The sequence below is a fragment of the Cupressus sempervirens genome, chromosome 11, assembly GCF_028749045.1.
Source record: "Cupressus sempervirens isolate cs-2001-9-10 chromosome 11, ASM2874904v1, whole genome shotgun sequence".
Taxonomy (NCBI): domain Eukaryota; kingdom Viridiplantae; phylum Streptophyta; class Pinopsida; order Cupressales; family Cupressaceae; genus Cupressus; species Cupressus sempervirens.
This window is the reverse complement of record NC_143128.1, coordinates 248,760,239-248,832,327: the sequence shown is the minus strand read 5'-3', so window position 1 is coordinate 248,832,327 and position 72,089 is coordinate 248,760,239. Positions and strand designations below refer to the sequence as shown.

At 34.9% G+C, this 72,089-nt stretch overlaps 1 protein-coding gene across 3 annotated transcripts; it reads right to left on the bottom strand.

Annotated features, from left to right (window-relative positions):
• Nucleotides 1-54,545: 54,545 nt before the first annotated feature.
• LOC149529085 (bark storage protein A-like) lies at nt 54,546-58,994 on the bottom strand. 3 transcript variants are annotated; one of them, XM_089810104.1, is made up of 7 exons: nt 58,895-58,994; nt 58,502-58,654; nt 58,349-58,416; nt 56,303-56,458; nt 55,609-55,848; nt 55,319-55,498; nt 54,546-55,217 (listed from the first exon to the last, which is right to left on the bottom strand). In XM_089810104.1, exons 1-7 carry the CDS (start codon nt 58,929-58,931, stop codon nt 55,059-55,061), a joined length of 993 nt encoding a protein of 330 aa, XP_089666230.1. In that variant the 5' UTR covers nt 58,932-58,994; the 3' UTR covers nt 54,546-55,058. The 3 variants fall into 3 exon arrangements, with proteins under 3 accessions (XP_089666230.1, XP_089666229.1, XP_089666231.1); XM_089810103.1 differs by lacking the exon at nt 58,895-58,994 and having other exon boundaries at nt 58,502-58,834; XM_089810105.1 differs by lacking the exons at nt 56,303-56,458; nt 58,895-58,994 and having other exon boundaries at nt 58,502-58,835.
• Between the last annotated feature and the right edge of the window lie 13,095 nt (nt 58,995-72,089).

Genomic DNA, 72,089 nt, shown 5'->3' with positions numbered 1-72,089 from the left:
TGTGAAGGAATATCAAAGAGGGGCTAAACCTTACCCTTTGATTTCCTCTTCTGCTGACTGGCACCATTTTCCTTGAGAAGCCACATTATAGGCGTAAATAATGTAATATTTTAAAAGGAAGCCACAAAGATGGAGAATGTGTATTTGAAAATTCTAAACACATAAAAATTAATACATTCAAGTAGTAATTTGAGATGCAGCTCCATGGCAGAAAGCAAAAATGTATTAAACATAACTTCCATAAGTTCTTCTACAATGCTGCTAGTGGTATTAAATGTAAAGGAAGGATTTGGTGTAATGTTTTTGCTTGCATATTTACAAAACTAGTCATCAGCCCATCTAACACCATGTTTGACTCTAAGATAATATGCACCATCTAGACCCCTCCCTCCAAATTTATTCCTACCAATTCTTAGCATAGAAGATCCAATAGATAGGAGTTCAAAGTATAAATAAATTGAACATATTTTGTTTTTAAAAAATAATAATAGTAAATACGTACATTTTAACTAAGCACACTTAATAATATCGACATCACATATCACTTTTCTGAAATATCTATGGATATGTCATAGAAGGGGAGATATTTTCAGGAGCAACGCCACCGTAGAAAATGAGAAAGTTTTAATACAAAAACCAGAACCCATGGTAGCATCTAAGCATACCAATCTGCCCTGATTTCTCCTTATCCAACCAAGCTAACTAGTTTTATATTTGAATAGCCATTCGACATCCCTGTTAGTAGAGAAATAGGTTCCAAACGTGAAAAAAATGTGAACAATGCACTTGACGATGAAAAAGCAATCCAGGCATGCTATGTTGATTCAGATGATAGACATACTTTAGCTAATTCAAGGCATAAGGTTAAAGAGGAGGAAAAAGATGGAGAGGGGTGGTTTGAGGCATAGAATGGGCATTATAGTAGTTGTACTACATGTAAAAAAGCCCTTTCCCCTTTCTATAGTGATGGTGACGGTGATGGCCTAGCAATTATTGAGTGCTACCAACCCATACTATGCACCCAAACATACACGGATCACTTTCTTGAAATAAAGAGAGGTCTCCAGATTTTCCACTATCCATGCTTAGATTCAATGTTCTAAAGATCACAACAACAGTAAATAGCTAAATAGCTCAGTGGCTCATGCCTATGCGATTGTCCAAAACACTGGCCAGAAGACAATCCAAGCAGCTCCATCTCAAGCAGCTTCATCTCAAGTAGCTCTATGTTGAGCCTCTACTAATCTAACTCTTGGATTGAACCATTTGTCGAGCTGAATAGGACATTTCCTAGCAAGGGAACCCCAGATAAGTAGCCTCAGCTAAAAATAATGGCTTGTTTATCCATCATCTCTAATCTTACATTCTGGGATGGCCAAGGGTAGTCCAGGGCAGCTAAGTGATAATGGATGAGAATGACAAGTTTGTTAATTTTGACATTGATACCCTCCTTGGATAGTTAGACTAGCCATCTTTCTCAATTATAAAAAATTGGGTGGAAGATGATTTGAATCATAGAATTCATTGTTTTAAAGTGATATACTATTATTAGTTGTAATAATGTATCAACATTATTGTCACTTTTGAAAAATGTTCTATATCATGTGCCTATACAAAAGTTAATTTGGTGGACGATTATTTTTCTAATCAATGTGTTAGGGAAAAGGATGAGGTAATCAATGTGTTATGGAAAAAGATAAGGTCACATTGTAGGAGGATTCCAAGTTGGTAGCTTATGTCATAGTCTTTCTTAGGTTTGATACAACTCACGAAAATGGAATAAATATTCATATTAACTGTTTATTAAAATGAATATTTTCATGACTACCTTCATGTTGAAATGATTATTGGGAGTCTCAATCATAGGTGCTTGCACACTTTTTAGGTATCCTTTCACTAAATTTTATTTTATCTCCTATGTTTTTGTTGTATGCCCTATTGCTATGAAAATTTGGAAATAAGAGTTAATAACCAATGTGTAGAGGTAATTAACTATGACCATTTGAAGGTAAAAGCCACTATTTGGAGGCTTCTAGTCAAAAGGTATTCCCAAACTTTATATTGAGAAATTGCATGGATGGATCCCAAAAATTACTAAAAATTTTTCCAAAAAAGAAAGATGGCAATGTAGTGGTGTTTGGTAGGAAGGTGGCAATTAATGAGAACCTCATTGCAAATATCACTACTTTATTGCTTGAGGGTATCAAGTTCTATAAGGATAGGAAGTATTCTTATATGGTAGAAATCTTTGAAGATATATGTGGAAAGTGGTGATTTAGTGAATGTCTCAAAGAGAAGCTATGTTACCTCAAAGATAAAATTGGTTTGCAAGGAGCTATTGAAAGTTGTTATGGAGTATATTACTTCAGATGGAAGATTTGCCAAAGTCTTTGACCATCATTTTGTTCTCCAAAATTATTTTAGGTGCCAAGTAAGGGTTTCAATCCAATTATACTTCCTCTTCCTTATAAGATGGAATTAAAGAAAAGGAAAGAGTCTACAACACAATGGTAAATTGTGAGCCTCTTATGTAGTGCCTCTCATGTTTACAGTATGAACCTTATTATATTTTGATTCGAGAGATACATGATACTCATGTTATGTTACTTTTGAGATGACCTAAGGGTTGGATGTTATACCTTGATTTTAGTATTATAGATGTTTTACTGCTATGGTGTTTAGTTTATCATATTTGCATGTCAATGCCATTTTGAGATGACAGTATGTTTTATGATGATATTTGGTTATTTGGTATTTGGAGATATCTTTGATTATGTTATGCAATAGATTTTATGCTATGGACATTTACTTCATTCTTGCTTCATTATGTTTTATGCGAACATGAGTGATGTAAATAGATTATATCAATATAATAGAATAAATGGTTAAATTAGTTATTCAATGCATTTATTTCTTCGACTATGTTATTATATGCAATTGCACTTGATAATTTGTTTTAGTATGCAAGATTTATATACCTAGTAGTGGCACATGAAGTTAGTGATTCAGTCATTCATATTTTACCAATGTCGTCCTTGTATGGTCGACATATTTTTTAAATGCTTAATTGAATTTTTCAATGATTTGTTAAATCTAGACTCATTTGCATTATGTGATAGACCAGTGAGTGTATCTGTGCATTTAGAGTTTCGTATTGTCACAAAGTTGTTAAGATTTTTTGTGATTTTGGTTTTGGGGTTTTTGAGCTTTATTTATTTGATTTTTAATTTCTGACAGCTTTTCCATAGATGAATTCCAATTACTTGGAATAGCTTATTTTCGTTTGGGTCGATTCAAAGTCTAGCTAGTCTAACTGGCTATTTATCCTAACCAATTATTCACTAAAAAAGTGAGTAAGTATTGAAAGAGGAATTTAAATTCTCACTTCTCACTTTTGCAATTTGGAAAATTGATAGCTTTTTCTGAAATCCTTTTTCTAAAGGATTGATTTTATGTTCATTGTGAGAGCTACAGGCATGGGATCTTTGCGAGGATGGACTCGTTGGATCTATCTCCAGGAGACGTTGCTTTTTCATCAATTTTGATCGTATTTGAAGATTATTTATTTTACCTGGTTGTTTTGCATTTTAGCTCTTTTGTTGCCAGGTAGGGCTCTTTCATTTTCATGTTTTAGCTTTATTTCTAGTATTGTTTCTAGTAGCTATTTGTTTGGAGGCTAAGAACTAGTGTTCTGGCTCACTTATGTTTGTTGGTTTTGCTTGGTTGGTCAGGTATGAATATTTTCCCAATTTTTAGAATGAGGGTTTGGGGTTTCACATCGCTATGCTATTCATTTTTGCATACAATGTCCAAATCTAAATTTTATTGAATATTTTGAGGCTTTTGTTCCCTAAGACCAAATGGGTTTTTATTTTGAAGTTTTCCAATTTTGGATTTTTTACCTTATTTTTCTTGTTGTCTTGTTGGTCATGGACCTAGATCATCCATTAGGATACAAGTTAGATCATTGATGCACTTTTATGTTGCATTGGGATGTGTGTCACATCCGTCGTCCTGAGCTTATTTTTGATTGAGTGATCTTTTTCTTGTGTTCTCATCCAGCCCTTCTATAATGATCTTGATGATGGTGGTACACCACACATGAGTACGTATGCATACATTTGTTGGGCAACTTGCAAGTCCCAATCTTTCGTGGTACTTCTAGGAGTTATGATCATTTGGGGTTGGGTTGGGAATGTGCATGCCTATGGGCACTCATCATTGGATGAACATGGGTAGGGGAGGGTAGCATATGGAGGGGGCTTCTATCTCATATCCTAGTGATCATTATGCCCAGAGGGTTAGCAAAGGAAGCTTTAATCAAGTGATAACTAAATAAAACACTGGGTAGTAATAAAACTTAAGATAATAAAAATGTTTTGGGCTAGAGCCTTTCATTGAGGAGTTGAAACTTCACGATATGAGCCTAGGCTTTCCAATGCCAAGCAACTCTCCATGATGTCATCCCTTACATAGTAACCTTTGAATGTTTAATTGGGACATATAGTACTTGCATTATCCCATGTTCTTGGTTTCAGGCATCATTACTGTTTGGCATGAGCGTTAGCCTTGGACATTTGCTTTATGTGTGTTTGTGGTTGGTTCATTATCTCCATCAACATGGTAGGAGTGGACCTACAAGTTTCACGTGGTTGGCAGGTGTAGCTACCTATACCACTATGGGGGACTAGTGTATAGAGACAGTCCATTGTCCTAGTGCGACTGTTGTTGGATGTTTTCACTTGGTACTTCAAGTTCTGGAGTATGCTTTCTTATGAATTACACTTTCATTGGAATGTGTGTATATCATGTTTAGATGATGTTAGTTTATTGACGCATTCCCTTATTATGATGTTTATCAAATGAATAGATGATGTTATCTTCTTAGTTGGAGTATCTATTGCTTTTGGTTTAGCATGTTAGATTTTTTGTTCTTATGATGTTAGTTTATTGATGCATTCCCTTATTATGATGTTTAGAAAATGATTAGATGATGTTATCTTCTTAGTTGGAGTATCTATTGCTTTTGGTTTAGCATGTTAGATTTCTCATTCTAACTTTAGCTTAGCCTTATACACCCAGTTATAGTTGGCCACATTAATACCCTTGGGTAATTCCACTGATTCCCAAGTTTTATCATTTCTCAACAAATCATACTCACTTTGGATAGCTTTTTCTCATTCACATTTTCTTGTATCCTCATCATATTTTTTAGGATCATTGGTCTTAATTATGATCTACATTATAGTGATCATATATTGATTAGATGGGTTATAATGTACAACATCTCTTCTTATATACAAAATAGAGAGAGAGGGAGCATTAATGAGGTGTATTGGTATGCATAATTACCTTCCCTAAAATTTAAATTTATAGGCAATAAAATGATAATAAAAATCTACATGCTCATTGAGAAATGCATAATATTAGAATAAATAATTAATTTAATTACGGTGATTAAATTAACTTTACTCTCTTCTTAAGATTTCCCTTTATGCACTTTCATTGTCATTTAATAATCAAATATTAATTACTAAATATCTTTTACCTCTTAGGGTTTCCCCTTTAGGTTTTATGATCTCCTTCTATTAGGATTGATCCATTGTATTTTTTTCTCATTCTTTTAGTCTGATAATACAATCTTGCATATTGATAGAGTCAACCCCTTGCCTTCTCTTGTGTTTTGCTTCTCTGTGATAGGTTTTTGCATGTAGGTGTTCTATGATATCTATGGATTTGTATTTTCTCAAATCCTTCACATAATAATATGTTGTGCCTAAGTTGAACTTGAGCATCACAAAGATGTGAAAACCTATTTAATCTAACAACAAGATGTTTAAATTAATTTCTATTTTCTACGACTTTATTTGATATAGAACAAAGATAAGCTATGGAAAATGTCAACTTCCTTATCTATTTTTTTGGACCACATGACATAAAACATTAATCAAATAATTTTTAAATTTACCAACCACCTCATGACCCCAATGACCTTCTTCTCTACAATAAATGCTACATGGAATATCCATCATATATAACATGGTGTAAATGAATAATTACATTGAATACAATGTTAAAAATACTTGTAGATAAAAAAGAAGTCCAAATTTTACCAAAAGGATCTACATGGTAAATGTTTTAGTGGGGAAGACTATTTCGTAGGATTTATGATTAAAAAAGAATTTGGAGAAACCAATGCTAAATAAAGTTAAAAATTAATGACAATGATAGGTTGAAAACCTTTGTAGAATGTTCAACATTATACAAAACCACCATTAAAATGAGCATGAGTACATAAATATACATAAACAACTTAAGAGCCATATTGAAATCACAAAGAAAACTATCGATTCAATTAGTGATTTAGGGCATAAGTTATAGATGGAATCAAAAGTTTTTTGTATTAATCATCTGACATTAGTTATTATTTGGGATGGGTGAGCTCTCTACACTTGAAATGTATCATATCAATTTTGTATAGCCATTTTTTCCACATAGTTAATGATAAATTGGCTCTTAATTTGAACTATTATTTTTTATAGTAAGTGGAATGTGTGTGTGTGTGTGTGTGTTAGAAATATTAATCTTTCCTTGGATGTATTTAATTTTGGATATTCCAAGGATCCCTAAATGTAGTTTGTCTCATTTTACACATGTGGAGCACATGTCATTTACTTGTCCTCTAGTCCACATGTGAGGACAACTCACTAAGGAATTTAGTTTATCCTCCTTAAGAGGATCTTTACACTTTGCACACACTTATTATGAATGTGGCATTCATAGAAATGAGAGTTACACATGCAAACACATGCAACTCCTTTATCATCTCTTTAAAAGAGATGCTTCTTTCTCTTTCTTCTACACGCATCACCTTGATGTTATTGTATTGAGATATTTTGCTCCACCACTTTCTCTATCTCTTCTCTCTAGGCATTTGCCTTCATTCATAATACTCACAAGGGGTTTTCTTTGCTTTCCCCTTTCAAATCATTGTCTCCATTGTTGATCTACTTTGGTGTATTCTCTTGGATCATGTTTATCTCATGGTAATATTATTTCTGGCTTAACTCACTTGGATTGTTTTCTTTTCCTAGCTCAAGTTTATCATTTCTTATATGGTATTAGAACTTGGTTACTAATCCTTGTTTTGATTTTTATTGTTGAAGGTTGCCATTCATTGGAGCACACCTTATTTGGAGACATTATTGAAAGAAGAAATTTTGGTTGTGATTTTTAGCTCATTCTAGCATCTTGTGTGTGTGGGTTTTTATTATTTTTTATCATTTTTTCTAACCCTCTTTGGAAGGCTTGCTACCAAAGGGTATTTCTATTTTTTTTCTTGTCTTAACAAGTAGCATTTCAAAATTAATTTTTAATAGTTTTTTTTTATCATTTAGTGTGCAAATTGTGTTCACTACTTAAAATTGTTAAATTTAAAAAAAAAATTACAATATTTAAAATTATTAAATAAAAAAATTATTACTTCCCTAATATTTTCATTGCAAGGAACACTTCATAATCCTAAGTGTGATTATATTTTTTATTCGAGTTACACTTGTTGGTTAAATCTATTTCATATATCTTTTTAAAATAATTAATTAATTTAATATCTTCTCTTATCTAACTTTTTTTAAATCTTTAATTAAAAAAAAATAGCATTTATGTGCCTTTCTATTATATTCAAATCTGATCTCCTATCTTTTTAGAACATTTTCTTTCTTTTCCCTATTTTTTTCTCTGCTCACCTCATGTATTTAAGATTGGTCTGTGTTCTTGCTCTAGTTTTCAATTTTTTTTAGAGCTTAGTGTTCTTACTTGGTGTCATTCTTGCACCTTCTTTCTCCAAGCTTCCCTGGGGCTTTCTCACCCTTTGTTGCTACCCTTTATTCTTTATTTTATTATTGTTGCTAGAGCCTCATGTGGATGTATCCTCACCTGTGGCTTCTCTCTTCTCATGTGTCATGCTCTGCATGTTACTTTGTACACCTACCAATACTATTGAGTGTCAAGCCTCCTTGCTCCTCACATGCTAAGTCGACATCTTCAATTCCTCTGCATGTCATGCCTCTTCCTCTTGCATGAAGCTATGCTCTCGCCCTTATTGTTTACCATCCCTGCTACCTACGTGAATGATCTCTAGCCTTGTTGTTTGACATTGTTGTCTGGTCTCCTTCCCTGTAGCTCTCCTTCTCCTTGTTGGTCTCCTATTCTCACAATTGCTCTTGTTGGTTTCACTCTCTCTTTCACGGGTTATTTGTACATTGTGTCCCCTCCCCATTGCTCTCCTCCTTCACTCCCATGAACCTATCAATCAGAACTGCCTTCTCCCCTTGTAGCTTGCTCCTTCTCCTCTTGGGTGAGTCGACCAACTTGCAACTGTTGTCACTTCTCTTGCCTAAGTTGCCACTAAAGTAACTCCTCCCTCTTTTCCTCCCACACAAACCCTATTTTCTACCACTATTATAATGTATTTGCATCATTTTTTACAAGTTTTTTTGAAAAAGAAAACTTATCTCAAGTGTTTCTTTTGGCTAACTATGATTTCATTCAGATAAGTCAGTCTGTTATAATGTATTCACATCATTAGTATTCCTTAGTTTGCAGGATAACTATTATTTTAGTAACTTTTTTTTTTCCAAATAGATTGGGAGCATTAATTTGTTAGGAGGTAATATCTCTCATTTTAGTAATTTTATTTATCATTGTCTCTTTTTTTATTCAGAAAGTAAAGATTAACCCCTTTTCATTCACTTTTTATTTTAAGCCTTTAATACGTGATTTTTTTTTTACAACTAAATCAAACCCACATATAAAAGTAACTTTTGGTATTTTTTTTTCTTTCCATTCTTTATTTATAATGAGGTTTGTAAGATATTAATCTTTCATTTCCTCTATACGTTTTTATTAAAGTTTTAAAATTTAAAAAAAATAAAAATAAAAATAAAAAATAAAAAACTTGTAAGTAGCAATATAGTTTTTTTTAAAGCTTTATCCATATAACAAAAGGGAAGTTCATTTTTCCATTCCAAAGTTTTTTTTTAATTTGTAATCATGTCAACTCTCATTTTGGAAATTAAGCTTAATAGTTCAAACTATCATTCATGGAAGACTCATATTTCTTTCATTTTTTGTTTTAAGCACATGTTAGACATAGCCACTAATCCTTCTATTGAACCTGGTTCAACAACCACCCAAGATGAAAAAGATGCTTGAAAAATTAAAAAAGAAGAAGCTTTAGGTTTAATTGGTATTTTGATCATTCCTTATTTATATGTATTAATTGCAAATTGTCCCAAAGCTCATGAAGCCTGGATAATTCTGCAAACCACTTATGACAATGTAGATGAATCCTACAAAATATAGTTGTGGGATCAACTTGAAGACCACAGGTGTACAAATTTCAAAACCATGGATGAATTTCTATTTAAATTTGATGCTATTAAAAGTCATTTAGTTACTTTAGGTGTTTAGCTAGTTGACATTTGATTAACTCATATTATTCTTAAAAAGTGTCTTCCTAGACAATTTTAGCATTTTATAACTAATATACATGCTCAACTTGCAATTCTTACTTTAACTACTCAATTGACTTATGTTATTTTTCAAAATTTATTGCGATAGGAAGAAGTTAAGCTAATTCAATTTGGTACTCTTACATCAAGTGAACATGCATTTATGTCTAGGAATTCAAATAATAATAACTTTCATGCAAATAATAATAAGCATAATCATAATCATAACAACTCTAATTATTCAAATAGCAAATCTAATGTTGAACATAACAATAATAATGATAACCATATTAACAATCATAATACTTCCAACTATAATAATAATAATCAAAGGAATCATTCAAACTCCAAACCTCATTGTACTTATTGTGGCAAAGATGGTCATGTTGTTAGTAATTATTTTTAAAATAAAAAAGATAAGCAACCTGTCAATAACAATAATAAAAAATCTCATCCATCTCGTCAAGCTTTTACTATTAGTTACAATAATTCTAAACACTTAGAATGGATTATTGATATCGGTGCTTTTCAACATGTTACATCTCATAAAGAAGCATTTGATTCTTTGCAACCCAATCCTTCTAATATTCCAATTCAATTAGCTAATCATCATAGTTGTCAAGTTGAAGGATTTGGTCATGTTAGTGTTCCAAATAGAAAATTACACGATGTTCTTTATGTTCCTGATTTAAAATGCAATCTTCTTTCTGTTGTTAAATTATGTCAAGAATATAAATTTGAAATTTATAGGGGCGTTCTCTAATATTGATCCTAACATTAATGAATTTTTTGCTAATGCTAGGTTAGGCCATGATATCTTATTTAAATTTTTTGGGTTCACCTCTTCAAGACACTCTTTGCACAAAGATATTGCTTTTAATATCAAGCATGAAAAGCTTGCTCATTTGAATATTGATTGTATCTCATCTAATATGGTTGAAAATTCGCCTCCTATTGCTCCATCTAAGATTGCATGTACTAGGTACATGAGTGGAAAAATGCAAAATATAAAAGGTTATCAAGCTTATAATCCTATTATTAACAAAGTGCAAATAGCAAGAAATTCTTGTATTGCAGAAAATGATGTGCATGATTCTTCTAATGCTCAAAATGAACAATTTACTAGAAGCATAATTGTGTTAGTGGAGGACCAACCTCCTTCTCTAAACCCTATGCCTCATATATCTACCTTTATTCCACCTATTATTTGTTACAGTGGTAATGGCACTGATGCATTTATAGATAATGGTAATAATGCTAATGTTGATACAAATGATATATTCATAAATCATGACTCTAATTCTAGTAATAAATGTATTAAGAAAAAAACTAAATGGTTTCAAAAATTACTTAGTAAAAGAGATTAATTTCTAGAATAGGTGGGCTTCAACCTAGGAGGATTACTTAATGAAAATATGTTTTGATGTTTTATCTTACAAATTCTAATGATTCTCATTCATCATCTTTCACATTTCTCTTTAGTATGTTGTCAATCCTAGAAATTATGTTGATTTTGTCATTGGATGGTACTTTTCTTCAAATAATTATGTTCTATTAACTATTGACTTTCTATGACTTTTATATGATCTTAATTATATTTGCATGATTTCATACCATGATATTTTAGGTATATATTTTGTGTATATAAATGGGGGACCACATATATATCCTAATAAATATACAAATTATTGTCTCTTTTGTGACTTGTCAATTATGAGTGCTTTCTTATATATTTCACATATCTAAGGGCCCGTTTGGCTCCGGGAATAAGAATAGCTATTCTAGAATTAAAAATGGGGCTATGTATTCCTCTTCTCTATTTGGTTCAGCCAATATTTGATGGGGAATTTGTGGACCTCAAAATTTATGTTTTGTAAAATAAATAAAACTGGAATAGGAATATGTATTCCAATAACACCTATTTGGGTGGAATTGCAAAACCTCATTTTTGGGCCAAAATTGGAATATGTATTCTTATTTTTCTTCATATTTCAATTCTGATTTGGTGCATCCAAACGAAGAATTCAAAATTTTAAGAATTTACATATGTCTATTCTACTTGTATTCTCGTTGCCAAACGGGCCCTAAATATTTTTTTTCACTCTTTCTTATTCCTTGGGATTGTGAGTTACTATACACTATTTCCTTCAACATTTCTTTTGTTCTACTGATTGGCACATAGGTACAGTTTATGCTCTTCTAGCATCATTTTTATTCCCATGTTGGTACTTTATGGTTTATACCATTTATTCTTGGAGTTTCCCTCCAATTTCAATTAATCTGACCCATCTTGAAGGCATTTTACTCTTCTTTGAAGGAAATCTATTGTTAATACTCATACTCCATCCCTTTGGTATCTTTCAAATCATGTCATTTAATGTTTTGCATACTTCATTGCTTAAATCATGAGTCATGTAGGTTATGGATTGATCACCCATTAAATTGCAGTGACATGACTTATTAGTGGACTATCTATATCCACGTGATTGGTACATTGTTGGTGTTGGTTTTATTAATTGGCCTTGTCTATGCTCATCTGTGTCTTGCATATTTATTTCTTGAGAACTTTGATAACATATTTTTTCTTTAAAGAATATGATTTATCTTGATTATTTTACATTTATATTTATCACTCTATTCCAATTTGCTCTATGTGAGTGTACTTATACTTACAAATTTTCTAACTTCAATATAAGATAAAATTCTCCTTCTGGATTGTTTCCTTGTCTCTTTTTTCAAGTAACACACCATGGCACATATAAGACATCATTATTTTTTGTACATATCCTATGCCACATGAATCCACTTGAAGATGTATCACGCTTGAAGGAATGTCCACTTCTCTTGGCTCTTCAATAATGTAGTTGTGCTAATATGAGACCTCTTGTATGATTGAAGATATTCAAAAAAAAATCAAGTTGTACTATTGTAAATTAGGTTTAACTCCCTTTGATGTAATCTTCGCAAGTAAAGATTAAAGGGGGTGTTAGAAATACTAATCTTTCCTTGGATGTATTTCATTTGGGATATTCCAAGGATCCCTAAATGTAGTTTATCCCACTGTACACATGTGGAGTACATCTCATTTACTTGTCCTCTAGTCCACATGTGAGGAAAACTCATTTTATAATTCCTTTTATTAAAGAATTTAGTTTATCCTCCGTAAGAGGGTCTTGATACTTTGCACACACTTATTATGAATGTGGCATTCATAGAAATGGGAGTTACACATGCAAACACATGCAACTCCTTTCTCATCTCTTTAAAAGAGATGCTTCTTTCTTTTTCTTCTACACACATCACCTTCATGTTATTGTATTGAGCTATTTTGCTCCACCACTTTCACTCTCTCTTCACTCTAGGTATTTTCCTTCATTCATAATAATCAAAAGGTATTTTCTTTGATTTCCCCTTTCAAATCCTTGTCTCCATTGTTGATTCACTTTGGTGTATGCTCTTGGATCTTGTTTATCTCATGGTAACATTTTTTCTCGCTTAACTCACTTGAATTTTTTTTTGTTCTAGGTTGCTCTATTTGTGTGTGTGTGTGTGTGTGTGTGTGCGCGCGTGCATGCGTGCGTGCGTGCGTGCGTGTCTGTGTCTGTGTGTCTTAATTGTGTTTATTTATAAAAATTGAGCACTATTTTATTTTAGGTTATTTTACTTATCTAAGAATATATTTTATTACACAAAATAGTTTTATTAGTAATAGATACAAGCATATGTAAATTTTAATATTTCATTAAGAAATATTTTAGTGATATTTCTAAAAATAACATAACTTCAAACTAGTAATACATATATTTTCAATAGTACATTCTCTAGTTGAATAAAAATCTTATCTAATAGAAATATCTAGTTGCCTCTTTTCCATTCAATTAAAAAGTCTTACCAATAGTAACATATTATATAAAAGGCTGAAATAATATTTTTTAGTAAGCATCTCTAAAACATTAGAGAATATTTTTAGGGACAACAACAATCTTATTCTTCATTATTTAGAAGAAAACTATAATGCATAGAACATGAAATATATTAAAGACAAAGTTATAGTTCAATTGATTGAGCGGAATCAATAAAAGATATGGTTTATATTTTCATCACATCACCTTTCTAAACTTTGATCGTTAAAAGTTACAATAAAAAAATGATAAATCCAAAATAATACCTCAAGCAACATGAAAATAATAGAGGATGAGGATACGACCAATGAAAACAAGGTTCAGGATATCTTTATTAGTGGTTAGGTAATGCCTTGCTAGGGAACCCAAAAGAAATTAACCTAAAGTTTCACTAAGTTTGTCAAACTTTTTTTTTGAAAGATAATAAACAACAAGAGATAATATATAGTAAAAGCAATAACACACATACATACAACCATCATAAACAAATTACATCTCTTAAGGGTCCCATGACATGGAATCACATTTAAATTTTATTAATACTAAATCTAAGATATAACCAAAATCCACATCATGGAATAATCACAAGTACGAATCCAATAAATAATATACAATTATAAAGGATGTCATTTGGCATAACTATAATGCATAATCATCCACTATACAAATCATATGGTATGAAAAGCTCAAAGAATATACGTCATCAATAATAAACAACATCTCACAAGATATCTAGTAATCAAGTACAGTATTTTAGAGTATAACCATCCAATAGAAAGCACAAGGTCAGAAAGAAAGGATCAACTGCACAAGGACATCCAGCATTGGCATCTAGCTATCGAATCTCAATGGTATAAGAAAAATGCACTACCACTCGACCTCATGGTGACCTAAATGGCCCACTCCCACCATTTTGAGGAGATAAAATCAAGTCCCAAATAGATAATAGACCTCAAGTCATAACCAACATCTAGGTCAAAGAACCACCTAAAAGCAAACTATCTCAAAGGGTACCAAGACACAAGTATCATCTAAACCCAAAGGCAAAAAAGACATGTAGGAAATCTACCATGTAAGTAGGTAACTATCATTGCATGAGCCAACTCTAAGGTTACCCTGATAGCCTCTCTGGACTCTGTCCCCCTAGAGTCTCTATGTGGCAGTAGTATCCTTCTGTACAGACAAGGCATACTAACGAAGTGAGGTTGCAACCAAGCATCCTCTCTACTCCCATCCTATCCTATACTAGCACTCAAGGAATGGAGAAGGAAAACCAATTAATCTTATTAATTTAGTTTTAGACCCATTTAATAAAATGTTATCACTTATTAAAACAACTTACAATGGGTTAGCCAGGCGGCCACTCTAGGTTCTAGCCTCCATTGCAAGCCACTTTCCAACATATACATAGATTACCTACCCTAGGTTCATTAAAGTAAAAATCATAGAATCGTAGTTTTCACCTCAGTCCTTTACAAGCAATTAGAAAGCACATATAGATAAAACACAACACTCACCTCAATCATTTACAAGCAATTGGAAAGCACCTAAAGATAAAACATAGTATTCACCTCAATCCTTTACAAGAAACTAGAAAGTAGCTAAAGATAAATCACAATAATCACCTCAATCCTATACAAGGAACTGGAAAGCATCCAAAAGACAAGTGATCAAAAATAAAAAGATTGCATTGGGAAAAATCACCATAATCACCTTAGTTCTATACAAGCAACTGGAAAGCATTAACAATCAACATATCAACCTCATCATAGAAACATGTTACACATCACCATGGTCAGGTATAAAAGATCGTATACATAACATTATCACAGAAAAAACACCCCCAAGCCACTGGTATACATCCTGATTGGTTAGAGAACTAAGTCAAACCTTAAACCCACACAATACAACATACATCTCATCAAGTATTTAAACAAGTGTTTTCATAGTTCATTTTGTTTTCAAAACACAAAGGTTCGATATAAAATTAGGGTTTCAATTTTCATTACCAAAGTATCAAAATTACTAAGGTTTTTGAATTAGCAAATGATATAATAAAATTCCCCTAATAATAGCAATCATTTTCATATAAAATTGAATTGTCAATTAAAAATCCAAGTTTACTAAAACAATCATTTTCTGAATTGTAATTCTCAAATTTACCTTCCAAATATATTTTAACAATTAAAAATTTAATTTAAAACAATTAAAAAATAATAATCATGAAATTACTAATGATAATAATCATTTATTAAATTATTAATAAAATAATTATTATTAATAATCTAAAAGTATTAATAACATTTTATATTTAATAATTTATTAAGATTGAATGTATTTAATTAACATATATTAAAATTGAAATAAATTAAAACAATTAATAAAATCTTACCTCTAAATGTTTTAAAGCCCATCAGCTCACATTGCTACCAGCAATGCTAGCTACCTAAGCAGCCTTGGCTATTGTAGCAGCTATGCTGCTATCAACACCCCTAGTTGCCTTCGCAGCTAGCAACCACAACCTCAAAGGAAGGGACAAGATGGGAAGGTGATTGTCTTGATGTCCTCTTTCAAAAAAAATTAATATATTTTTTAAAAGTGAAAATAAAAAAACATCGCTTTCTTTCCCCACCTCACATAAAAATAAAAACCACAATTTTTTCCAAAAACAAAATAATATGTGATAAAAATTATCATAGTAAATTCTTTTATTGTGGTAATTTTTATTATTATTTTTTTTATAAAATTTCCTTAATAGCTCTGTTAGGGAAAACACAAACAATGAGTTGAATTTTGCATATCAAATTTTGATCCCTTTTTGAAACCCTACCTGTATTCAAATTTATCAAATTACGAATCTCTAAAATTACAAAATGATGATTTCAAAATCATTAACTTGTTTACAAAGGTTTCTGAATGAAGAACAATCAAATTCTCAAACAAGGTTTTTAGATTTAAATCACATGTAATTCAATAATGGAAATCAATTTCCTTAAACAAAATTTTTAATCCAAAAGAATTTTGGAATAGATTCATCAATCATGAAGAAGATAGATATTTCAAAGAATGAATCTACTATGTAAAGACCCACAAGATCCTACCTACATCTGATGCTAAGCAATCAGATGCAGAGAGCTCACAAGCAATTCCCTTTTTCCTTTTGAACCCTCTTCCCAAAAAAATGGCTCTTCCAAACTTGTATATGGAGAAATGAGCTATGATTTCCTAATAAAGAGCTTTCCCCAGATTAGGGCTTCAATTTCACAATCATGCAAAACCATTTTGCTTTATTATTTTTATTATTTTTATTTCATGCACAAACTTTTTGCAATTAATTAAAATAATCTTTATTAAATTAATTCCTTTCTCCCTTATTAAATTGCAAGATGTCTTTAATAATATATTTATTAATTTAACTAATAACATTATTTAGAGTTTATTATTAAAATAAAATTTCTTAATAATTATTATTAAATTAAATAAATATAATTATTCTAAAATTAGAACTTTAACAAAATCTTTTAAATTTAATTTTTTATTTAATCAATTTCTCAATTAATTAAATATAATTAAATATTAAATTTTCTTTATTAATTTTTTATTGAATTAAATTATTAAATTATCTTTTAAATTGATTTAATTATAACTAAAAATTACAACAAACCCACAAGACTAAATACAACAAGTCAACTGAAGACAAAAGAACATAATCAAACTCCAGGGTCAAAATCATGAATTCATGTCCCTTGATGAATTTAGACCGGTAAAAAATTCAGATACTTGTCCTACTTTCTAGAATAATTGGCTTAGGTTAGGATTTGGACTGAAGAATTATATCCCAACTTTTACCATTGAGATACTACAATAGGGCATGCTCATCCTAGCAATTCAGGGAAGTCGATGCCTAATACCTATAATTTGCATAAAATCCAAACATGTACATACACATATAATCTAAACTAAATAGGCAATGGTGGGGAGTGGAGCATCATGTAAATCACGACTAGTAGGTGACTACAACTCCCTCCCTCAACCATATTAGAAATGTCAAATATAAAGTAAAACATACACATACACCATACCCACACAAGTATGGGGCAAGTAACCATAAAATTGCATATAAATCACAAATCTAACTATCATCATGAGCTAAATGAAATCACTATATGAACATACATGTATCATCATAGAAATAATCCTAAACACATGAATCAACTAAGTAGCTCATTAGATAAATCAACTAAGTATGAAATACATCTAATCAAATTCGGTAACCAAGTACCGCTAATCATAAAACATAATCATAAATCTGGCCTAGAAGAATCCAACAAAACAACAAAAAAATTCAACTAGGAGTAGGCATTACGTCCACCCTCTAGACTTAGGCTTACTCCTAGAAGCCTACAAGAAAGATAAAACTAAAGCACTCATTGTGTGGGTTCCATTGGACCGTTTCCCTCTATAGGAGGATAAGACTCCATAGAAAACACCCAAGCAGAACAACATAATACTCACAAAGTCAGCAAAGGCATATCACCTTAAAGCACAATCACAATAAAATATGTTTGAAATCCAACTCAAGAGTTATTTTTCTTTTTTCTATGTTTCAAGAAATCAAGTATAAAATTTGCAAGTGTTCAAGTTGTAAAAGATACATAACACTGTTTAAGTTTTGTGTCAGTTTAACTAATTGATAACTAGAGGCATTTCAATATACTTAGAGCTCTCAGTGTAGAAACTCAGGCTTTGAAACTAGATGTAATGCCCTACCTGGGAACCCAAAATAAATTAACCTAAAGTTTCACCAAGTTTGTCAAACATTTTTTTTTGAAAGATAAAAAGCAACAAGAGAAATATATAGTGAAAGCAATAACTCACATACGTAAACAGATTACATCTCTTAAGGGTCCCACAACATGGAATCACATTTAAGTTTTATTAATACTAAATCTAACACATAACCAAAATCCACATCATGGAATAATCACAAGTACAAATCCAATAAATAATATACAATTACAAAGGATGCAACTTGGCATAACTAAAATGCATAATCATCAACTATACAAATCATGGGGTATGAAAAGCTCAAATAATATGCATCATCAATAATATACAACATCTCACAAGATCTCTGATAATCAAGTACAATGCAATAGATTATAACCATCCAACAGAAAGCACAACATCAGAAAGAAAGGATCAACTACACAAGGACATCTAGCATCAACATCCAACTATTGGATCTCAATGGCATAAGAAAAATGCACAACCACCCAACTTCATGGTGACCTAAATGGTCCACTCCCACAATGCTGAGAAGATAAACTTAGGTCCCAAATAGATAACATACCCCAAGTCATAACCGACATCTAGGTCAAGGAAACACCTGAAAAAAAACTATCCCAAAGGGTACTAAGACACAAGTATCATCTAAACCCAGAGGCAACATAGACACGTAGGAAATCTACTTTGTAAGTGGGCAATTGTCATTGCATGAGCCAACTCTAAGGTGATTGTTACATATTGTGCCCCTCCCCCCCGCCAAATATTTGAATTTTAAATACTGCCCGCCCAATGGTCACTTCCCTGTTTAATGTTATTTTAAACATCCCTAGGAATATCAAAAAATTAAATGATCGAACCTTATTATTTTTCTTTCCCTGCGCATTTTAATGTTTCTGCGGACCCACAAGTCCCCATCGTTCGATCAAGATCAATCAAACATTGGTGCTATGTCACTATGGGAAGTTGCACATTGTTTTTCCATAGCGACATAGCGCCTTTTGGCCGTGTGGCCAGTGGGTCCTTCTTTCCTTGTTGTTTCTTCGGTGCCGAGTTTTGCTAGATCTATGGTGGGTGCCATGGTGATATCGAGAAATTTGTGTTCCTCAACATTAGAGACATAGCGCCCAGAAAAAAATAGTACTGGGGCGACATCAGAAAGAAGGTGGGTCCCAAGTATGCCCCATCGGATATCAGTGATGAAATTTGTCAGACACGTTGGCAGTTGATCAATCTTTTCATTGGCCAAGGTATGACTGTGTAGAATGTGGGTCCTACTTTATTTGGTGGACCACAAGTGAAGACTTGTTAGATAGGTTGGATTGTGGCCAGTTCTTATTGATTGGTACACTGATAGATTGGATCCATCTTGCTCACCATCAAATCTAAGGAAATCAAGGGTGGGCGCTATCTTGCTATGAAAAGCTACGAGAATATTACCCATAGCGACGTAGTTCCTCAGCGACATGCAGCAAGGTGGGGTCAAGTGTTATGAAACTACAGGGATGGTACCAATTCGTGCTAAGTCAGATGCCAGGTGTGCTGAGTTATTTTGTGGGCCCAAAGGTTTTAAGGAGATAGTGCAGTATTACGGTGAGTCTTCACAATCATCAGATCAGTTCAAATCTATGGTGGGCACTATCTCGCTATGGGAAAGTGCTCAGAGGATACGCATAGTGACATAGCGCCATTGTGACACGTATCCTAGTGGGTACAATTGGAGGCAATAATGGTTAGCAATTGGCAGTTAATGTGACTATCGTGGTCAGGGTTTAAGGAATTGGCGCAGTTAGCAAAGAAAGATTGGTCAACTTCGGGGAGACTCGCAAGGTGGCATAAAGAAATGAACAGATTGGTCCATGTGGCTTGTTTCGCTTGCAAAGTTTAGTTGACTCACTGACTCTGCTGATTCATGCACCAAAAATGATAAGAGAGTCAAGAATTTTAATGCGAATTTGATCTTCATGATCAATTCCAACCACCAGAAGTAAATGTGAAGCATGCAGAGACACTCTACCACCTAGATCCAACCTATATACCTAGTCAGAGCATAGTTATGGCACATTTCTATCTTCTCAAGGCATTATTTAAGACAGAATATCAGATATCATTGCATCTGGATCAGATTTTCTCCATGATTGTTCTCTGCAGGACTTAATGTAGTAGTAATGGAGTAATTGTAGGGAGAGGACATCTTAGTTATGCCTGAGCTATAAAGGCAATTTTGGTGAATTTTGTAAGGGGGACCTTTCTCTATTTTCTCTATTACTGCTCTGTAGATTCTCAGTGTAAATTCCCCTGTGCCTCTGAACTACATGATTTTCTATCTTATCTCTTTCATCCATTGGTATGAAAGTGCAAAAACTCTTTGTCTCTTACTAGGGTTTTGTAGAGATCTATGATCTGCATGACTGTATCTCTTTGGCCTATGAATGATAATATCAGTGAATCTCTCTTTCCTTGTGTCATTCCTCTTGGTCTTCTGATCTGCATGTGATTATTAGATTAAAGCAAGTTTGAATGTGTATATCCTTAGTTTCATTTTGGTTCAATAGTGCATATATGGGCAGAGTTTGGTCCGAACACTCTATTTTGGTGCATCACCTCTTTAGATTTGATTAGGTAGATTTCCTTTCATGCTCTCCTTCTCCCTTTTCCTCTCCAAAGAATAGTTAGGTGCACCTTGATAGTAAGAAAAATTTGGCCTTCTTTGGAGACTCAACCTCACAGTTCAAGTCCCACAACTTAGAGGTTGTTTCCATGTTTCACTAGGTTGTCCTCATGCATAGGCTTTGGACAAGGGTGCAAACCTAATTGACAATAGTTTTTGGCATGCCCGGTGGGACAACTTTTTCAAAAAATTTCAAACCTACTGGTGTCAAAAGGGAAGATTTCAAGATTAGTATCGAGGAGATAGTACTGGCTTCAGTGTTTAAGCCTTCAAGAGGCTCATTCTTCAAAGTACTTGGTGACTCTAAGCTTCAAATACATATCTAGTTCCAGACCAAAGTTGCAGTGATTCATGCGGTTCCAAATGTCTGCAATATCCATGGTATTACAAAGGATGATGTTGCAGTTAGGCTCCTAGCCTCATAGTTGAAAGGAAAAGCACTACAATGGTATAGAGGTTTAGCTCATGGTTCTATAATAGATTGTGATGGATTAGGAGCAGGATTGTGCAAACATTTTGAGGATAAAAGTGACTCTTTGTCACTTTTAGAGAAATTGACTACTATAAAAAGAGCCCCTCATGAATGTATGGCTGATTTTAATTATAGATTTCAAAAGACATGGGATAGAATACGTACTTCAGTGAAGCCTACCCCTGGCAATGCCTTCTTACATTACCTTAGAGCTTTTAACAGTGATATTGCCACTACAATCCAAACTATGGGAGGAGATACCTTGCCTAATGCTTATGACATAGCAATAAAATCAGAAAACATCCTAATACAAGGAGGTAAGCTAGCTCCAAGGTCTCCTATGCCTTTCTTCCCTGATGTTCCAAATCATCAACCAATAATGGCTCCTCTTGCCACAACTTCTACATCACAATCCCCTGTCCTAGTCCCTCAAGCTTCAACATCTTCAAATGGGATAGATGAAATCAAAGAGATGATGCAATCTCTAATGTAGAACATGGATAAAAGAGAAAAGAACCTAGAGAAAAGATTACAAGATCAAGGAAAGAGGCTAGAGATTAATTTCTCTATGATGCAGAAAGTAAGCAACAAGGTGGTGACTTTACAAAGATAGCAAGCTCAAGGTAGTAAGCATCATCAATTGCAATATCAAACTCCAAGTAGTGGTAGGCCTCCAAATCCTAATCATTGGAACAATTCTTTTTATTAGAGTAGGTAGGGTGGCCATGCTTCAACCTCAAATGTAAACCAAAGTAGGGCCATAGTCCCTCAAAATAATATGGCTCAAGATCAAGATTTTTGTCCCTCTTGTAACTACTCCTATGCCTATTGTATGTGTCAGAAGGTTGAATCTTATTTGGCCTTGACAGTCCAAGAACCAGTAGCAAAACAATCATACAAGGAGGACCAATTTAAAGATGCCTCAGCTATGCAAAGACAGGGTGATTGCTCTTTTATGAATCATCAGATGGAGGAACATTGTAATGTAAACCAGGATTCCATTGCTCATAACACTAGAAGCAAAAGAAGAGCTATGGAAGATGTTGTCCCTCCTCCTCCCAATTAGGCCTCAACTTCAAATGCAATATCTCATGAATAAGAAGCAAATAATCAATCAAGTGTCTTTCAGTAGCAAAGGCAAAATCATGGCAAAAAGGATGTAAGTGATCCTCAGGTTATTCCATCTCAACCTCATACGATTGTAGCTTCTAAAGCTTTTGCCAAAACACCTACTATGCCATTCAGTGTGGTAGAGAAAATGAAGAAAAAAATGTGAATATCTCCATCTGGGATGTTGTTGCTACTATACCCATGCAAAAGAGGTTGTTGCAGCAAGAATTGAACCAAAGGATCAGACACTCAGAATGGAAAGTGCCACAACCCTAGTACAACCATCAAGGGAGATAGAAATAAGTAAAAAGGTTAGACCTCCCCCATTCTATGTTTCTCTAATTATAGGGGGAAAACTAGTCCATAATTGCATGATTGATTTAGGGGCTAGCAGTTCAGTGATGCCTAGGTGTGTTGTTGATGCTTTGGGAATGAAATATGAGCCCATTGTTGGGGATGTATTACAGTTGGATGGTAGTACTGTCAAGACTGTAGGGATCCTTAGGAATGTGGAGATGGCCTTACATGCATGCCCTAGTTGTACTGTAACCCAAGATATCTCTGTTGCTGAGGTCAAGCCATATTTTGCCATCTGTCTGTCAAGAGACTTTACTGGCAAAATAGGTGGTTTCATATCTTTTGATTGGTCATATATGTCTTTTAAAATGAGATATGGAGCCAATGCTTCAATTAGAGAAAAGCCTCAAGCCCTCCATCATTCTGAATCTTACACCCCTAATTCCATCAACATGAATTGTCTTATCCTAGAGATGGATGAGAATGATATAGTGAATGAGCCTGCCACAACCCTAGCACAAGTACCTGGCTTCCTCTTAGATGAATGGGCTTATGCATATCAATTTGATTCTATGTCAAAAATTCTTGAGATAGGCCTTAGTACATATTGTATATTAGAGAAGAATGCTCTAGTTCCCAATCTTGTGGAGACTAAAGAAGATGTAAGTGGGATATGGAGTATGCACTTTGATGGATCAAGGAATAAGAATGGATTAGGGGCTGGTGTGATGTTAGTTTCTCCTGCACAAGTAAGGTACTACTTCTCCTTTAGGCTCCAATTCAGTTGCACTAATAATGTAGTCGAGTATGAATCCTTGATTCAAGGTCTCCTACTTGCTCAAAAAAGAGGAATCCAAGACTTAAGGGTGTATGGAGACAGTGAGTTGGTGGTTAATCAAATGAGAAATTAGAACACCACCAAAAATGGTTTTCTCAAGTCTTATAAAAATAGGGTATGGGATTTGCTTGAAGGTTTTAATGCATTTAATATTCAAAGCATCCCTAGAAAGGAAAACAAACATGTTGATAGACTTGTAGCAATAGGTGCATCTTATGATGTACCAAGGAATATTGAGGAGGAGAAGAAGCAACAAATCATAGTAGTAGTAAGGCCTGCCATCCCGAATAACAACATCCATTGGCAAGTGTTTGAATCTGATGAGAAAATTGTGAGCTTCTTGCAGAATGAGGTAGAATTTTTAGAGAGAAATCAGTCAAGACTACAAGATCAGTATGGTGACCAAATTATTAACCTCAGCTCCAACAAGCTTCCTAAAGGTCTCATTACTCTAGAGAGTGTTTTTAATCCTGATGATCAAGCAAGAGGCAGAGACATGAACCTAGCTACTGATGAAGGTGACTACACTCCAGTCATAATTATTGATGGAAAGTCCTTAAACATGGGTATGGTATGTTCTGAAATTGAACAAGAAAACTTTATTCATCTATGTCAAGAATTTAATGATGTATTTTCTTGGACATATGATGATTTAAAGGGCTTCGACCCAAGGTTTTTTTAGCATACCATAGATTTAATTAATGATGTAAAGCCAGTAAGACAAAAATAGAGACCAGTGAATCCCAATATTAAACCCTTAATGAGAAAAGAGCTATCCAAGTTGATTGAGGCCAATATAATTTTTCCCATGAAACACTCATCATGGGTAGCAAACCTTGTCCCTGTTAGGAAGAAGAACAAAGAAATTAGATTGTGTGTGGACTTTAGGAACCTTAACCAAGCTTCCCTTAAAGATCACCATCCTCTCCCTTCTATGGAGCATATTTTGTCCAAGGTCAGTGGTTCAAAGAGATTTTCATTTCTTGATGGATTTTCTGGCTACAATCAAGTGTTGTTTAAAGAGTCTGATAGATACAAGACTGCATTTACCACTAAATGGGGTACCTATGCTTATTGTAAGATGCCATTTGGGCTAACCAATGTAGGTGCTACATTTCAAAAGGCAATGGAGATGGCTTTCAAAAGATTGATTGACAAGTTTGTTTTAGTTTACCTTGATGATATCACTGTGTATTCAAAGGATGTAGAAGATCATTTTGATCATCTAAGATAGGTATTCTTAAGATGTAGAGAGTTTGGGGTTTCCCTTAACCCAAGCAAGTGTGTCTTTGCTACTAACCAAGGAAAATTATTAGGACATATTGTATCTGAGGATGGCTTAACCATTGATCCAGAGAGAACAAAAGAAATACTTGCCATTCCTCTTCCTAAACACAAGAAAGGGCTGCAAAGTTTCTTAGGTAGGATAAATTTTGTGAGAAGATTTATCCCTAACCTTGTTACCATGGTGAAACCTCTTACAACTATTCTCAAGAAAGGTATGGTCTTTGCATGGACCAAGGAAGGGAAGGAAAGTTTTGAATAGATCAAGGCAGCCATAGCCTCAGCCCCTACTCTCATGAATCCAAATTTTGAGAAAGATTTAATCCTTTATACCCTAGGTGGTGAGTCAAGCATTTCTGTTGTCCTGACTCAAAGAAATGATAAAGTTGACAAGTAGCCCATAGCTTTCTTTAGTGAAGGGCTTAAAGAATATGAAGATAAATACAACTATGTAGAGAAGCAAGCCCTTGCAGTCATCAGAGCTTTAAATAAATTTAGACACCTCCTATCTCATAATAAAATTCATTTGTTAGTACCCCATGCCAGTGTGAAGGATTTCCTTTTGAGCAAAGATATTAGTGAGAAAAGAGTTGGCTAGATTACTAAAGTGATGGAATATAATATTAACATTCAGATTATCAAGTTGGTAAGAGGGAGGGGGTTGTGTAAGTAGATGTTATCATCTCAAGAACCTGATGAGGAAGCTGCTATGATACTGACAGAGCAACAAGAGGTAAGAAATAGTGACCCAAGAAGTTGGATGAATGAAATGAAGAGTTTCTTATTAGGCAATGGATACCCTCAAGGATTAGATAGAACTAAAAGGAGATAATATAGATTACAGTCAATTCCTTATGTCATAGTTGACAATGTCCTCTTTACAAAATATTTTAATGAAGTCTTATTAAGATGCCTTGATACAGAACAGGCTGAAAGAATGATCAAAGAACTTCATGATGGTCCTAATGGTGGCCACTTCTCAGCAAGGACAACTACAATAAAGATCATGAGGGCTAGTTATTATTGGTCGTCCCTATTTCATGACTATCATAAGTATGTAAGGAAGTGTGAAAAATGTGCCTTTTTCTCTGTCAAACAAAGACTTGCAGCCCTTCCCCTTCATCCCATTTAGGTGGACCAGCCTTTTGCTCAATGGGGATTGGATTTCATAGGCCCTATCAATCCTTCCTCTAGTTCTGGTCACAAGTGGATTCTAGCTACTACAAATTACTTCACCAGATGGACAGAGGCAGTTGCATTGAAGGATGTCACTAAATCTTCAGTTGTGGAATTCCTTGATGGAATTGTGACTAGGTTTGGTGCCCCTTCAACCATTATTTCAGATAATGCAAAGTCTTTTGTTGGAGCTCAGATTTGTGCATGGGCAGTGGATCATAATATCTATTTGAACACATCCTCAAATTACTATCCTTAGGGTAATGGTTTAGCTAAGTCCTCCAACAAGAACCTGATAAGGATCATGAAAAGGAAAATAGAAGATAACCAGAGGTGTTGGCATAAAAAAATGAAGACTGCACTGTGGGCTAATAGAATAATGCCTAAAAGGTCAATAGAAAATTCACCATTTGTGTTAGTTTATGGTAGAGAAGCAAGGCTCCCAATTTCATTAAAGTTCTCATCCCTAAAGCTAGCTCATCAGCTGGAGTTGACTAAAGATGATGCCATGACAATAAGAATGGTAGAGCTGATGGAGCTGGAAGAGAAGAGAAGTAAAGCTATGTAAACCCTAGACACACACCAGTAGTAGGTAAAAAAGAGTTTTGAGAGGAAGGATAAGGTTAGAATCTTCAGCGATAGAGATTTGATCCTAAAATGGGATGCGGATAGGGAAAAACTAGGAAGACACTCAAAGTTTGATGCATTGTAGAGTGGTCCCTATCTGATTGTCAGTTGCAAGTAGGCCAATCCTTTTCAGTTAAGTAGGCCTAGTGGTGAAATTTTTCTAATCCCAGTCAATGGGATTTATCTCAAACCATGCTTCTGATGAAAGTTGAAGATTTCATGTATATAAGTAGAGTAGTTCCTTTTTTTCAGCTCTTCTATTTTCCAAGAAGTGCACGAGCATAGGATTGTCTCTGTAAGATAGCAAGTTTTGAAATTTTGAAGGTTGTAGGAGGTTTTGGTCTCTAGTTCCAGTTGCAGAGAATGGGGTTTTAGGGTTTCCCTCTTAGAGATAGGGTTAGGGTTTCACTGTATACACAGGATCTACATCTTTTGACTCTATAGCCCAATGGATGCTTCAGGCCACTGGTCTTATGCATAGTAGGCTAGCATCCCCTATGAGTTGCTAGAAATGTTACATATTGTGCCCCCCCCCACCAAATATTTGAATTTTAAATACTGCCCACCCAACGGTCACTTCCCTATTTAATTTTATTTTAAACATCCCTAAGAATATCAAAAAAGTAAATGATCAAACCTTATTATTTTTCTTTCCCTGTGCATTTTAATGTTTCTGCAAGCCCGCAAGTCCCCATCGTTGGATCAGGATCGATCAACGATAGATGCTATGTCGCTATGGGAAGTTGTACATTATTTTGCCATAGCGACATAGTGCCTTTTAGCCACATGGCTGGTGGGTCCTCCTTTCCTTGTTGTTTCTCTGGCACTGAGTTTTACCAGATCTACGGTGGGCACTATGGTGCTATCAAAAAATCTGTGTTCCTCGTCGTTAGCTATATAGTGCCCAGATGGAAAATAGTACTATGGTGACATCAGAAAGAAGGTGGGTCCCAAGTATGCCCTGTCAGATATCAATGATGAAATTTGTCAAACACATTGGCAATTGATCAATCTTTTCATTGGCCAAGGTATGACTATGTAGAATGTGAGTCCTGCTTGATTTGGAAAACCACAAACGAAGACTTGTCAGACAAGTTAGCACGTGGTCAATTCTTATTGATTGGTACATTGATAGATCAGATCCATCTTGCTCATCGTCAGATCTAAGAAAATCAAGAGTGGGCACTATCTCACTATGGAAAGCTATGAGAATATTACCCATAGCGACATAGCACCTCAGCAACACGCAGCAGGGTGGGGTCGAGTGTTATGAAACTACAGGGATGGTACCAGTTTGAGCTAAGTTGGATGCCAAGTGTGCTAAGTTGTTTCGTGGGCCCAGAGGTTTTAAGGAGATAGCGCAATGTTACGGCAAATCTTCAAAATTGTCAGATTAGTTCAAATCTACGATGGGCACTATCTTACTATGGGAAAGTGCTCAAAGGATACGCACAACAACATAGTGCCATTGTGACATGTGTCCTAGTGGGTACAGTTGGAGGCAGTAACGATTAGCAGTCGACAGTTAATGTGATTGTTGCGGTCAAGGTTTGAGGAATTGGCACAGTTAGCAAAGAAAGATTAGTCAACTTCGAGGAGACCTGCAAGGTGGCATAAAGAAATGAACTGATTGGTCCACGTGGCTTGTTTCGCTTGCAGAGTTTAGTTGACTTACTGACTCTATTGATTCATGCACCAAAAATGATAAGAGAGTCAGGAATTTTTATGCGAATCTGATCCTCATGATCAATTCCAACCACCAGAAGTAAATGTGAAGCAAGCAGAGACACTCTACCACCCAAATCCAACCTATCTACCTAGTCAAAGCATAGTTATGGCATCATTTCTGTCTTCTCAAGGCATTATTTGACACAGATTATCAGATATCATTGCATCTGGATTAGATTTTCTCCATGATTGTTCTCTGCAGGACTTAATGCAGTAGTTGTGGAGTAATTGCAGGGAGAGGACATCTCAATTATGCCTGAGCTATAAAGGCAATTTTGGTGAATTTTGTAAGGGGGACCTTTCTCTATTACTGCTCTGTAGATTCTCAATGTAAATTCCCCTATGCCTCTGAACTATATGATTTTTTGTCTTATCTCTTTTAGCCATTGGTATGAAAGTGCAAGAACTCTTTGCCTCTTACTAGTGTTTTGTAGAGATCTATGATCTACATGACTGTATCTCTTTGGCCTATGAATGATAATATAAGTGAATCTATCTTTCCTTGTGTCATTCCTCTTCGTCTTTTGATCTGCATGTGATTATTAGATTAAAGAAAGTCTAAATGTGTATATCCTTAGTTTCATTCTGGTTCAATAGTGCATATATGGGCAGAGTTTGGTCTGAACACTCTATTTTGGTGCATCACCTCTTTAGATTAGATTAGGTAGATTTTCTTTCATGCTCTCCTTCTCCCTTTTCCTCTCCAAAGAATAGTTAGGTGTGCCCTGATAGTAAGAGGAAGCCAGCCTTCTCTTGAGACTCAACCTCATAGTTCAAGTCCCACAGCTTGGAGGTTGTTTCCATATTTCACTAGGTTGTCCTCATGCATAGGCTTTGGACAAGGGTGCAAACCTAAGTGACAATAGTTATCCCGATAGTCTCTCTAGACTCTGACCCCCTAGTGTCTCTATGTGGCACCAATATCTTTCGTATAGACAAGGCATACTAACGAAGCAAGGTTGCAACCAAGCATCCTCTCTACTCCCATCCTATCATGTACTAGCACTCAAGGCATGGACAAGGAAAACCAATGACTCTTATTAGTTCATTATAAACCCATTTAATGAAATATTATCATTTATTAAAAACAACTTACAATGGGCTAGCCACTCTAGGCTCCGACCTTCATTGCAAGCCACTTCCCAATGTACACATAGGTTACTTACCCTAGGCTCATAAAAGTACAAATCATAGAATCATAGTTTTCACCTCAGTCCTTTACAAGAAACTGAAAAGCACCTATAGATAAAACACAGTATTCACCTCAATCCTATACAAGCAATTGGAAAGAACCTAAAGATAAAACACAATATTCACCTCATTCCTTTACAAGAAACTGGAAAGCATCTAAGGATAAATCACAATAATCACCTCAATCCTATACAAGCAACTGGAAAGCATCCAAAAGACAACTAATTGAAAACTCAAAGGTTACATCAGGAAAAATCACCATAATCACCTCAATTCTATACAAGCATTTGGAAAGCATCAAAAGATAACTGATCGAAGACTCAAATGTTACACCAGAGAAATCATCCTTTCACCTCAGTTATATATGAGCAACTAGAAAGCATTAACAACCAACAAATCAACCTCATCATAGAAAAATGTAACACATCACCATGGTTGGGTATAAAAGATCGTATACATAACATCATCATAGAACAAACACCCCCAAGCCTCTAGTAAACATCCTGATTGGTCAGAGAACTAAGTCAAACCTGAAACTCAAATCATACAATACAATTTACATCCCATCAAGTATTTAAGCAAGTGTTTTCATAGTTCATTTTGTTTTCAAAACAAAAAGGCTTGATATAAAATTAGGGTTTCAGTTTTCATCACCAAAGTATCAGAACTACTAAGGTTTTCAAATTATCAAATGATGTAATAAAATTCCCCTAATAATAGCAATTATTTCCATATAAAATTGAATGATTAATTAAAAACCTAAGTTTACTAAAACTACCATTTTCCAAATTGTAATCCTCAAATTTACTTTCCAAATATATTGTAACAATTAAAGCTTTAATTTCAAAATCATTAAAAAACAACAATAATCATTAAATTTCTAAAGATAATAATTATTTGTTTATTAATAGAATATTATTATTAAATTATTAATAAAACAATTATTAATCTATTAAAAAGTAATTATTATTAATAATATAAAAATATTAATAACATTTAATATGTAATAATTTATCAACTTTAAATATATTTAATTAACATATATTAAAATCAATATAAATTTAAAATATAAATATAAATATAAATATAAAACTACTAAAAAAATCTTACCTCTAAACATTTTAAAGCGCATTTACTCTCACTGCTAGCAACAGCGCTAACTGCTTAGGCAACCTTGGTTGTCGCAAAAGCTATGTTGCTATCGGTAGCCCTAGCTGTCACAGCCTGAAAGGAATGGAGGGGATGGGGAGGTGACTGCCTCGATCTCCTCTTTCAATAAATATTTAATATATTTTTAAAATATAAAAATAAACAAACAACACCTTCTCCCCCCCCTTCCACCCAACATAAAAATGAAGACCATGATTTTTTCCCAAAATAGTATAATATGTGATAAAAATCATCATAGAAAATTCTTTTACTATGGTAATTTTTATTTTATATATATATAATTTCCTTAATAACTTTGATAGGGAATACACGAACAATCAATCAAATTTTGCATTTAAAATACTGATCCCTTTTTCCAAACCCCACTTGTATTCAAATTTATCAAATTACAAATCTCTAAACTTGCAAAATGAAATTACAAATTCTAAAACAAGGTTTCCATATTTAAATCACAAGCAATTCAATAATGGAAATTAATTTCTTCAAATAAGATTTTCAACCCAAAAGAATTCTAGAACAGATCCATCAATCACAAAGAAGACGAATATTTCAAAGAATGAATCTATTGCGTAAAGCCCCACAAGATCCTACCTAGATCTTATGCTAAGTAATCAAATGCACAGAGCTTGTAAGCAATTTCCTTTTTCCTTCAAAACCATCTTCACGAAAAAAATGGCTCCTCCAAAACTGTCTATGGAGAAATGAGCTTTGATTTCCTAATAAAAAGCTTTTTCCAAATTAGTGCCTCAATTTTAAAATCATGTGAAACCCCTTTCCTTTATTATTTTTATTATTTTAATTTCATGCACAAACTTTTTGTAATTAATTAAAATAATCTTTATTAGAACAATTCCTTCATCTCTCTTATTAAATCACAAGACATCTTTAATAATATATTTATTAATTTAACGAATAATATTATTTAGATTTTATTATTAAAATAAAATTGCTAAATAATTATTATTAAATTAAATAAATATAATTATGATAAAATTAGAATTTAACAAAATCTTTTAAATTTAATTCTTTTATTTAATCAATTTCTCAATTAATTAAATATTGAATTTTCTTTATAAAATTTTCATTTAATTTTCTTTTAATTTGATTTAATTATAACTAAAAATCATAACAAACCCACAAGACTAAATACGACAACTCAACTAAAGACAAAGAACATAATCAAACTCCAGGGTCAAAATCATGAATTCATGTCCCTTGATGAATTCAGATGAGTAAACAACTCAAATACATGTCCTACTTTCTAGGACAATTGGCTTAGGTTAGGATTTGGACTCAAGAATTATTTCCTGACTTTTACCATTGAGATAGTGTGATAGGGCATGCTCATCCTGGCAATTCAGGGAAGTCAATGCTTGGTACCAACAATCTGCATAAAATCTGAACATGTACATACACATATAATCTAAACAAAACAGATAATGGCAGAGAGTGGTGCATCGTGTAGATCTCGACTAGTAGGTGACTACGACTCCCTCCCTCAACCACATTAGAAATGTCAAACACAAAGTAAAACATATACCTACACACCATATGCATGCAAGTATGGGGTAAGTAACCATAGAACTGCATACAAATCATGCATCTAACTATCATCATGAGATAAATGAAATCATTGTATGAACATACATGTATCATCATAGAAATAATCCTGAACACATGAAATAGTAACTCATCAAATAAATCAATTAAATATAAATATATCTAATCAAATCTAGTAACCAAGTATCGCTAATCATAAAACATATTCATAAATATGGCCTAAAAGAATGTGGCATCTCAACAAGAAAGGTCAACTAGCGATAGGCATTACATCAGGACAACCCTATGCCTTCCTATGTCTTGGACATTTTTAAAACTAAAGCCAATACCCATGAATATAAGGTGGGGGGTGAAGGTTGTGATTATGGGACTACCACCTTCCCTATTAGAAACCTAAACATTGAGACTCAGAATCTAGAGACTACTAAGAATGGGGGGACTTAGCTCAAGGAACTTGTGGAAGGAGATAATTAAAGGGGTGATAGTTGTCTGCCTCAAGAAACCTTTGATGGTCATCTATTGATGCAAGATGCTTTATGTAGGATGGAGGAAGCCATCACCACCTTAATCAAGAAGAGAAAATATTTCAAGGACAAGTTTGACAGGCTGGTGAATTTATATGTTTGTTTCATGAATTTGGTAATCTCTACCCTTCATCTTCTCCAAGTTAGGAAGGAGGATATCAATTATGCTAAGACAATGAGACTTCTTGTTCTCTTTATGGCTTCCTAGCCAATGACTAGTTGTGGCTCTTAGTGGAGATCTCAGATAAAGTTAAGAAGTAAAGTTATTTGTCAATTCTCTTTTTTTTTTTTTAATGTTTTTATGGTAAGAACTTACTGTATGGCCCATGGGGCTCATTATGTTTATACTTCTTGGACTTGGTTTATGCCCAAGTGGTTTAAATGGGTTAGGTTTATATGTAATTTTGGTATTCTAATAATTATAAACTACAGTATCTTTAGATATAGAAATACTTTAGTTTGGGGGATTTTGATATTAAGGAAGGGGGTAAGTTAATCTGATGCTAATTACTTACAGTTGATGTTTAACTTTTTTTTTGTCTTAGGGTTAGCCCCCATTTTTGTTGTTTCTAATATCAAAAACATGAAATTAATAGATGCCCCAATTCTTATATTTCTAATCTATTACATCCATCTTTACATTTTGAACTAAATTTTAACATTTCTATTATAATCGTTTCACTATTTTTTTTACCAAAAGACAGACGAATTTTATAAAAGTCACACACATACACACTTTAGTACTTAAAATTAAGGTAGAATATTCATTATTTCCTTTTTACATTAAATTAAAGCATCTCCAATTATATCTCTTCAAATATATTTTAATAAAAAAATGCATCTTCTATAAAGAATCATTATTTCTAAAAGTTTTAACCTTTATTTGTTTATTAAATAGTTTGGTTTAGTATGCATGACTGAAAAGTTAGAGGATATTTTTAGGGGCAACAAGATTTAAAGAATCTTTTCCTATTAAATAAAATATTATAATTCGACTGATTGAGTATAATCAAATATTTTTTTATCACATCACCCTTCTACATTTAGATAGATTAAAGGTATATAAAAGAACTCTCTCTCTCTCTCTCTCTCTCTCTCTCTCTCTCTCTCTCTCTCTCTCTCTCTCTACGCGTGCACACGCATGCACACATGTGCATGTCTATCTATATATATATATATATATAATTATATATATATATATTATATATATATATATATAATTATATATATATATATATATATATATATATATATATATATATATATATATATATTATATATATATATATATATATATATATATATATATATATAATTATTTTCATAGTGTTTAGAAGAAAGATTAATATTTTGTAAAGATTTAAAGATTTAAATCCATTCATATTTTCCATATATAATGCATCCATTATATCCATCACTACTTAGATTATATCATTGATGCGGGACCATCTTGCATCATGAAAAAAAGGGTGTGATAAAAAATGGAGAGACAAAGTGATGAAGATTAGAGGAAAAAAATATTAAAATGTGTGTGTATGTGTTTCGGTGTCATGTCCCCTTTTCAAATAATTAAAAAATAATAATTTTTGCTAAGGCAGGCAGGCCCAAGAAAGTGAAGTTTCGGAAAAAGGGGGTTAATCTTTGGAAACCGTTGGACTAATAAATGAAAATTATTATTAAAATATGTTTTATTAACCTCTCTTGGACGTGAGTTACAGTTATGCCCTCTTTTAAGGGGTTTTGGAGGCATCTTGGGCTCATTCCAAAACTTGATTTTTGCTCATTCTTTGTTATTCTTAAGAGGCTGCCAAACTTGTGGAGAAGGAGACCCAAGAACGGGAGTTTGCAGGTTTTTAGGGAGACCCAAGAACGGGAGTTTGTAGGTTTCCAAGAAGGCTAAGGATGGGAGTTTGAAGCCATTCCATGTGCATGCTCATACAGAGTTTGCCTTTGTGCTGAACAGTGCAGATTTGTGAGTTTTCGGGTGTGTTTTTGTATGAGTTTGGTGTTTACAGTTGAGTATTTCATATCAGTTTGGGTGGCTGTTGTATATCAGACTTTTAAATGTTAAAATAGAGCTGAATATATATATTGGGACGTGATTAAACTTCTGAGATAGATTATTAGTGTTTTTGTGGTGTTTTCGGGCATATTTTGTGCTATTTCGGGAGCCCGATGAGCATAGTTTTGGTCTTACATTTTTGAGCTGTTGTGTAAAGGCTATACGGATATAGAAATGTCAATTTGTAGGCTGTTATGCTGCTTAAAGTTCTGTAAAAATTTCCATTTTCAGATTTATTAATAATTTGTGAAGTTGTGAAGCTTTTAGCACTATTTTCAGAATACCCGATTTGGGGTTTCTTGAGGAATTTGGTGGATCTTTGGGATATTAGTTGTTTGATTTTAAAGATCTGATTAGAGGTTGGAAATATCATGTAAAATCAGAAAAGGGACATTTCAGTGGTATCAGAGCCATGATCTTGCCAGCCTGAGGGTTTGTAGAAGTTGCAGGTCAGTTTTGACAACTACCCAGATCTTGCATGTCAGTTTTGACAACTACCCAGATTTTGCATGTCATAATTTATGGTTGCATGTTTCTTCTAATCAGCTACATGTTAAAATTTATGGTTACATTCTACTTCTAATCATTTTCATGTTAGTTCTTGGTGAATTTGGTGGTTGTAGAAGTTGCATTTTAGTTTTGACAATTACCCAGATCTTGCATGTCAGTTTTGTCAACTACCCAGATCTTGCGTGTCATAATTTGGTGGTTGCATGTTGCTTCTAATTAGTTGCATGTCAAAATCTATGGTTGCATGCTACTTCTAATCATTTGTATGTTATTTCTTGGTGTTTGAAAAAGTTATATCCTATTGGGGTTACACTCTACTTTATCCAGAATGGACAGGTATAGTACAGAGTCTCAGAGGACATGATCTTGGACAATTGATAACCAGAGTCAAAATAGTAGAAAGGATGGTTATTTAGACATTCAAGATAAACTTATGAAAATAAGCCATGACATGTCTGAACAGTTGGTTGAGCACCACCGTATAATGAATGACATGTTATCTGACCCAGCTAAGGTGGATAAGTTGACTGGATTTCTATTTGGCATATTTTCTCACAGGACAGATGACACAATTCCCAAGAAGTTGCATGAGGAGTTTGAGAAACTAGCTGATAGCCAGGTAAAGGTCTTAGATTCTACTCTGCCACAGGAGGTGGTGGGAAAGGATATTACACAGATTGATAGTAACGGTCAACTTGATACTTAGATTGAGACAATTGTTTACAGGTCGTCAAAGGGTGATGCCACAAGTAGTTAGGATGGTTTAGTTACAACAGGCAGTGACTACAGTGTAGTGGGTTCAGATGATGATTATGAGGATGTTGTTGTGCAGGATGGTGAGATACCTGGTAGAGATGAGCAGACATTGAGCATTCATGAATTTGTTGAGAAAGAATACCAAGCATAGTTAGATGCTTCATCACATGAGGTTGAGGCTGGTAGTACTTCACATGATTTGTCCAGCCAGCTGAAGGTGAATAAAGATAGTATTGTGACTTCATTATCTCATCATGACAAGTATGTGGAGTTAGTTGGTATTGGTCATATTACTCAAGCGAGGAGTTTTCTTGAGTTACCAGTTGATTCTAGTTTACGGATATGGACTCGAGATTGTTATATTGGTGTTTGGGATTCAGTTGACTAGAGATCTTTAACACTTTTTGGTAGCAGTGTTTGTTTGGGTGCTATCATGGAGTTGATTAGCAAATTACACGGTGTTGTCTTTTCTTGTGCCAATATCTTGTCTGATGTTGGTATTAGTTTTTATACACCGATGTTGGGCTTTGTTCATATATCTAGTCAACCACACTTGCTAGAATGTGTTGATGATATTTCATATTTGGCAGTTTGTATAGATGAGTCCCAGGATCATATTGGCATTGATGACATCCAGGAGGATGCAGTGGGCAGTTTTGAAGACTTAGTTTCCTTGGGTATAGAGGAGTTGGATAGCAATGCTAATGTTTTTGATACTCCGTATGTTGATATGAGCGTTAGATTTGATTCACACGATATGGATGGTAATACTCTAGAGACTAGTAACTTTGAGGATACTATTTTAAACAATGCATCAGAGGAGGTTTGTAGGAGACAGTCAAGCCAGCGCCATCATGTGTCTAATCAGTTGAGAGTTAGTGATCGAGACATTGCTATCACTTGCCAGCATTTCGATGCTATTCGTCAGTTGTTAGCAGTTTATGGATGGGGTTCTCCTACTAGTGATGAGCAGGAAGGTAGCTATCTTTCCTTGACAGAGATCCACTCTTTATGGGAGGCTATTCGGATTTTGAGACAAAATTATATGCAGTTGCTAGCCAATAGAGATTATCTTATGGAGTGGGGTAGTACAGTATATGATGCATTGTTGGCCAAGGAAGATGAGGTGAGTGAGCTTACTGAGTAGCTTGAGGTGACTTCTGAGATTCTTGAGAGTACACAGTTGGCTTTCAAGGAGTCACAGCTTCATTTGGCTAAGGTGACCATGGAGTTAGAGCAACTACAGTCTTTACCTAATTCTATACAGTCACAAGCTATGGTGTTTGGTGATCCGAGGATGTCCATGGTCGAGATTGTCAGAGACAGTGGAGATGGGGATGCATCCATCCTTGATACTAACATTGGCATATCAGGTTCATTCCCACTAGAGTCAGGTTCAGTTGATTTGGGTGTTATAGCAGATTTTTGTATGCCTGACATGGTGGTGGCCTCTGGTACTAAAGGAACAGAGACTAGAGATGCATCAAAGATCGTGTGTGATGTTGGTGAGTCGACAGTTGGCATGGTTCTTGCTAGTAATACTACTCCCTTGGTGATATCTTTGGAGGTAGTAGTCAGTTCCAACATGGTTAATGATCAATTGCAGTTAGTTTCATCTAGATTACAGTCTGAGCCACTGACTGAGATTGGTGCATTCTATCAGCATTACACTATGAGGTACGCTCATCAATTTACCTTTGATGACCATGTTGATGAGATTATGATACAGAGATGTACTTTGGTTCCTAGTGCTTATCATCAGTTATGGAATAGTTTGATGCCTCGGGATGAGAGTTGTGATGGGCACGACATGGTGATAGGTCCTACAGTTGATAGCTTGATAATACATGACTTAGAGAAGGAGTTTTGGAGTGATGCTTCAGCAGGTGTTGTTATTGATTCTACTCCTTTGGCTGTGACATCTCCTGACTTAGCTAGTGATCAGTCACAGTGGGTTATATCACTTGTTCATGGTGAGTTGTTGATTGAGGTTGGGTTTTTTAATCAACATTATATTGCAGGTCATGTACATCAGTTAGCAAATGATCCTTGTGTTGAGGAGTTGATGGCACGAAAATTTGGTTTGGGTTCCATTTCTTGTTGTTTATCTTGTGATGGCTTTTCACCATTAGGGGTGCATGGGAGTTATGGTTATGAGACAGTGGCTGATGATCTACAGAGTTGTGTTGACTACAGGAGTTGTACAGTGTGTGGATTCTCCATACTTGGTATAGTTTCATTTGAGAGCATTCACCATTGTTGCAGAGTTGGATTGTGCATTCCGTATAGGCCAATGGGATGCGTTGATGGTATTTATGGTGTTGGCAGTTTGATTTGTCCACTTTACTTGGGTTCTAATGTTCTAAGAGTTTGTGTCTCATGGGTTTTTGACTGTGGTAGTGGTGATTTTGGAGTTTGGTTGAGCTATAATTGTCAGTTTGATTATGGATTCATCTTGGTCATATTGCAGAGGATATTGCAGGAGCCTGTGTTAATTGGTAGTAGTATAGTTCATGACTACATTTGGGATCTAGGTGGATTGATTGGTTTATTGTTCAGCCATTGCTTGAGGACAAGCAATGTTTGGGAGGGGAGGACTTGTCATGTCCCCTTTTCAAATAATTAAAAAATAATAATTTTTGCTAAGGCAGGCAGGTCCAAGAAAGTGAAGTTTCGAAAAAAGGGGGTTAATCTTTGGAAACCGTTGGACTAATAAATGAAAATTATTATTAAAATATGTTTTATTAACCTCTCTTGGACGTGAGTTACAGTTATGCCCTCTTTTAAGGGGTTTTGGAGGCATTTTGGGCTCATTCCAGAACTTGATTTTTGCTCATTCTTTGTTATTCTTCAGAGGCTGCCAAACCTATGGAGAAGGAGACCCAAGAACGGGAGTTTGCAGGTTTCCAAGGAGACCCAAGAATGGGAGTTTGTAGGTTTCCAGGAAGGCTAAGGATGGGAGTTTGAAGCCATTCCATGTGCATGCTCATACAGAGTTTGCCTTTGTGCTGAACAGTGCAGATTTGTGAGTTTTCGGGTGTGTTTTTGTATGAGTTTGGTGTTTACAGTTGAGTATTTCATATCAGTTTGGGTGGCTGCTGTATATCAGACTTTTAAATGTTAAAATAGAGCTGAATATATATATTTGGACGTGATTAAACTTCTGAGATAGATTATTAGTGTTTTTGTGGTGTTTCCGAGCATATTTTGTGCTATTTCGGGAGCCCGATGAGCATAGTTTTGGTCTTACATTTTTGAGCTGTTGTGTAAAGGCTATACGGATCTGGAAATGTCAATTTGTAGGCTGTTATGCTGCTGAAAGTTCTGTAAAAATTTCCATTTTCAGATTTATTAATAATTTGTGAAGTTGTGAAGCTTTTAGTACTATTTTCAGAATACCCGATTTGGGGTTTCTTGAGGAATTTGGTGGATCTTTGGGATATTAGTTGTTTGATTTTAAAGATCTGATTAGAGGTTGGAAATATCATGTAAAATCAGAAAAGGGACATTTCAGTCGGGAAAATGGAGAGAAAGGGATTTTTCGTCTACCGAGGTGCATATATGGCATAAAGAGAAAATAAATAAAAATAGTTATTATTTCATTTATCAAGGAGTGTAGGTGGCATCTGAGAATTTTGTGGAAAGTTTTTTAAATTATGCATTTAATATTTGTTGTGGTCCACAAAGGCAATGTAATTTTCCAATTAGCCACATGGTGGTGCTTAGTTGAATTTGGGTGGCAATTAAATATTTGTTGTAAGGTAGTTGCATTTACCATTTATCCCACATTGGTTGTGTTTGCAAGATCTTGGGTGGTAAATGCCTATTTAAAAAAGGCATATGGGCATTTGTAATCAAGCTCAAGGTGTGATATCTTCTTGTATAGAAGCTTGGAGAGAAGGATAAAACAAAGGGACGAAGTTTGAGAAGAGCTAGTAGTTTTGGCTTGAGAAACAAGGAGATTACTTGGTGGCTTGCAAGCACAAGTTTAGATCTTATTGGAGGTTTCCATCAGAGTGTGGATCTAGACTAGCTAGAATTTGGATTGGATCTTGAGGGTTCTTGCAAAACTATTACTTACTATGTATTTGGCCATAACTGATAAGGCCTTACAGCCTGACACATTGTGTGTAATAAGTTATTTTATGAATAAAGAGTTGTGTTTCATATCAAATCGTATATCTTGTGTTATGTTTCTGTTGTGTGGTTATTTTTTGGGTGCTAGAACATCTCCTTTGGAGATTCTCCTATCTTGCACTGTGTTAAGTGGTATCAGAGTATAGTTGTTCCTGAGCATGTAGATAGATCACCAAAGTTGAGGTAATTTGCATGAGCACCTTGGTTTGGGAGAAGTTGATCTGAGAAGATCTTAATCTAATGGTGGATTTTTCTTTTGAAAGTCCTAGATATCTTTGTTGTGAGGTGGCGTATCATGGTTTTGACTTACAATTGTAGAGGACTTGCGAATGGATCGATGGTTGTGAAGATGGAAACTTGATCTTGTTGACTGAAAGCTTGATATAGTTGGTGATTGTTAAGAGTGTGGATTTGTTGTAGAGGGTTTGTGAAGATCTTGGAAGATGCCTCCAAGAAGATTAGACCCTAGGATGATCAAAAATTTCTACGATGTGGTGGAGAAGAAGATTTCAGAGATGTCTTCTTAGTTGGAAGCTAGATTGACCGATCGAGTTAAGGAAGGGATAGTTGAGTTCTACAAAGATCTATGGAGCTAGAGTCTACCAATTCTGAAGAGAGTAGGCTGGTTGGTTAAGAAGATTGTGCAAAGAAGAAGACATTTTTTTATTGAGGAAGAGGTAAAGGGTGACTTCATTGAAGCTGAAGAGGTATGTATGGTTGTTTTTGTCAATCAGCTTGTGGAATTTGATATGAAACTTTGTAGAGCAACTTGCATTTGTTGCTGAGATACTTGAGCTTATAGAAGAGGATCCTAACCTTGCTGAATTTAGAAATGATACTTGTTTTCATGATCAATTGGATGGATATGACATGAAAATTGTAGAGCATCCTATTGTGGATGATGAGATTGCTGATTATGGGGATTTACATGTGGATGAGGATTTTCATATGGTTGTTGATATGTTTTTGCATTCATTTTTTTTTTTTAGATGATTGAGGATGTACTAGTTACTGCTGATATGGTTGATATGGATTTCATTAGTGATGTGGATTTGGGTGTTTCTAATGTGGCTGAGGATCTACATGATGTTGTGGATCTGTGTTTTCCTGATTTGCGTAAGTTACATGGATTGCTGGCAAAGCATTATTTTTAATTAGTTCCTGGAAGTGAGCATGTTGATTGGATTCTTGAGATTCATTCGATTTAGATGTTTGTATGGATGAAGTCGAGATGGTTGGTGTATAGATTTGTTCTTTTTTTTTGGGATGGATTGGAAACTTTTGGTGAAGATGAAGTTGGTTGGTGAAATTTATTTTGGCATCAAAGTATGGGACATACTTTTCTATCTACCTAGAGAGTCTGATGCAGGACCATCTTGCATCACAAAATAAAAAAAGGGTGTGACAAAAAAAAAAATTAAAAGGAGAGAGAAAGTGATGAATATTAGAGGAAAAATAATTTAAAAAATATATAAAATGGATAAATGGAGAGAAAAGGCTTTTTCATCTACCAAGGTGCATAGGTGGCATAAAGAGGAAATAAATAAAAATAGTTGCTATTTCATTTATCAAGGAGTGTAGGTGGCATTTTAGAATTTTGTGGAAAGTTCCTTAAATCATGCATTTAATATTTGTTGTGATCCACAAGTCTATGCAATTTCCTAATTGGCCACATGGTGGTGCTTAGTTGTATACAAGTGGGAATTTTAAAAAAATTGTAAGGTAGTTGCATTTACCTTTTATCCTACATTATTTGTGTTTGTAACATATTGGGTGGTAAGTGTCTATTTAAGAAAGGCATATGAGCATTTGTAATCAAGCTCTAAAGGTGTGATCTCTTCTTGTATAGAAGCTTGGAGAGAAGGATGAAGCAAAGGAGCAAAGTTTGAGAAGAGCTAGTAGTTGCAGCTTGGGAAACAAGGAGATTGCTTGGTGGCTTGCGAACACAAGTTTAGATCTTATTAGAGGCTTATACCAGAGTGTGGCTATGGACTAGCTAGGGTTTGGATTGGATCTTGAGGGATCTTGTAGAGCTATTACTTGCTTTGTATTTGGTCATAATCGAGAAGTCCTTATAGCCCAGCACATTGCATGTAATCAGATATTTCATGAATAAAGAGTTGTGTTTCATATTAGATCTTATATCTTGTGTTGTGTTTTTTTTGTGTTGTTATTTATTGGGGGCTAGGACATCTCCTCTGGGGATTCTCCTATCTTGCACTGTGTCAATCATCTCAAGTGATTTTCATTCTAACAGTTTTTAAATTAAAATTGCATCTTATCTAAATAAACACCATAAAGTATTGTATGGTAATATATTATCATATAGAACCCCAATTGTATTGTATGAAACTTTGGTTTCTTGATATGTCATCCCATGTCATATCACAGATAGTGGGCACTTTTGTCCATCTTGCTAAAAATGTAACTAATGATCTAGATACCCTCTTTCAAGTAGATACCATCTCATCCATATAAAAAAATGAATTAGTATTCATTGGTGAAGCCTATTTCCATCTTGTATGTGGATTTAATGGCTTGGAATTGGATAGCATGGTAAGTGAATTTGTATGGTTAACCATAGTAGGAACTTTAATTTGGGGTTAAAAAGAACATCTTTCTTGGGATAAATAGTATAGTATCTCCCTCTTGTGATTCGTGGATGTTACCCATATCTCCTTAGGTTAATCTTGAGAATGTGTGTTCTTCCTTCTGAGTATATAGTTTGTATCTTGGAAATATTTTTAAGTGTTAGAAAGAATTTCACTTTTGTAGGTGAAGTTATGAGTTATACCATGCTCCCTAAGTTTCATATCTTTTTTAAGATGATTAATTAATGCACTTGGTTACTCCATTATGCTGCAAGGCACCTTATTATAAGAAAATAAAAAATCAATACATTTCTTAGCCTTTTCTTCCAAGGATTCCCAAGTGGATCATTATATTAGGGCTCGCAAGTGACTACCATCATCACTTATTGTAAGTAAATTAATAAACTAGCAACATGATACATTAAGTGTGGGGTTCTAAAATGAATTAATAAGATAATGTGTTCCTTACTCATGTATGAGTACTTGATTGGGATCTTAATTAGGATGGAAGTGGGAGGAGATGCTTTATTCAGGTCTTGCATGGTTAGTAGACATTTTCATGGGAGAGGTTTATGTTGCCATAATTGATGTTAATGGCATGAGGAAGTATGTAGTGCCTCTCCCATTTGACTTTTGTAAGTCGTCCTGATGGATGCAACCTTGCTGATCTTTTGTTGTGTTGGATCATGATTGTGACCCTGAGTGGTCTACACCGTCGAGGTATTTGGATTTATGTTTCTAAATTAGTTGCTTTGATTATGCTTTTGTCGGATCTATGAGATTGTGATTGATGGTTCACTGAGGTTTGTGCCAGTGGTTACTAGGATCAATGTGGTATCATGAGGTTGTTCCATGATTATCCTGAGATGTGTGCAGAGATTGCACTATGTACTATTACCATGCTACACTGGACTAGGTTCCTGTAGCAGTGGTTAGTCATGTTTATGAATGTGTTTGCTTATGTGTTTTAAGTGTCTTTTTGTTGATTCTGTAATCAATCATTATTAAATGCTTAAGTAATTAAATGGATTGTTCTTGTTGGATTATTTGGTTATGTGTTGCAGACATTTACCTTGTTTTATTTCTGATTAGAGAGATATTTGTTACTCACGTGATGCTTTACATTTGAGACGACCCAAGGGTCAGATGTTATACCTTGATTTCAGCATCATAGATATTAGACTACTATGTTGTTCAGTTGATCATATTGCATGATGATGCCATTTTGTGATGACAGTGTGTTTTATGATGATATCTGGTTATCTAATTTTTGGACATACCTCTAATTTCGTTATGTGATGGATTTAATGCTATGGTTATTTACTTCATTTTTGTGTTGTTATGCTTTATGTGAACGTGAGTGATGTAAATAGATTATTTTAATATAATTAAACGAATGGTTAAATTAGGTGATTTAATGCATTTATTGCTTCGGCTATGTTATTATATGCAATTGCACTTGATCGTGTTGTTTAGTGTGCAGGATTTATATCCCTAGTAGTGGAACATGGAGTTAGTGATTCAACCATTCACATTTTACCAATGTCGTCCTTATATGGTCGATGTATCCTTAATTAAATGTTTAATTTAAACTTTTTGGTGATTATTAAATTCGAACTCATTTGCATTATGTGATTAGACAAGAGAGATGTCTGTGCATTTAGAGTTTCGCATTGTCGCAAAAGTTGTTAAGAAGTTTTCTATTTTTTTGGGTTTTCGAGCTTTTTAATTGTTTTATTTTAATTTCTGACAGCTTTTCCATAGATGAATTCCTATTTATAGCAATAGCCTATTTTTGTTTGGGTCGATTCGGGGTTTAACTAGGTTGGCTGGTTACTTACCCTAATTGATTATTCACTTGAAAAGTGAATAAGTATCCAAAAAGGAATTTAATTCCTCACTTCTCACTTTTGAATTAGAAAGTTGGAGAGTAAAACCCAAAATCCTCTTCATAATGATTTATTATTTTGTTCATTGTGGGAGTTACGGGCGTGGGATCGTCACGAGGTTGAGCTCGTTGGATCCAGCTCGAGGAAACCTTGGATTGCCGCGATTTTCAGCCACTTCTGTGGGCATTTTATTTTTTGGTTCAAATTTTTGTTTTGCCCTTTTGGCTATTAGGTAGGGCTTTCCCATTTTATTGGTTCTGCTTCGTTTCTACTTTTGTTTTTGGTAGCCATTTGTTTGGAGGCTGAGAACTAGTGTTCCCCTCCATTTATGTATGCTAGTTCTACCCGGTTGGGTGAGTACGAACATTTCCTTGTTTTTCAAAATGAGGGTTTGGGTTTTTGCACCATTATGCTGGCCGTTTTTGCATACAGCATTTGATTCCATTTATTTTTGGATTTTTGAGGCTTTTGTGCCCAAACGTCAAATGGGTTTTAATTTTGAAGTTTTCCAAAATTTGGAGTTTTTACCTCATTTTGCGTGCCACCCTATTTTCTTGGGTTTTCTTGGCACAATGTGGGTTGTGGACCTTGATCATCCATTTGGATATCAGTCAGACCACTTTTGCACTTTTATGTTGCATTGGGATGTGTGTTGCATCTGTACTCCCAACGTTGTGTTCGGTTGAGTGATTTTTTTTACCTATGTTATTGTTTCTTTTACACCTTTTCTGTTGTTTCATGAGCACTAGGATTTGTGTCGAATCCATACTCTCGGATTGAGGCCGGTTGAGTGAGTTCATGATGTTTGGTCTTGTTGCATCATTGGGATTCATGTAAAATCCATACTCTCGGGTTGAGGTCGGTTGAGTAATTTTATGATGTATGATTTTGTTGGCTTTGGGATTTGTGTAGAATCCATCCTTCCCGTGTTGCTTTCGATTGGGTGTTCTCTTTGCATTGTGTTCTCATTCCTATCCTTGTGTTATGATCTTCATGATGGTGGTGCGCCACACATGAGTACGTGCGTGTACATTTTTTGGGTGACTTGCGAGGCTCGATCTTCCGTGGATTTGCCAAAAGTTATGATCATTGGGGTTACAATGGGAGTATTCATGCCCACGGGCACTTATCATAGTATGAGCATGGGTAGGGTAGGGTACCATATGGAGGGGGCTTCTACCTCATAGCTCAGCATTCATGGTGTCGGAGGTTGATGGAAGATAAGAAGTTTTAAGCAAGTGATAACTAAATAAAATGTGTGATTGTTAATAAAACTTAAGATAAGTAAAATGTGCGAGCACCCAATTAAGTTCAAGGACACAATGTGTGAGCACCCATTTAAGTTTGAGGACACACGATTCGAGCTTGGGCTTTTCAATGCTAAGCAACTCTCTAGGATGTCAGCCCCTACTTAGTAGCCTTTTGAGTGTCTGACCAGGACCTGTACTCCTTGCATTGTCTTAGGATCTTGGTTCAGCCATCATACTGTCTAGCATGAGTGTTAGCCATGGATGTTGTGATTTTTGTGTGCTTGTGGTTGGATCATTATCTCCATCAGCACGGTAGGTGTGGACCTACGGGTGCCACATGGTTGAGAGGTGTAGCTACCTTCACCACTACTAGGGACTATGTACAAAGATGATCTTTTTTCCTAGTGTGATCATTGCTGGATGTTTTCACTTGGTACTTCAGGTTTCGGAGTATGCTTTCTTGTGATTTGTGCTTTCATTGGGATGCTCGTATATCATGTTTAGATGATGTTAGTTTATTTGATGCATTCCCTTATCATGATGTTTAGCATATGATTAGATGATGTTACTTGATTTAGTAGTATATATGTTGCTTACTATTGTTTAGCATGTGATAGATGATGTTATCTACTATAGGATTATCTTATGTGTTATCACTAGCATGTTAGATTTCTTTATGTTGATATTGTGCATATTTTTAGTAGTGACGTCCCTATTACGACAGTACCGACAATTTGGTCGGTGGCTTAGGATGTTACGCGCGGGGGATGGCTAGGACCCACGATGGTCTTATGATGCTATTGACAGATGGGAGGATCTGCATACTTAGTTTGGTTGTTTTGTTCCTGAGATGTATTTCTGTACATTGCGATGTTGCTTTTGTTCTCTTCAATGTTTATTTCAGTATGTTCCTTGCTGTTGTTTGTTAGATGGTTAGATTCCCATTTTTTGTATTTCAGTTACTCAGTTTTGGTTCAAGTGTTCTAGCCTCGAAGTGTGGATCCGGTACTCCCTGGTGTGGAGGTTCTTTGGTCTATTTTTTCCCTTTCTGAGTTCTTGAAGTGTCTTTGTTTTCTATGGGCGACATTTGTTCAGCAATGTGTGACATTAAAAATGTATCGCACACCCATACAAAATTGTATCGTACGATACTGTAAAGTATCGCATGTCTTCTTGAGAAATGTCATGCGACACTGGAAGAGTATCGCACACCATTTAGAGAAGTGTCACGTGACACTTTCCAGTATCACACGCCTCTTAGAGAAACATCGTACGACACTGTTAAAGTTTTGCATGCCTTAATGAAAAGTATCACCTTGTCCCTAAAAGTGTCGCACTCCTTCTTGAGAAATGCCGCATAACACTTTTCTATGCTGCATTAAAGTATCACACAGTTTTTATAAAAACCTGCGTGGGTGGATAGCAAGCACTTTTCATCATGATCCGAACTTTTCTAGACTTGATCTGGATACCCTTTTGGATGTTCTTTGACCCTATGCTATTGCATTTTGTAAACTATCGATTTCTTTTGAAATCTAGTTTTCGTGTTTCTGTTTTAGTCTCTTGGGGTTTAAAATAAGTATAAGTTGACGTATATTTAATTTCTTATACTTAAGATATATTTTAATATATGCGACGAATCTTTTGAGATAGGTTTCAGACCTCTCGGAGATAAGTTAAGGATTCTAGGAAATTTCAAGGCTTCAAAAATCCAGACTTAGCCAATTTTCAAGGCTTCAAGATTTTAGGCTTAGCCAAATTTCAGGAGTCTGCATTTTACCCTAGCTTGGTGTTTTGTTGATGAGTGATCGTTTCTTGAGCCCTCATCTTGTTGTGGTGGTTGTTCGCTTTTGTTCACATGTGCCAGTTGGTAGTGGCGTTCGAAGATCTATTGGTTGTCGGGATTGTGGTGAAGTCTTCCATTGTGATCTTTGTGATCCCTGTATGATGTTGTCATGTGCATTCATACTTGTAAAAAAAAAAAAAAACTGGCTTGTATTTCATCCTTATTTCCAAGGATCTCCGGGCGGGGCATTACAAAGTATGTTGCCAAGTTTTATGATGTGTTCTATTAGTTATGTTGTTGTCATTAATGTCAACTTTAGTGTTCTTGGTTGACTATGTTCTTGATGTACTAAGTTATGATAGAAAAGTTAAAGTGAGAGTAATGTTGTGAATTATGGTGTGCAGTCTTGCACAAAGTTTCTACAAAATTTTATTATGATATCTCTATGATCACACATTTTTATGATAATTTTGTTGACAAGTAGCAGTCAATTTGATGGAGATAGGAAGTTGGCTCATATTGTAGGAACAAGAATAGGAACATAGAAGATGATTTGATCGATATGCTCTACTAGAATGGAATCAAGTGTTGTGGTTGGTGATATTGGATCTTGGTGATACTATTGAGTTGTTGTTGCACACATTTCAAGATTGGTGATCGATGGTTAGAGCTATAGGTTTCTAGTGTGTAGACAGTGAAGAAGTGAAGAACAATTAGTTAGACTCCTAATTGGTAAAGACATAAGTTTGTATGGTCAATTGAAGATCGAAGGATATGTGATGATGTGTCTACAATGATGTGGAATGTTAGGTATAGATTTTTAATTGTCAATATGATCAATGATTCATGAAGAGGTGGAAGAATCTAGGGAAGTGTAATGCATTTTAACTCTTGAATTGTCAAATCAATGTGCGATTGGATTCTGATGTTTCGATGAAAATCAATTGCAACTTGTTTCGATGACTTCTAAGGAGGGAATTTTGAATTTCATAAAATGTGTTGAGGTTGTGAAAATATGAATTGTTGAAATGTATTAATAAAGTGTGAGGGTACAGAGATTGTGTGTGGTGGTGACAGATTGTGAATCAAGAAGTTTGATTCATAGGAAAAGTGTATCTCCATGCAAGGAACAAGTGTGAGATTAAGTGTATTTGTACAAGAAAGACAGTAGTGTTATTTCCGTATCACTCCAACACTTATTGTTCCCTAATAGTTGCAACAAGCTAAATCTCTTAATTGAATAGATCCTAACAGATCTTTATCATAAATTCTTCAATAGGGTGACACTTTAGCTAGTGTTTGAAGTCCTTTCACAAGGATAATCCTAACATGTAAAGCTCTTTATAGGGATAGAGGGAAATCCCTTGGCGAGGTTCTCCTAATAGGGTCAATTCTTAGCAAGACTTTATCTAAGCTCCTAACAGAGCTAACTCATAACTTAGCGTACTTTAGAAGAGAGCACTTATATTCATGGACATCCCCTCATTGTGGTTTTCACCCAAATTTGGTTCCACGAGAAAAATCCTTGTGTCATATGTTGAATGCATTTGGATGGTTATTTCTTATTGTGTGTTTCAATACAAGTAATAGCTCTTTATTACATGTGTGTAATGAAGGTTTAAAGGAAAAAATTTATCAGAGCGAGTTTTCATTTTTGGTTGATTACTAATTCACCCTCGCCCCACTCTTCCTAAAGTAATCTTAGGACCTAATTATTTCAATAGTTTATTGATAGCACATATGGTCACTTAAGTGTCTGGGTCCATGGAGGATGCTAGCACAAAACTCAAGGGTTATACATGTGTGATGACACTTCCCTATATACACCATAGATTTCCTACATGTGTTGGTTTCCTTGATTTAGTGTGTACTACCTTTGTAGTTTTGTTGTACCTTTTAAGATAGAGAGCCTTTAGAATCCCTTACATAGATTGAATTATGATTGATGATGGTGTTTGATATATGAGTGGGGTCCATTGTTATTTCCTCAATGTGGTGGGAGTGGACCATTTAAGTTCCACAAGGTTGGATGGTAATGAATCTTTTACCATTTGAGGTTTTTCCATTCATATACTAGTATTTGATGATCCTTGTTGTAGTTGTATTTCTTGTTCATTATTCTTGGAGACTTGCTCTTATCTTATCATTATGATTAATCTATTAAGAAACTCTATGTTATGGAACCCTTGAGAATTGTAATCTATTCTTGAGTTTTATTTATGTGCATGTGTTATCTTATGTTACATTGCTTCCACATTTTTTTTTTGTAAAATCTTAAGGGAAAAATATGTAAAGTTAGTAGTATGTTTTAGGTTAATTTGTCTTGGCTTCCTTGATGGGGTGTTACATGATAGACTTGATCCTCATTTTAGTATGGGTGGGGAATTCATTACACATGCCTCATTTTGACCTCCAAACAGCACAAAGAACTACAATGATCTGTCAATATTTACAATGAATTCCCATATGGGATTGCAAAGTCAATAAGGTCTTCAAGTAGTCAATAAAGAATGCCCCAATGGGTATTACTATTGGCATCCTTATCCAGCCCACCTGGTCCTTTGAAGAAAGCTTATGATTTTTTTGCTTAAACATTAACTTACTATAAATAATAATCATATGCAAATTTACAGGCGAGACACATTTTCTTAACACTAATTTACTCTAGCCCTCCATGCCTAGCCTTTCATTGCTCCTTCCCTACTAGACCTAAGTTACGTGGATGAACCAATACCCTTACACCATATTCCTAGTGACAAGTAGCCAATGGATGTTGTTTCATCTAATATTTCCCCTTCTCAACTTTTACTACCAAGTTCAACATTGATATGTGATATAGTCTTGTTTCATGATTTCTCCCAATCCCAATTTTGAGTTTTGTCTTAAGACTAAATCTCCAATCCACTCCCTTCATATTTCTATTTCCCTACCCAAATATGCCCTTAATACTTCCATTTCATCATGCCACAAAAAGGCATGTGTGAAATGTTCATCTCACATATGTTCATGTTTTGTATTCCTTTCCCACTCCTAACTCCTAGCCTCTTAACTTCTTGGGACCTTACCACACCAAAATGTCACTAGGTAGACACACTCTTAGAATTGGTTCCAAAATCCCTCCTTGACCCAAAACCCCACTTAGGCACCCATGATGCAAGGAGAACCTCAACTATTAGTTTCATGTACCCAATAACTTTACTATTGCTTGATTAATGCATGATTCAATCTTTACAACATTCCAAACCTTTTTTCTTTTTGAAGAAGCCTTTTAGTTATTGGATGTAATTTGAAATGCACATCTAATCAAGAGGTATAGGTGACCTTAGGGGAGATGTACTATATTTTTAATGTCCTCTAAATTGTGAATCCTAGAAAATGACTCATTACATCAAATTACCCTAAACCCTTATGCTTATGTTATCTTATTTAGCTGAGTATATATAGTAGGTCAATCCTTCTATATATATAGTAGGTCAATCCTTCTAAGTTATCAAGTGTGGAGTCTTTTTGAGAACCCACCCCAAGTTTGTGGTGATCACTTTAGCTTATGGCCTAAAATTTTCCTTAATTGGTCTTGTTATCCTCTTAGGTTAGATTGACAAACACACTCCTACAAGCTCCAAATATTTTGGATCTATAAAAGCCATAATGTTGCCCAATTATGACATGAGTCAAGGCAGACTTGGATTTTGTCACTTAGGCAAGACTAAAGAAGGGGTCCCATGGAAGGGGCTTGGGCTTTATTTTTGTGGAGGAAAAGGTCCCATGCTAAATTTTTTGAGTGGCTAAAGGTTTATTTCGAATCTAAGGATCTCCTACTTTTTAGCTCTTTCTATTTGAACAAGTGGAAATGGGGTGGGGATGGAGATAGTCTCACCAGCTTGAAGGATTTTTTACATGTCAACAATTGATTAATATTTTTCCGCCAAAACTAAGGGGTTCCATAATAATGGTGATTTTGACCCATTTTGATCAAGTTTTTGCCCATTCTTTTGGGATAAAAATATGGATTGTAACATTTTAGTGATCACTATCCATTGCAATCAGAATTTCCAGCTGTTCACTGCTCTCTCCAAAAATATTGGAAGAACTAGGGTGTCTGGTGCACATAACCGGTTCTTGATCATTGGATTCGAATTTGTCATAATTGGCATATAATTGTTTATATAAATTGAATTAAGCTCATATTTGAAGCAAGCTCTTGGTTGCTTGCATGTTTTTTGAAACCCTTACCTATAAGCGAAACCCTATGAAAATGGATTGAACATGTGGAGCAAAGAGGGGATTTGAAGAGGACTTGTTCTGTCGATGTCTGGGGTCTATGAAGAGCATTTGACTATTTCTGGTTAAACGGTGGTGATGAAAAATTCGTTTTAGTTTAGATAAGTCACAGATGCTACTATGCCAATTCAATGATGATTTCTATTTGAGCATAGGAAACTTCTGTCACATTTTCCTTCGAGAAATGAATGGGTCCTTGACATGGGCATGGTGGTGCCTGAAGTTATTATTGATGCAGACTTTGTCAGGATGGTAGTAAGAACATATGATGTTCAATCTAAATATGCTGAGGCCCTATTATCTCGTTCACAAAATCATAGATTTCTGATGTATTCTATCTTATAAGTAGAGCTATCAACTTTAACACCTTTAAAAAAAAGTATCAGACTCATCAGTGTTTATAAGCCTGTGCAAATTCCCAAGCATAAAGTCAAGGGCTCAGATGGTAGAGCTTTTAGCATTGAAACATTTAAAATTTATCTCACCTCACCAAGATATATCATTCAGTGAAGATGCAGGAAAAATAATTAAAAATCCCAATTCCCCTAACGTTCATGGTTGCAGATAATTTTTCCTGTTCTTCTATATCTTTCTAACCATATTTTTCCCTCCCTCCATCTTTTCAACTCCCATCCCGTCTCTTTCTTTCCGTTTATCCATTTTTGCTACTATCTTATGCTTTTCTTCTTCCATACCTCTTCTCTCTTCTCTCTACTAATTGTGCTCCTCATTTATCTCTTAGTTCTTAATGTTTCTCTTTCTACCTATTTCTTTTTTCTATATATATATATATATCCTCCTCTCTCTCCCCATCCCTCTCTATATATTGAGATATCTTTCTCTGTAGACTTATGTTTCTGCTTTTTTATCCTTCCCTCCTCTGCTCTCTAAGTGATATTACATGCAACAAAATAAACACTTGTATACATTCATGGCATAAACAACTTTAGTTATTTGTATGTATCAAATGATAATTATGGATTAATTAAGTATATACAATGATTGAACAAGCACATTAAGATACATATTCACCTTAGGATGGGATGTAATCTCCATTTTAACAGTCATTTATTTCATTATTATAAATAGAAGCAAAGTATATTTCACCAATAACATATCAATGCTTTAAAAAAATATCAAATTCAATACAAATAAAATTATACAACAGTTATTAGTTTTCAAATTGGTTTCCGCAATGACCATCTTGATTCAAAGGGTTTTTTATCAAAATACTCAACACATTTTTTCTCAAATACACACACCCCAAATTAAGAAAACTTAGTTTGTAAATTCAACTTGCATGTTTTTATCTTGATTACACTTACAATGATATCATGTCCATGTGAGAAATTTACTATCTATCATTTTCATGGCCTATTGAAACTCTATGATGGATTTCTTTTAATTTCATTTTTTTTAAATCATTTTTCAATAGTAGTTAGTGTTCATGATTATGATTAATATTGCACAGGTTTATCAAAATGAGTATTAATGTATGTTTTTCACATAAGATCAAAAATTGAGATGGAAAACCATTGTTAAATGTTCATTTTCTTTGTTGTTTTCTTTATGTATTCCACTCAATATGTATCCTTATTTTTAATCTTTCAACTCTCTTGCTATTCATTACTTTTTTTGCAAATACCTAGCATTATGACACCTTTGTGTTTCACAAAAATTATTATAAAACCTCCTACGGCAAATACATGCCACTATGTAGCACTTATTACATGTCGTACCAAATAGGGGCACCACCTTTGTTGCAAGGTTTTGTTTCCCGCATGTATAGATCTAGAGCACATGTACACCACGTAGTAAGAAAACTCTGATGTTGACACTTACTACAGTTTTCCAAATTTCCAAGAACAATAATTTGAAATTAAGTTTTCCCACAATAGCTCTGGCTTATCTAAATATTTGTATTACTAATTTAAAATAAAGAAACATTGTGCATTGAAAATGCTTAATGAACATTGTTGTCTAATGTTCATTTATGTCTTTACTTTTGTCTACTGGTGAATACCTTAAAGGACTGCTATACCTAAAATATCAACATACATTATTGTAGATTTTATATTCTCTTTTATATTTCTAATTTTTCTCAATAACTTTAATTGTAATTTAACTTAAATGAACCTAAATTACATAAACTAAAAATTGATAAAATATCATTTGAATTTTTTCTCCTACTAACCTTTTTTTTAACAATCAAAGTCTCACACAAATGAAGACACTCTATAGAAATCTTTACACAACAAGTATAGTGCAGTTAGACACACACAAACTTGAAACTAAAAAATAATTTTTCAAACAATTTCTACATCTACAAACCCATTATGACCCCAGAAAACAGGGACTCCAGCTTCCAAAGAGCTCTTGTTTATTATAAAAATATATTTATAATAACTACTACTAAATATTTTTTATTAAAAAATATGATTGAATTGAAATTTCGTATTATGAAGCAAAGCAATGTCAATTTACATTATTGGACACTGATAAAGGCTGTCCCCTATTTGTAAAAGGCATCTGACTGTACCACAAAACATATATATCTCATCTTCCGTGAGTTTTAAACTTACGACCTCTTGTTACAGAACACAAATTCACGAATATTAGACCCACTTAAGGGCTACAAGCACATGTAGATGTTCACCGCCACATCAACTGCCTCATATTTTTTGCTGTCAGTTTTGATTATCTATTTGAAGGCAAAGGCCCTGTTTTGCGTACAGCCATTTTTCTGACCCAGGGGCTTCCTGTTTTGGGCAGCATGTCTATATATAACTATTTGTACCAGTTCTGGTAAATAATTAATCAATCAATTTGTTGCACCATTTTATTTGTGCAGCGATTGATTTGTCTTTTGAGTTCTCTTATTCTCCGTTAAGATCTGTAATGCTTTGTTTTTCTTTCTGAGAGAAACAAAAGTTAGTGAGCGGCCTCAAATCAGTGATCATACATTTCTATATCATTTGTGGATGAATCAGAAAGCAGATGAAAGAATTCAGTGACAGCAATCACAGCATTTTTGCTTCCCAAGTTGCTGAAAGCCGGACCAGAGAGTGCTCTGATTATTATGAATGGCATCTCCATACTCAGACTAACCTGCAAATCAAAAAGAAAGGGAAACCAAAAGAACAAGCAAGATAAGCAAATATTACCAGGGAACCATACAAATGCACTTCGAGCGATTGTTAGATTATTACCAATGCTACTGCGGCACTCTCCATATCAAAGAGAGTGCAATTAAATTTTTCATGAAGAAAGTTTTTGTAAGCAGCATTAGCAGCAAGAATGCTGCCACTGCATCCTCTTTCTACTTTCACAATCTTTGGTGTGGTGGGCAAGCATGTTGTAGAGTTGATGCACGACTCTAGTGTTACATTCTGTTCACCATTCCAACGTTTCCAGATTCAAATTCAAAGTTGATTAGAAATCATATGTATAATTCATTGTCTAAGCAAACATAGGAAAGGAATAATATGAATTGAATTACCTCCAGCTGATCTGCAAGATTATAATAGGCTTGAGATACATTAACCCAAAATGCATGCTGTCTAACCTCTGGAATGCCATTCTTGAGGAAAATCTCATCTGGGTTGAACCAAACATTATTAAGTAGATTATCACAGCCTTTTTCTGTACTGTAGTTGGCAAAATGAAGATACCCAATATCACGAGTGTAGTCTCCATTGGATTCCCAGGCAAGCTCATCGTCCTCTCCTTGGCCATAGGTCTTCTCAATAAAACTAATATTTCAGTATATATCAGGTTGGGAAGGGTGTATATAAAAGTTGGGAAGGATATATATACATATGAATTTAAATCCCAAATATTGAACATTTATCACTGATATGAAATCTAAAATAAAGAAAACAAAACAAGTATTCTTATTCAGAGAGAATATATTTTCCTAATTTGGCCTCCACATAGAGGAAAACACCTAACCCATCTTAATATCTCATCTTAAATGTCAAAAAGTATTTGTCTATGTTTGGTTCTAAATTGAAAAGGGATGAGGTCAGAATTATGTCCCGGATAAATTTGGCAAAATGAATACCTCTTAGTCTTGAACTCTTAACCGAAGAGATTCAGCCATAAGACATGAAAGATCTCCATAAAAAAAATACTCTCTTTTTTCTCTTATTAAAATGAAAATATATTGAAAAATATATAAATGTTATTAGAACCTGCCAATTCCATAGGCCGGTGTGAGCCCATTGGCGAGGAATAGTAACGTCACCAGTATGATAGTCAGAATTTGCACTTCCAGCAGTTCCATAATGCACAACTCCTTTTATGTTGAAGAAACTCAAGAGAAGCTGGGTGGTCATTGCTGCATTCATCTGTACCCAAATAACAGTATTAGTGGGTTATGTGCTAGAAGTTAAAGGTGACTTTGAGGCGTGCTACTATTATTGATATGTTTTAAGATTATTTAGATTAAGGTCAAAAGACAAGGATTGATTTTCTTGTATCTTTATTATTTATTTTTTAATATAGCATTTTAAATAGGTAGATTGGTACTTTTATCAATAATTAATAGTAAATAAAGCTCCTTTCCCTAATTCTTAAAGGTCCTCTCCCTAATTCCTATGGTAAGGAACCTTTTAGGTTGGTGAGGTCGTGAAATCAGTCTATGATTGTGGTTATCATTAACATAGAATAAACTTTGACACAAACCGACTTCATGGATTTTCAAAGGGGATGATAAATCACAGACACGTTGTGGATGCTGGCAAAATTGTTAAGTTCTAAATTCGAAAGAAGCGTTACAGTGTCAAATCAATTTAGATCTAAAGCTCACATCAGTACAAATAGCTTGTAAGTTCAAAATGGAACATTCAAAAAATTGTGTGCATGAAAATTACTTTTTAGCATTAACTATTTTTCTGAGAGAAAATCGTTCATAAAATGCTGAGATGTATTCTAAAATTTATAAGATCTAGGAAAAAAGTTACGCAAACATATCTTACATAATAACCTGATCAGAACTAGAGTTTGGAACTGCTGCATAAACTGAATTGAGAGGACTAATAAACAGTTTCAAAATCCTAATATATGAAAGCCAGCTTATTCTTCAATCTATAATTCCTTCAATACCCAGTGATAATCTCATCTAAATAGTCAGTAAACTAATCTGTCCTAAACAATGTTTGTACTCTGTCAAACTGCAAGGTGATTGAATCATGTATATTATTTATGCTTATTAAATTGGTTCAGTATGCCATGCATACAATGATTGAAAACTTTAGCACGATTTCTATCCTACGACTACACCACTGGGATACAAGTTTTGGGAATTTATGCAGATTACAAGGGTAAAGATATTCATCAACAGGGGTTTAGTTCAATTTTTTATCCTTTGAAAAAATGATTTTGGTGAGTTTTCAATTTAAGGTCACAGCACAGTGATTATTATGAGGAGGGGTTTCGAAAGACATTCAGATCTTTAAGAATGAATTAAACAATTATAATTAACTGGCTTACACAAGTCAAAACCCTAAAATGATTATAAAGCAATATTCTCTACAAAGAGATTCAAACACTGCCAGACATCATTCGAGATAATCCTATTCAGAAAACCATTATATTTCGAAATACAAAAACAGTAAATACTATTCAAAATGACTTCATATTTCCAAATACACAAGCAGATTTAACCAAACAGATGCCATTTACGTGCTATTCCCAGATACAGTGAATGAACACTGAACATCATCTTTTTAACAAAACTTCTCACATGTTAAAAAGGTTAGAACGGGCATATTTTATTCCATTTAGATAAAAGCAAACTTGAAACCCTTATCCACACAAACCCCAAAATAGCTAGCATATTTGGCTGACCACGAACATACTTCCATTAAAATCACAGCTGGAAAGAATTTGCAAAACAAAATGTTCAAATTAGAGTGAAAGATAGAACTCATGTATAATCTTATGACATATTGCTTCTAACAAATTTGGGGAAAAGTATTAGTTCATAATTTTCTTGTTAATGCTGTTCCTAGTGTGATCTACAATCCTGATAGATGAAAGTCTAATCTATAAAACATTTCTGAAGCAATCAAACAAAAACAACAACATGAACAATGATACTGACGATTGCAACAATGTGTATCATTAAGGAAGAAAAACAAAAATACTAAACTATTATTTTCAGCTAGCAAGACTTACAAAAAAATCCAACTATAAAAAAAAAAAGGTTGAGTTAATAAAGCCTATCGTTGAATTACCATTGCCAGCCCTGTCATGACCACAATGACCTTCTGATCTGCAATAACTCCTACATGGAATCTCCTTCCTGCATAACAAGAAGTATACAGATAATTACATTCTATGAAAACCTAGAATTTTTCCATGCAAGAAACAGCCGGCGAAAAACTTACCAGAGAGATCTATATAAGAAAGATTTATATTGGGTATAAAAATTGAGGAGGCCAATAGAGGCGCGAATTCGAAAGGGTTAGGAACGACCAAACCCAGATAAGGGCCGACACTGTTTATTTTATCGACCAGGTCAAGATCCTCTGGCGAGTGCTCTGCATTACATCCAACAGCCATGAAAATGAGGACTACCAGATGAATAAACACCAAATTCTTAAGCACCATATTGGAAACCCAAAAGAACTTGTGATTAACAGAGATGTTGGGCCTGTAATTCGGACGAGGGGGAATATTTCGCCCAATCTAGAGTTCGTGGTTGTCAATTATAAAAACAAAAATTGTGGGGAAAATCACGTGCGACATTAGAGAGAGGAAATGGATTTTTGAAATGTGACCGTTTAACACTGCCGTTCCGTCTTCCTCCTGTTTCATCTGACATCCCTCCTCAACTGTCGGGTAGATGACATGAGTACTGACATGCCAAAAGAAAATAATATGTTGCAATTCAGGGTTTCATAAGTATAAATAACATTTAAAGTTGGGATTCAGATTCTATAAGTATAAAAATCATTTCTTAGCTTGTTATTTTTAATAAGTATTATATTTTAAGAGTTAATAATAGAGATAATAATATTTACTAATATTTTTATTATTATTTATTGACAAATTAAATGTTAGAAAATTATGATTATTTCTATTACTTTTAATTTCAGTAAAATTAAATCTATAAAAATATAAAGTTAGATTCATCAAAAGGGATGTGTTCTAAAGAAATATTGTAATTGCAAGATATGGACATGATTAATTTGTAGAAAAGGTCTTATAAACTTTTATGCAATTGCAATTGGTAGTTGTAAAGCCCAATTCAATGCCAACATTGTCCTCATTGTGCCTATATGAGATCTTTTAAACAAGCTAGGAGTGCTTGTTAACTTAAAATGGTGAAGGGGTTTTTTTTCTAAGGGGGAGTGAAGAGGAGAGGGAAGGAATAAGTGATGAGAGATTCACAAGGCAATTTCTATAGTCACAGATGAAATTGTAACCCTAATGTTTGAGGAGAGAAAGGAATCCATGGAAGCATGAAGTTGTAATATCCTCCCCTGATTTGAACTTTGACTTGTAGAAATTTAACTTAAGGAATATTGTCAAACACTTTGTATGCAAACTCATAAAGCTGATTTCCTCAATAAATTGCTTTCCAATGAGTAGATTTACGAACAACTATGAAGTGACATTAAAATGCATAATACAATCATAACATTTTCACAAACACTTGGCACACATTCAACAATATATGAAAAATCTGAAAACTCTTTCAATCTGCTGATAAAGGGTGATTTTTAAATGTAGATGTGCACTTACAGCTGCCTTAAAGGCGAAAACAACTATTTAGACTTGTATTCAACAATTATTATGCAAAGTATCAAAATTTGACATAAGAAACCTGGAATTAGTTGCCGTAGTATTTTGCAGATGTAGTCAGCAGCCCTCCAAACTTCTAATCAGTCGAAAAAACAAGTAAACTTGATACCAACACTGTTCACGCCGTACTGTAGCAAAATACTGTTCATGCCGACTGTAGCAAAATACTGTTCATGCGGCACTATAGCAATAACTAACTTCAGATCTGCATCTCAAACCCTTGTAAATTTCTTTATGCGAATGCCCCAAATGAAACCCAGTGTGTTTCTTGAAGTGAAAACACCCTTGATCCTCCTGACTGTGTCTTCCAACAGCGAAGAGAATGCTAGCAAAGAGGGATTCCGTCCTCCAAGCCCGATAATCAAATATCCAGCAACATAACATTAATCTTCATCCAAGCATACCAAAAAAAAGCTCTTCCATTTCTTTTATAGTGTTCTCACAAGAGCTCAATCCTTCGTTTTCTCAATGTGGGATAAAACATAACTCCCTTTATGTACCTTATGTCTCCAATGTGTTATAAAAATAAAGGGAATTCTTTTAATTTAAATATTTTCCACAAACTATAGTCTATGCATTAATAAAGTTAAATATTTAAATTTAACTTTATAAAATGGCTTTATCAATGCATAACAAATCTTATCAATGATAAATAAGTTTTCCTGTCGATTTTAAACAATTACCATCGACATACCACTGTGACTGAATGTCCGGCCATGTCCAAGATGACTTACTATAAATAGTAAGTATGCCCAAAGTTGCCCCAAAACCCCTTAGAAAGATCTGCAACTGAAACTGTCTAGGCCAAATGGCCTCTAAGCCCCTTTAATGTCCTAGTTAGCCTATGGGACTGTGGGGAAATAGGCTAACAACAACATCATGCTATGAATGCTAGAAAGGGGACATTACAGAAGTAACATTGTGCAAGAGAAAGAAAGAAAGGGAGGTGACAATTTATTCTAGCGCCCAAGTAAACAAAAATCAACACTATATATAGAATTAAGTATATTCATCATTTGCATAGTATTAGGCTTTATAGGGAATGCCTTGTTAAGCAACCCTCAAAACACAGGGTAAAAATGAACTAATAAATTATTATTTCCTAAATATAGTTATAATGTCATAACCAAAAGGGAAACATCAAGCATAAAATTATAAATGTAAATGGAAGAATATTATGATTGTCGAAAAATCATGAGCCAACAATAGACGTAAAGCACTTCCAAGGGCTCTACATGACTACCCTATACATTTACATGAATGGCAATTCATATTTTGAGAGCTTGAACTACATTGATAAGATAGGACCAAACCATCATCCACAGTCGATAATTGAGGAGACAATGTACATCGTCAACATATTCAATTGCTAAGTTCATTTTTCAACCAATTTGAAAACTAGGTTAAACTATATCAAGCAACGTTAGAAAATGAAATTGAAATACATGAAAATAGTCACAAGAACATAAGGACCACTAATCAAAGGCTCATATTTGCACAGATCCAAGAGAACTACTTGTTGTTACAAATGTGCAAAAATAGAGTAGTTCATCACCAAAAAAATGCAAGATATTTGATCATATCTGTCGAACTAGCAAACGTATGCATAAGGGTAGTAGATGAATGTGCAAGAATGCCTTGAAAGGTCAATTTTACATAAATTTGAGTGTTGAGACCAATATACCACCTATTAAATTATTAATCTACACTTGGTAGCACTAGATGCATCTAGTTAAGGTCAATTCAGCTCAATTTCATCTATAAACATCCCATAAAAGAAATACAATTATTGAAGATACAAGGAAGAGCATATAAATACAAGAATAAATCTACATGTTGGCATAGTAATGAAGAGGTTTGAGTTAGAGAGCATGAAGTATCGAAGCAATGTCCTCATTTTTGGCAACAACACATACTAGAGGTGATGGATCAACCATAGTGGCAGTGGATTAGATCAAATAAGGATACAATTGCGAAGTGTTTAGTGTATCAATGACAAAAGAGTCAGTTATGGAATAGATGATTAATGATAAATATTTTGATAGCTTTAGGTTATGGAGATCCTATGGAATCATTGTTAGGGTCATATTAACGTATGTTAGAATCATATCAACTAGTTCATGGTACCACTATTAAACTAAGGAAAATAACTAGTAATAGTAGTTAAAATAGGGTACCAGTAGGGTAAGGTTGATGGAATCGATAAACTGATTGAGAAAAAGTCAAATTGTGTTTCTGTTTCCTATTAAATGATTAGTTAGGACTGACATTAAGGAATTTAAATTGGTGAATTAGTGTGTTCATTTGCATTTTTTAGCTAATTTGGAAGTCATATTTGGTAAATGTTTCAGTTAATTTAAATCATGCGAGACATTGCAAAGAGGAAATGTTTTTTTGAAATGGTATGTCAATTTAGTGTCCACTAGTCACAAATGTGAAAATGGTTTGGGGAAAAATTTTGGTATTTGAATATGCCATTGTATGAGTTATATTCTTTATTTTAAGAAAGATAGTTTCAAATTTTCAATTACAATTATACAATTTGATTGTTATATGTTATGGGAAGTCATATTTTTATATACTTGAAGGTTACTGTAATTCTGTAAATTCTCTATAAATAATATGGAAGATCTTTTTATGAATTTTTTAATATATTTTTAGGATTTTTTCCTATCTATATATGTGTGTTTATAGTTTATTATTCTTTTCTATATATGTTTTTGCTATTATTTTTCATAACATTTTTTAGGCTAGTGTCACATCCCCATGTCAATAGAAAATGAATAAATTAAAAAGGAGACTTTTTTTATCAAACATAGTCGAAGGACAACACACAAAAAAAGTGCAAGAAAGAGGAGGTTGTTGAATGAATAAATAAATTTAAATAACTCTTATGAGATAAACAATCTTAAGTAATTGAGGATCAAAATTCTAACAAACCTAAGTCCTTTTTTATATTGATTTTCTTGTTGTGAATCTTAATCAAGAAGCCAATATTAATTTTCACCTTAAATAGATCATTTAGGCTACTTGCCTCCAAACCATTTTTATATTGGGTATGTGTATTGTTAAAGTAGTGCATTAGTACCAAATCAAACTTATAAACTTCAAAAGAAATTACTCAGTGATTTCTTTCAACTTCACAATTAACTTTTATAATCATTTTACTACAAACTATTAATTGATTGTTCATTACTTTACCGACTATCAGTAATATAATTGTAATGTTACCTAGTTGTTATTGACTTGCACTAAAAAGTAAATATCATGAAAATAAACTTGCAACATAACAACAATCACACATTTTACACCAATATTTTTAACATGTAAACTATGATAAAACACTTGGGACTAGAAACCCAAAAATTTCACTCTTTTGAAGTGATCCCTATTAAGAGCCAACCTTGTTAAAGGTTTACATACACAATGTTAATGTGACCTAGTTAGAGGATTTACACCAAAAGATCATCTAGACCTTATCACTCCTTGATCCTATATAAAGAGTGGTCTACTCTAAAGGACTTAGAAACACCAATAATTGATGTTACCATATAGGATTTCACAGACTTGTTAGGTCCACTTGGCTAAGATATTATTCTACTACAATGGTAAGAAAGTAACAATTCAAATGATCTGATAGGTTTAGCACTAGCTTTCTTGTTTTGATCCTTGTTCTGCTTGGTCTCTTTCTAATCTCTTACTAGCTAATTTACTCCTTTACTCTTTCACTTTGCACATAACTTTGCTTGATCTTCTCTCCGCTCTACTTGTTTCACCTTGCCTCTTTCAGTTTTAACAACTTCTCACAAATCACCAACTTAACAATAGTAATTATTAACCAAAAACTTGGTCTAATGTCATGTCCCATTTTTGGTGACAGTTCAATTTAATTAATTTAATTAATCTGGTTGTCTAAAATAATGAATATTTTAAGGACGACTAATTAATTATTTTAATTAAATAAATAAATATTAAAAGATAACTTTATATTTAATAAAGTGACTTGGATTATAAAAATATTTAATAAAGTCACTTGAGGGATAAGATCAAAAATGTTCTAGAAGTCTCTGGAGAGGATGGAGAGAAAAGAATAAATAGGCACCCCGGGGCTCCATTCGAATCAGGCAGTTGTTTTATCTCTTTTGATTCTAGATTGTGATTTAATCACAGGAGCATTGTGGAACCTAGGGTTTCTGCAATTAGTTGGCCATTGAGAACGATAACTCTCAATCGGTACGCAATTTTGAGGGTGTGAAATATCATCCCAATTATTGCAGATTGGAGGTGACGTTACAGTCATTTCATCGGGGCAGAATCTGTGGCCAAGGGCCAACGTGGGAGGAACATTGTGTGAATTATTTGTAGAATAGAGATAGCTGCAGTATAGAATCGCCTTTGTTCTTTGTCAGCCAAGATTGAGGAAGAAAATCCATCCGTATTAGCAACGATTGGAAATATATAAATTGCATAGGCATTTAAGGATCAAAGAACGGAAGACGACTTTCATGCTTGATCAATAGCTAACGGATATCAACAAGGGTGTTGTGCCTCAAAGACAAGCCGAAGGCAATTTAATTAAAGGTGGCGTTTGATACATTAAATCGCATAGACTAGACTGCCGATTTAAAATAGGAGGACGACAGTATATATTGAATTTCATTATGGTTTGCATGGAATCTGCAGTCGGGCTGGAAGGCGCAGTCTTGGTGTGGTATCGATGACTCACAATCCTCATGCATTTTTTGTCATTGTTTAAGGATTAGTGAATATCACAGGACTTGGGAAAATTTTTGGGCCAGAGCTAGGGTTAAATTACTACATAACTATATTGGGGGTCGGGGTGCATTTGTATGGGCCGGCAGCTAGTCCAGACCCCCGTTCCCGACTCTGTTCAGAAACTGCTCTTCCGTAGCTAACTAAGTGCAGATCGCAGGAAGGGACACATAACTTCAGGCAAGCTCTGTCACGCGAGCAGCGCATTGCATGTACATTGTTTAGACATCTGCATCCGAACCTTGGCAAAACGTCAGACAGTGATAACATCATAAAAGATCCACAGTCAGGCCCAACTGCAGGAGCGTCTAGGCAGTGAGGGCACCATCTAAACAAATATCAATTACATCGCGATTTCAATACATCGGCAACCGCGACGAAATATGGAGTAAATAATGTCCAGTGTATAGTTTGAATCTACAGCAATAGCAATAGGACGAAGTTGGAACTTGTTACCGGCAGAACAAATGATAGTTCGAACTCACGCACCAGTCATGGGATTCCTTTGAAGATAATTTGTTCCATTGCTAGCACTCATGAACTAGTAACTTGGCTTTCCGACCCGAAATTAACAATCAAGGCACGGGGGAGTTATTCCGTCTCATACTTGAGACAGCTAGACGAAGTATCGACCAGACTACGGATGAAGAGTTAGCTCAGACTATCATATTCAGGGGGTCATCATTTCCAGTTTGGTGTGCAAATTTGGCTAGACGTCTAGCATTTAGGCTCATACTACCAGCACCGACATCTGCTAGCAACCTTGGTTGCCACAATCAGAGTTGGCATGGAACTCAAATACCAACGAACGTTTCAGGTGCCTAGTTAGCTATTTGTTATAAGCTATAGTTGTAATAACCAATAATTGCAATTCAAGGATTGATCTCAGTTTTTTTAATTTACATGTTATTTGTTAAAGTACTTGTATACAAATAATAAATGAAAAAGCATTCATCCAACACCTCTCTAGAGTGAGAGCCAGCAGGACTCTTACAGTGGTATAAAGCCATTACAGTGAAATCAGAGCTTGTTGGCTAACTGTTTGCCGAAATGTCAAACTCTTGAAGTTTAAGATTTTGGTGTTTAAAGAGGCAATAACCTGTCAGGGTTATTTAAAAAAACCAACACCATACTGTGGCAATTCGGCATATAGTTTGCAAACGAGCTCTGATACCACTGAAATAACCCCGACAGGTTATTGCCTCTTTAAACACCAAAATCTTAAACTTCAAGGGTTTGACATTTCGTCAAACAGTTAGCAACCAAGGTTGTTTAACGAACTGATGTCTACTTCTACTCTTGTAGTCAGAGTTGTACTAATACACTATGCGATTTGTTATGAATGGAGTAATGCCTCACATAATTCACCAAAATGATCATACCTTCAATGTTCAGGGAGAAGTTCTTATTTCCATCAACGTTACAATGCTTTTGACCATAAACCAATTATCAAACCATAGACCTGACTGTAGAAGAAATTATTGAAAGCTGATAGTCCCAGATTCACTCATCTGCCCAAATTAGACAATAGATACTGAAAACTACACAGAAATTAATAACTCTGAATTTGCTACAAGAGATTCTATGCCTCGGTCTTTGGATGATAGTCTGTGCCAATCAATGTTTGAGTCTTCTAATCCCAGCTTATCACATTAGCACAGAATTCTTCAATAGACTCAATAAATCAAATTGTCTCAGAAGAAATCCCGACCTCTATGTTGTATCCATTCTGCTGGACCTACAGACATTCGCTTCCTAGATGAAGGCATTCGTTTCGGACGGTAATCTTTGCCAACACGATGCCCAGTTTATAGAGCCACTGCGAAAGTTAATGTGCGCAACAAACCCTTGGATATTCGTCCAGAATGGTCATGGAATAGCTGTTGTCTCGTCCAAACAATCGCATAACCTTCTAATGTTTCCCTGCGGTGAAGATGAATCTCTTCAATTTGGAGTGTCGATCCAGCCTGGTCTTGAACCGATATGGGTGCTATCATTGAATGCAATCATCAGTAGGATTACCCACATTGATGGCAGATTAAGCGTTGTGTTAACTTGAAGACGAAAACATCTTAGTCACATGACAGTTTACGGTATTAATCAAATGGAGATCACCGACCGTCCAAAATGAATGAACTCTGGCCCAGACTTCGACTTGATTAATATACGAAAGTGCTGGATTGAGACCCACAATTTTTATCAAATTTCCCACGCTTTCCAAAATGATCTCAATGGTACCCGGCAACGCTGCTAGACGAAAGATAATTTTGGAATTCATTTTTCCACCCTTGATCGATTCTCATTGCTAGCTTCTATATCAAATGCGGAAGTTGTCCCTTACTCTTCTCGATCAGCAATCGAACTCCATCTAAAACTCATTCCCAAAACCGAACTCCACAATTCTGCCCTCAACTTGATTGTCTGAATCGAATCCTTCAAAGGACCATGCTACAAGACCCACAAATTGGCCTTAAGCCGCAAATAATCACCCTGATGAAATGACTGAATGTCACCTCCAATCTGCAATAATTCGGATGATATTTCACACCCTCAAAATTGCGTACCGATTGAGAGTTATCGTTCTCAATGGCCAACTAATTGCAGAAACCCTAGGTTCCATAATGCTCCTGTGATTAAATCACAATCTGGAATCAAAAGAGATAAAACAACTACCTGATTCAAATGGAGCCCCGGGGTGCCTATTTATTCTTTTCTCTCCATCCTCTCCAGAGACTTCTAGAACATTTTTGATCTTATCCCTCAAGTGACTTTATTAAATATTTTTATAATCCAAGTCACTTTATTAAATATAAAGTTATCTTTTAATATTTATTTATTTAATTAAAATAATTAATTAGTCGTCCTTAAAATATTCATTATTTTAGACAACCAGATTAATTAAATTAATTAAATCGAACTGTCACCAAAAATGGGGACATGACAGTCCGCCCTTCCTGAAATTGCTTGTCCCCAAGCAATGGCTGAACCATGAACCAATCAGTCTACCTGGATCCCAAATGTAAATCTGTGTATCATCCAAATCCGCATCATACTCCCGTGGAGAAATCATCAATACCAGTAACTGAGAGACTATACTCAATATCCAAACAACTGACAACTCTGATGAAATCATCTGTAAACCAACTATAGATGTCGGTAGAAGAAACCATTCTGCGGAACTCAAGCCAACTGAAGCATCAACTCTATCAAAACTCAAACCCCTATCAAAATGACACCTGCACCCAACTGCACTGTAGATATGACAACAGCCATAGGTACCTGAAACATTGCCATCAAATCCAATCCCTGAAAAACTGCTCTGGGTGTGTCGATGCTGCAGGCTGAGTAACTCACTACTACCAATTTTATTTTCAAAAGATGGTGCCAATCTATCCCCTAATGGATGGTAAGAAACTGGAGCCAATCTACATCTGCGTGAAATAAAATCTTCTATCTCTGTGTCAAAAGAAAAATGATGAGCGTACCCTACCGTATAATTTCGGTAAGAACCTCCAAACTCTGCTGTTGGCTCATCATCACTGAACTGGGAATCAACAGATGGCTCCATTTTCTGACTCCGAGTGACTGTAGGTCAGATAGGACCCTGTGCACTCTTCTCAACAAACCCCTCCTCGAGATCCCTGTGAGGTAGCATAGTAGAAAGGACCCCTATAATCTTCTCAACCAATCTGCAAATAACACTAGTATCATGGATGAGAACACCTTCTGTCACTTTATGCGAGTCCAAATGAACACATGCACTATCCAGCAAATACTCCATGAACGGTTCAGTGCAGTAAAAATTATATGAGGAAACATTAACATACTCCCCTTTACACCACAATTGGTCCTCCTGTAAGGGTGGCATACTCAACTGTACCACACTATCAACTATCTGAGAAGAATCAATCTGGAAACTTGACTCTACTGGTATCCCAAACTCATTAGGACTGGCTACTTGTAAATCCTGAATATATGTGTCAGCCTCAACAATATGCTCCTTAGTAGTAACTGCGGAAGTGTACTTACCATCGTCCACCTCAATAGTCAAGTGAACTGAGTCTGGGGCTGGTTTTGACTACAAATCCTCCAACTCCACGGTCACCTTCTTTAACTGAAGTTGCAACTTTTGTAGATCTCGCTGTGTGTCCTCTAAAACCTCAGTAGTTGTTGTGAGCTCCTGGGAAAGCTTGCTCACCTCTTCTTCACGATCCAAGAGTGCCTCATAAGCTGTATTACCCCACTCAACCAAGTGATCACGGTCGGCTACCAATCGTAAATAATCCTGCTTCAAAATCTGAACAGCTTCATGCAAGGCATGAATCTCTGCCAAAGAAAAGTAACCACTGCTGGACTCATCTGTCATAGAAGAACCCCAACCAGTAACAGCCAACAACTGACGAGCAGTATCAAAATGCTCACAAGCGATAGCAATGTCTCGCTCACTAACTTTCATCTGGCTAATCACATGATGGCTCTGGCTAGACTGTCTTCTATAAAATCCCTCTGACACATTGTCTAGAGGAGTATCTTCAAAGATACTGGTCTCTGGATTATTACCATCCATATTTTTCGAATCAACTTCAAAACTCATATCAACATCCAGAGTGTCAAAATATGTAGTTCTGCTGTCAAGCTCTTCTGTACCTAAAGAAACTGTCAAGGAAGCTGAATCTTCAAAACTGTTCACTTCATTCTCCCGGATGTCATCAAGGTCAAAACGATCCTGGGACTCATCTGTACATGCTTCCAAATATGAAAAATCTTCAACACCCTTCAGCAAGAATGGTCATCTGCATATATGAACCAAACCTAACACCGGTGTATAAAAACTAATACCAACATCGGATGTTCTGCTGGCACAAGGAAAGACAACACCGTGTATTCCACTGATCAAATCCATGATAGTACTCAAACAATCATAGCTATCATAAAGTGCTAAAGATCTTCGGTTGACTGAATCCCAAATGTTGCTGAAACATTCCCGAATCCATATCTGTGAACAAGGGACAGCCGGTAACTTAAGAAAACTCCTTACCTGAGTAATGTGACCAACACCAACTAACTCCTCATATTTGTTTGACATTGTCCTTGTATCCTGGATGTGAATGCTAGATGAATGCACAACATTATCAACAACCACATATGACCCATCAAATGTAGAAAGCTGAGTGTCAGACGTGCCAGACGAAACTAAGCTTAGCTCCATGCCATGCTCATTCCCATGTCTCTCCCAGTCCTGTAAAGCCAAAGGAGTATTTACCAAGGTTGCTTGATTGTCCTCAAGCTCACGAGAAAGCTTGGAAACTTTTTCCTCCTTCCTCCTCAAGGCATCTGAATAGTCTTTGGTAAGGCTAAGAAGATGGTCACGGTCTGATAGAAGATGTAAATAGCTTGACTTCATGGTTCCCATTCCTTCACTAATTGCCTGTAAGTCAAACCAAGAAGATTTTTCCTGAACTCCCTTATGTCTTCCTTGTAACTGAATCATTCGGATGTGCTCTTCTATCATCTCCCGCATCTTGTCATGATGAGATAAAGAAGTCACAACACTATCTTCACTCACCTTCAACTGGCTGGACCAATCATGTGAAGTACCACCAATTTCATCCTCATGTGACGAAGCATCTAACTGAGCCTGGTATTCTCTGTCAGCAAAATCATAAATGCTCGATGTCTGCTCATTTTCACCAGGTATCTCATCATCATGCACAATGACATCTTCATCATCATCTGAACTCACTTTACTGTAATCATTGCTTGTCGAAACCAAACTACCCTGAGTACCTGAGACATCACCCTTGGGAAACTCGTATTCAACTGTCTCAACTTGAGTGTCAAGTTGACAGTTACTATCCATCAGTGTAATATCCTTCACCACTTCTTCCTATGATCGAACTGAAACCTCTGACCGGTTGCACACTTGTTTCTCGAACTCCTCATTAAGGTTCCTAGTAACATCTCTCATTGTATCAGTCAACTCTTTGTGAGAAGATTTGCCAAAATGAAATCCAATTGATTTATTCACCTTAGCTGGGACGGATAGCCTGTCAATCATACTGTGGTGCTTAACCAACAGTTCAGACATGTTATGTCTAATTTTTCTGAGCTCATCCTGAATGTCTGAATAGTCCTCCTTTCCACAATTCTGACTCTGAATACTGTGTCTATTACTTGTCTGAGATTGTGTCCTTGGAGACTTTGTGCTGTACCTGTACATCTTGGTTGAAGTAGAGTGCTGAGTACTCATGTAAGTCGGTTCTCACCCCACAGGATGGCAAGAAAACTGCTCTGATACCACTGAAATGACCCTCACTATAAAGGTCATTAAAAAAACCAACACCGTACTGTGGCAATTCGGCATATAGTTTGCAAACGAGCTCTGATACCACTGAAATAACCCCGACAGGATTATGGCTTCTTAAACACCAAAATACTAAAACTTCAAGGGTTTGACATTTCGTCAAACAGTTAGCAACCAAGGTTGTTTAACGAACTGATGTCTACTTCTACTCTTGTAGTCAGAGTTGTACTAATACACTATGCGATTTGTCATGAATGGAGTAATGCCTCACATAATTCACCAAGATGATCATACCTTCAATGTTCATGGAGAAGTTCTTATTTCCATCAACGTTGCAATGCTTTTGACCATAAACCAATTATCAAACCATAGACCTGACTGTAGAAGAAATTATTGAAAGCTGATAGTCCCAGATTCACGCATCTGCCCAAATTAGACAATAGATACTGAAAACTACACAAAAATTAATAACTCTGAATTTTCTACAAGAGATTCTATGCCTTGGTCTTTGGATGATAGTCTGCGCCAATCAATGTTCGAGTCTTCTAATCCCAGCTTACCACATTAGCACAGAATTCTTCAACAGACTCAATAAATCAAATTGTCTCAGAAGAAATCTCGACCCCTATGTTGTATCCGTTCTGCTGGACCTACGGACATTCGCTTCATAGATGAAGGCATTCATTTTGGACGGTAATCTTTGCCAACACGATGCCCAGTTTATAGAGCTGCTGCGAAAGTTAATGTGCGCAACAAACCCTTGGATATTCGTCCAAAATGGTCATGGAATAGCTGTTGTCTCGTCTAAACAATTGCATAACCTTCTAATGTTTCCCTGCGGTGAAGATGAATCTCTTCAATTTGGAGTGTCGATCTAGCCTGGTCTTGAACCGATATGGGTGTTGTCATTGAATGCAATCATCAGCAGGATTACCCACGTTGATGGCAGATTAAGCGTTGTGTTAACTTGAAGACGAAAACATCTTAGTCACATGACAGTTTATGGTATTAATCAAATGGAGATCACTGACCATCCAAAATGAATGAACTCTGGCCCAGACTTCGACTTGATTAATATACGGAAGTGCTGG

What these genes read in the sequence shown, in the direction of transcription:
- LOC149529085 (XM_089810103.1), bottom strand. Translation starts at nt 58,724, where the DNA reads ATGGTGCTTAAGAATTTGGTGTTTATTCATCTGGTAGTCCTCATTTTC. An exon ending in CCGGCCTATGGAATTGGCAG is followed by an intron (nt 55,849 to 56,302) that starts GTTCTAATAACA and finishes TTTATTGAGAAG; the next exon opens with ACCTATGGCCAAGGAGAGGA. An exon ending in ATCTTGCAGATCAGCTGGAG is followed by an intron (nt 55,499 to 55,608) that starts GTAATTCAATTC and finishes AATGGTGAACAG; the next exon opens with AATGTAACACTAGAGTCGTG.